Source organism: Corvus cornix, chromosome 4A (assembly GCF_000738735.6).
Source record: "Corvus cornix cornix isolate S_Up_H32 chromosome 4A, ASM73873v5, whole genome shotgun sequence".
In the NCBI taxonomy this organism is placed as follows: Eukaryota; Metazoa; Chordata; class Aves; order Passeriformes; family Corvidae; genus Corvus; species Corvus cornix.
This window is the reverse complement of record NC_047058.1, coordinates 19760409-19826423: the sequence shown is the minus strand read 5'-3', so window position 1 is coordinate 19826423 and position 66015 is coordinate 19760409. Positions and strand designations below refer to the sequence as shown.

Genomic DNA, 66015 nt, shown 5'->3' with positions numbered 1-66015 from the left:
GCTTACCTGTAGAGGGAGTGTTTTGGTAAGAAAAAGTGTCTGAAACCTGTGTCTCTGGAGCTGCCAGGAGAAGTGAGCACGGAGGTAGCCTCCTGTGTGTCCTTCTTGGGCTGCCGGCTGTTCCCTGGGCTCTGCTGTGGCTGGAAGGTGCCGTGTTTGCTGCCGTGGTTTTGAGTTTTAAAGCTGTAAATGAGAAGCAGCTCGGGGCGGGACTGGGGGGAGCAGGAGGTGCCCTTGCTCCGGTTTCTGCTCCTCCAGCAGGGACTCCGGCTGCCCGGGCTGCAGGACCCGATGCTTTCTGTGCAAAGCAGAGAGGTTTGGATGGAATTCTGGGGAGAAATTGTTCCCTGGGAGGGAGGGCAGGCCCTGGCACAGGGTGCCCAGAGCAGCTGGGGCTGCCCCTGGATCCCTGGCAGTGCCCAAGGCCAGGCTGGACATTGGGGCTTGGAGCAGCCTGGGACAGTGGGAGGTGTCCCTGCCCGTGGCAGGGGTGGGATGGGATGGGCTTTAAGATCCCTCCCAACCCAAACCACTCTTCGATTCTACAAGTGCAGAGATATTTTAACCCCATATCCCACATATTTACACACGCAGAGTCTTATTGGAAAATCCCTGTAAAACCATGTTATGCTGCAAACGAGCCCCGAGACACGCGAGCACAGTTCCCTTAATTCTCTGCCAGGCTCGATGGGCCATCCCTGCCTCCTGGGCTGGGAGCTGGATCCACTGAGCTCCCTGGAAGCAGTTCACTGGAGGAGCACCACAGCACTTCAATGCCATTTAATTACTTTCATTGTTAGCTGGCAAATGCTAACTTTGAATTCCTGGGTTTCTCCAGGCCACGCTGTCTGTGTGCTCCCAGGGTGTGCAGCTGCTCATGTGCCTTCCCAAGCACACAGCTCCCCTCAGCTTCATCTTTTCCAGGATCTTCTGCAACAGTTTAATGAGAAAACACCGCTTACAAGTGAAGGAACATGGTGTTCCACAGTGTAAGGCTCAGCAAAGAGCGCCCTGTGCAGTGCCAAAGCTTTTTCTGTGTGCTGTGGTGGCTTTTTCTGTGTAATAAGGAAGAGTTTTCTGCAGAGTGTGTAATTCAGCCTATTGGGAAGTGCTGGCTGGCGTTTTCCTTTCCTGGAGTAGGGCTGAGCTGGGTAGTTGGTTTCTCTCTTAATTCTCTGGAAAAAAGTGCACATGGCCAGCAGGGAGTCCAGGTGGGCAACCTGGCCTGGATCAAGAGCAGTGTGACCAGTAGGACCAGGGCAGTGCTTGTCCCTCTATGCTGGCAGCTCGTTATCCAAAATCCAGTTTGAGCCCTTTTCCAGTGGATTGATGAGTAGAGGATGGATGTAGGATCCCTGTTAGGGAAGGACTCTCCTCTTGGGTGGGCAGTGGTTGCTGAACTTGTTCTTTGAGCCCCATTTCTGCCATGTTTGTGGCTCCCCAGGTGGGTTCAGAAGCTGTACTGGGACCTGCTCTTTGTTTCTGGCATGTGACACTACGAAATCTAGTGCAAGAGATTTGTAAAGCTGTTCCAAAACCTTGGAATTCCAGCCTGAGCTTCAGGTGACAGCACTGCACTCACCCTTCCCATGGGAAGAGCAGTGCAGCCTCTGGGTCTCCAGGGTCAGGTGTCAGTCCAGTTGGGTTAGAAAATGAGTTTTCCTGCTTGTGCTCTAAAAAGCTTCTCTTTGCCCCGAGGTTTGGAAGAACTGGCCATGGATCAGAAGGGCTATCGTCGGGGCAGCTTCCAGAGCGCCACCAGCGATGAGGATATGCTGGAAATCGCTGGAGCATCCATGGATTTCTCCATGGCAGACGACGACCCGCCGCTCGACAGGGAGATGGGAGGTAACACCCACAAGCTCTCCCCCCTTGCTGTTTTTCCTGATGGCTGTGGTTAGGGTTTCATGGTAATATTTGCTGTGTGGATCCTGCTGGCCTCTGCCCGGGCTGGGTCTGGTGTTCCCTGGCACCAGGGTGAAGAGTTTGCAGGATTCTGTGCTGGATTGCATCCCCGTCTGTGTGGCTCCTGGGCTGTGACATGGAGCACATCCTCTGGCTTCAGGAGAGTCCTTCCTGGGGTTTTCCAAAGTAGCTGCTTCCAAAGAGAAGAGCTGGCAGTGGCAGGAGGGAGGGCTGTGAGTGCCGTGGAAGGGCAGCACTGAGCCGTTCCTGGGGGGCTGTGATATGTCCCCTCCTTCCCCTCCCTTCTTCCTTATCTGTAATTTTGGAGGTTTTCTGTCATGGAGACAATCTCACAGTGTGGCAGCATGGAGGGATTTGGTGCTTCCCCTGCCACCCCTTGTCTGGCCAGAGGGTCTGCTCCTCCTCCTTGAGTCTGAGCTGTGGAATTCATGGAGAAGGGATGAATCCACATGGATCTGCTGAGCTCTGGGGAGTGGTTGCCCTGGGTGAGGCTCTCTCTGTTGACAGGGTGCTCCAGTCCTCAGGGAGGTGACACTAAAGTAAAAGAGGAAATTTTAAAGGGGGAAGAGCTCCTTGCCCAAGCATCAGTTTCAGTTCTCCCTGGGAACTTCCCCTGCTGACTTCAGATGTTTGCTGGCAGATGTTTGGGTGCCAGGTGTGAAACCTGAAGCTGTGGGATTTAGCAGTGATGGATTTATTCTGCATCTTAAATTAAAAACGAAATTAAAAATTGAAGTGGGAGCCTTGAGCTGGCTCATCTCCCCTGCTTTCTTCACCCGCCTTCCTCCTTGACCTCAGACAGAACCCGGAGCTTTTATCAGTGAGACCAAAGTCCAAGTGGGGAGGGTGCAGAGGTTCAGCCTCCCAGACAATTTGTGAGTGACAAGTTATCACCAGCAAATTGGAGCCCGAGGAGCTTAATCACCAGCCCCTTTGAGCTCTGTGTGCGTTGAATAAGGGCCAGATAAAGGCTGCTCGTGGGGCTGGCGCTGGGAGAGCCTTTGAAGTCTGGCTGTGCCCGGAGGACGAAAGGAAAATCCAGTGCCTGCCTGCTGGAAAGACAGTGAGCATGGGAGTTACTCAGCAAGGAAAATGTCAGCGGGTGGGAAAAGAAAGGGGTTTGTCTGTCAGTGCAGCAGTGACTGACCCACCGCTGTCAGGAGGCTGTTGTTAAATGTGTTCTCCTGTGCTGCATCGTGACTTGGGACAGAGCTTTGGGAATGGGCTGCAGAGCAGGGAGTGTGCCAGGCTGGGGTGCCAGGAGCAGGTTGGACAGGGCTTGGAGCCACCTGGGATAGTGGAAGGTGTCCCTGCCCATGGCAGGGGGTGGAATGGGATGGTCATTAAGGTCCCTTCCACCCCAGGCCCCTCTGTGACTCCATGAGCTGAGGTCGGAGTGCCTGGGCTACCCCAAAGCCTGATCTCGGGTGTTTGTGAGCACAAACAGGATTTAGCAGCAGGTGTTTTCCCAGCTCTCTGCAGCTCCCAGTCTGCAGCACAGCAAACTGGTGTTAGTCCTGGGGAATCCCTTCTTGCAGAGAAAATGTCCCGGGTGCTGCTGAAGTGGCTCCACTCACTGCTCTGGGATTCCCCATCCCTATGTCCTTCCTGCGAGCCTGACCCTCTCCTCGCTCCGGTCCTGCCCCCCGGGGGGTGCAGGGGCTGGCTCTGGTGGCACTGTCCCCCCAGGTGTGTGCAGGGGCTGGCTCTGGTGGCACTGTCCCCCCAGGTGTGTGCAGGGGCTGGCTCTGGTGGCACTGTGCCCTCGGTGTTGTGCAGGGGCTGGCTCTGGTGGCACTGTCCCCTCGGTGTGTGCAGGGGCTGGCTCTGGTGGCACTGTCCCCCCAGGTGTGTGCAGGGGCTGGCTCTGGTGGCACTGTCCCCCCGGGTGTGTGCAGGGGCTGGCTCTGGTGGCACTGTCCCCCCCTGATGTGTGCAGGGGCTGGCTCTGGTGGCACTGTCCCCCCTGATGTGTGCAGGGGCTGGCTCTGGTGGCACTGTCCCCCCTGATGTGTGCAGGGGCTGGCTCTGGTGGCACTGTCCCCTCGGTGTGTGCAGGGGCTGGCTCTGGTGGCACTGTCCCCCCGGGTGTGTGCAGGGCTGGCTCTGGTGGCACTGTCCCCTCGGTGTGTGCAGGGGCTGGCTCTGGTGGCACTGTCCCCCCCTGATGTGTGCAGGGGCTGGCTCTGGTGGCACTGTCCCCCCAGGTGTGTGCAGGGGCTGGCTCTGGTGGCACTGTGCCCTCGGTGTGTGCAGGGCTGGCTCTGGTGGCACTGTCCCCCCTGATGTGTGCAGGGGCTGGCTCTGGTGGCACTGTGCCCTCGGTGGTGTGCAGGGGCTGGCTCTGGTGGCACTGTGCCCTCGGTGTGTGCAGGGGCTGGCTCTGGTGGCACTGTCCCCTCGGTGTGTGCAGGGGCTGGCTCTGGTGGCACTGTCCCCCCGGGTGTGTGCAGGGGCTGGCTCTGGTGGCACTGTCCCCTCGGTGTGTGCAGGGCTGGCTCTGGTGGCACTGTCCCCCCGGGTGTGTGCAGGGCTGGCTCTGGTGGCACTGTCCCCCCCTGATGTGTGCAGGGGCTGGCTCTGGTGGCACTGTCCCCCCCTGATGTGTGCAGGGGCTGGCTCTGGTGGCACTGTCCCCTCGGTGTGTGCAGGGGCTGGCTCTGGTGGCACTGTGCCCTCGGTGTGTGCAGGGGCTGGCTCTGTGGCACTGTCCCCCCGGGTGTGTGCAGGGGCTGGCTCTGGTGGCACTGTCCCCCCTGATGTGTGCAGGGGCTGGCTCTGGTGGCACTGTCCCCCCTGATGTGTGCAGGGGCTGGCTCTGGTGACGGTGCCGGTGACGCCAGGAGTGGGGAGGGCTCAGTGGAGCCCGGAGGAGGAGGAGGATGCCCGGAGTGCCGCTGTGAGCCCCGGGAATGGCCCCTGAGCCCGGCCATGGCACCGACCCGCCCCCGGAGCTGCTCCTGCGGGACGGGGAGCGGCTGAGCCTGGGAGCGGCTGAGCCAGGGCGAGGAGACCCTTCCGGGGAGGAGAAGGAGATGTGAGCCGAGGGGAGTGTGTGCCTGTGTCCATGTGCCCGGCACGCTGTGGGGCTGCTGGCAGCGGCTCCGGGGCCGGGATGAGGGTGCTGGGTCAGGCTGGGTGGCTGCAGGGGTTCTGGTGTGTAATGGGTGTTTGTTTGCTGTCTCTCCCCTGCGAGCCCCCTGCTTTGCTGGGATTTGCTGGAGCAGGGAAGCAGCGGCGGAGCTCTCCAGGTGCAGGACAGTCAGCAAACGCTGTGGCTTTGCAGGGTGGCACATGGCACAGCACCAAGTGCAGCCTGGTTTTCCTGAGCCCGGCAGGGCCTGAAGTGGGGCATTAATTGACCCCTTCTGGGGGTGATCAAAACACTGAGAAATCTCTGTTTGAAATGAGCTGTAACAGGGGTGCTTTCCACTCGCTGTGTCGGGCATGGAATTTGGCTTGGAGATCTGGACGTTACAATCAGGGAGATCTGTGCAATCATCTTGGATGTGTTTTGGCAGGGCATCACTGAGCTCATTTTCCTCCTTTATTCCTATCTGGGAATCCTAGGATCTTTGATTTGCAGCAAGCTGAGGCAGGAAATATGATCTTTATAAATATTTATGGCTGTCAGCCATTTTATAGTTCTGGATTACCCCTGGAAAAAATATAAAGATGTTTTCTCATCATCTGTCAAATGAACAATCGTGTGTGGCTGGAGGCCTTGGGATTCTCCTTTGGGAATAGAAATGCTGGTGCTGTAGGATGGCAGGCTGGGCTGAGCAGGGATCCTGGAGAGCAGGATCAGGCTCCAAACTGCACCTGCCTGGTCTGGAGACCACAGGGGCTGTGCCTGGGGGACTGCGGGTGCCGTCAGGGTCTTGCTGGGGGCACCAGGACTTGGAGCCCCTCTGTCATTGCAGCTCTGTGCTTGCTCTGTGCCTCAGGGTCTGGTTCCTGGTGCTCCATGACAAGCTTTGAGCTGGGAGAGGGTTCCCAGGACAGCTCAAAGTCGCTGGTCTGGGCAGTTATTCCAGGAGAGTGAGCATGGAATATGCCTGATCTCATCTTCTTGCAGCAAATGCTTCTCAGGGTGTTCTATTAGCTTGGTCGAGCTCTCCTTCATTAATACTTTTCTTTAGAACAGCTGTATCTTTTATCTTTAGGAAAGATTATGGTAGATAGGCCAAAAAAAAAGACAAGGAATAACCAGTGAGATGCTGCTGCCTGCAGCACGGAGACAGGCATGGTTGGGGTGCTTCTGGGAGAGGTGGTCATTCCTGGGGGAACAAACCCAGCTCCTGCTCTGGGCTGCAGGTGGGACTTGCTCAGGTGACTGGGATGAGGCCTCTGTTTGTTCCTGGGGTAGCTCTTGTGTCCTTGGAGCAGCACCAGCCCGGTGGCAGGAGGAGTTCCAGGCACTTCAGTGTTCGCCGTGCTCCACCTGCTCCTGTTGTGGTCAGGATGGTTTATTCAAGGAGATTCTGATCCATCAGATTGAGGGAACAGCATCTAGGATTTCCAGTGGGGATATTTTAGTGGGGAAGTCTCTGGAAGCCCTGATACTAATTCTGTATTTCCAAGCTTCTGGTCTCAGAAATGCTGTTAAAACCAGAGATCCCTCATGGAAAACGTGCCCCGTTTTCCTCCCAGTGCAGCTGGGGCTCACGGCCTGTGTACTCAGCATTTGGAAGAGCTTTGGAGAACTCCACCTTTTTTTGTCCCAAGTGAAGCGAGGAGCTGTTTTAAGTGGGTTATTTTGTGGTGGTTGTCAGTTCTGTACATGACTCATCTTGTTTTCCTGCAGCTGTGGCAGTCTGGGAGATGGGCTTGGGAAGACTTCACAGCTCTTTTCCCTTCCTGCCTCAGATGATGGGGCAGAGGGCAGCTCTTTGAATTCCTTATTTTTCCCATCTGGAGACACCTTTGCCCCCGTGATATCTGCAAGCTAAATATGCTCAGGTATCAACCATTATCCTTCTGCCAGGGACTTTTAACCCTCCTCTTCCCCTCACCTTTCAGTTTTGACTGGATTTTGGGTTTTGCTCATCTGTTTTTCCCTCTGGATGGCTGCAAACACGTATTGTCTTCCAGAGCCAGAATTTTGGGAATGTACACCCAAGCTGAGCATCGTTTTCCATAGGCTGGAGCAGGTTAAACAGGAGGCCCAGTGGTTTGGCTAAATTCTCACCTGAGGAGGCTGCAAGTCCCAGTTTGGTGTTTTCCCCAGCCCCCACTTGATACCACTTTTTGCTTTCCAGGCCCCACTGGATGCTTTGCTTTCCCTGTTTCCCTCCTCCCATCCATGCCTTCCTGCCCATCCTGCTCTCATCCTTGCCACATCCACCTGGTTCACCCTTCAGCTCTGTTGGAAGTCCTAAATATTCCTTCTCTCCTCTCCCTCTCCCATCTGCTTGCCTCAAACAGCAAAATATCCTTGTGGCACGTCCTGGATTTAGGGAGAAGTCACCATTTATATGCTGGTGGTGATTTACTTTGGTTTGAACCCCCAGTCTCCAGGTGAGCTGCTGAAGCTGGGAAGGGCACAGATCACCTGGGAACATGTGCCTGTGCTGTTCAGCTCAGGGGACACCTCAGTAGCTCTTTATTTCCACTGAAATCTCCAGTTTTCCTCCTAAATGAGTTTTGGTTTTTTATAAGAAGAGGGGAAACTGAGAAATGCTCAATTTCCCCCTTTCCTTCCCCACCAGGCTTTTCCTCATATAATGGAGGAGGGATGAACGGCACGAGCACCATGATGGATTTCCTGGAGGAGCCTCTTCCTGGCGTGGGCACCTACGAAGATTTTAACACGATAGACTGGGTGCGAGAGAAGTCCAGGGATCGGGACAGGCACAGGGAGGTAAAAACTCCTGCTCCTCCTCGCTGGCTCTGAGTGCAGGATAAGGAATGTGTGACTCTTGCTGGGGTAGGGAGGCACTTCCTAGAGACCCCTGGGATGGAGGGACAGCCCTTAGGATGGGAGCTGAGAGTTCTGTTTGAGGAAAAGGAGCTCTGGATCCAACGTGTTGCAGTTCATTGGTTGCTGCTTCTCTTCGGAGGGCTTTGATTTGTTTGCAGTGGGGCCTTTGGAGCACAAAACCAGCCTGGTTTCCCGCTCTCACAGTTGCACTGGTGAATGGTGCTCTTTCTGTGGGGATTTTGTGCTTGAGAAGACTGAATGCAATTCTTCCAGAACTCCTTCCCAGTACTTCACCGCTCTGCAATTAAAGGAATCTGCTCAGAATGCAAGGGGGGCTTTAGCTGAAATACCCATGTCCCCAGCCTGCTCCTGCCTTGCTGGCAGCACTCTTGCAGGGTGGTGACTGAACTCAACTTGTCTATTTGTTTGCCAACATATTCTTTATTTTTTTCCCTGAGTGTCACAAAACAACTTGTGTCTTACTGACAGAGCCCAGGCAGAACACAGACCCTGCACAAATACAGGAAATAAATAGAATGCCCCAGTCTGGGTGAGTGCAGATCCAGCCAAGGGGACAGAATTCCAGAGAAAAACCCAACCAAAGCTCATCCAGGCAGAAAGGATTCTTCTTGCATGTATTCCTCATTTTGGGGTGTTAGTTGTGTCCATCAATGTGCCTTTTTATCTGGGAATAATAGTGGTGAGCTGGAATGTTTCCCTTTGGAGAGCCAGCCAGGCACACAACGGCTGTTCTGTCACCCTTTGTCTGCCTGTCAGGAGCAGTGAGACTGACAGCCCTCAGCCATCCTGGGGCATCTGGGACAGGGCTGAGTCCCACTCCCCACTGCCACCAGTGCCTGCTTCCCAGCTGGACCGTTCCTCTCTGCTGGCATTAAATCTGCGACCCCCTCATGTCCGTTTCCTTGGGACTCTGGCACAGGGTGCCCAGAGCAGCTGTGCCTGCCCCATCCCTGCAAGTGTTCCAGTCCAGGTGGGACGGGGCTTGAAGCAGCCTGGGATAGTGGAAGGTGTCCCTGCCCATGGCAGGGGGTGGGACTGGGTGATCTTTAAGGTCCCTTCCCACCCAACCCCTTCTGGGATTCCGTGATCCTTGATCCATTCTCCTGCGCCTCCCACCCAGCACTGCACCAGCTGTAGGAGCAGCCACTGTCAGATGATTTACTCTCCCCCCTCAAAGCAGAGTGACAGTGTCCCCAAGTAGTTTGGGAGCATTCACACCACAGTGGATCAGAGTCCTCATGGATTTCTGTTTCTTTCTGCAAACCCTTTCCCAGATCACCAACAGAAGCAAAGAGTCCACCTGGGCACTGCTGCACAGCGTGAGCGACGCCTTCTCTGGCTGGCTCTTGATGCTCCTCATTGGTTTGTTGGCAGGTGAGAGCAAACCTCCAGGTAAAGCCAATTCCTGCACTGCAGCATCAGGATCCATTCATCCCCAAGGCCTGGCAGATCCCTGGAGCAGCGGGATTTGGGAGTGAGGACACCAAGGGCTCTGCTGCTGCCTTTTAATTCACGGGGAATTATTTTAAAGTGCTTTGAGGCTGTGTTTGTGCAAAACCAAAATACAAAACTGATGCTCACAAGTGTCCTGGACACTGCTCTGGCTCTGTTGCTGGTACAGAACTCTGAAATAAATAAAAAACATTCATTAAAGCAGAGCTGATCAAAATGCTGGGAATGTCTGTGCTGAATGCTCCTCGTGGGTACTGAAGGGATTAATGCCAGGGGTTGCCAGCAGGAGTTTCTTGCTTTTAGGGGGTTTTTCCTTCTATACTTAGATATAAGAAGTGAGAGGTGTTGCTTGGAAGTCAGGTGTCTTTCAGAATTCAGCTGGCTGAGACCTTTTAAATTACTTAGGAACAAACTTTGGCCCCAGGGCAGCAGGAATAAATCACTTGGATACAAATCTTCCCGATAGGAAGCAGCAAGCATCTGTCATGAGGGATGGAGTGAAATCCTCTGTTAATGTTTACCCAGGAAGGCCAGTTGGACATTAACTGGGGGATTTGCTGAATGTTTATTGCAGCCTCTGGAGCTTGTACTGCCACTTACTCCTGTGGATCAGAGGTCCCTGGCCTCTGCCTCCTTGTTGTGGGGGTTTTGGTCACAAAAGTGACTTGAAGATTCCTCCTAAAACCTGCCTTCCCTTCTGTGCTGGCTCTGCTTGCCTTGTTTTGTTTGGCACAGTTGTAACTTTCCCCTCCTTTATTTTTCTTTTTTTAAATTAGGGTTGGAAATGTTTTCTCCAAATTCAGAGTTATTCCTGTCACAGTGTCGGTGGTGTTGGTGCAGCTCCTGCATCCTGGTGACACACTTTGTCTGAGTCCCCCAGGAATGTGGGACATCCCTCTCTTCCCTCACTGCTGCTGTGCTGTATTTAACAAACAGTTATTGAGAAGAATTAATTGCTGGTGATGCGGGGGGGGTTGAACACAGCCTCTGAATATCATCAGCCACGCTCTGTTTCCTGACCTGCTCTTTTCAATATATTGAAATTATTCCAAAATTAGGCAAATCCTCTGGTTTAGCTCTCCATAGTTGTAGACAGAGCACCACACTGCTCTGTGTGTTGGGAGGTGAGTCAGAAATTGGTGGGGCAGACTGTGACCGTCAGGTGTTTGAGTCTGTTCATTAAATTATTTGGGGTTTTTTCCCTTTACAACTAGGTTCCTTGGCGGGTCTGATCGACATCTCTGCCCACTGGATGACGGATCTGAAGGAAGGAGTTTGTTTGGCAGGGTTCTGGTTCAACCATGAGCACTGCTGCTGGAAGTCCAACACCACTTTCACCGACAGGGACAAGTGTCCCGAGTGGAAGAGCTGGTCCCAGCTCATCCTTGGTCATGGAGAGGTGATGTGTGCCCAGAACTGGTTTTGCTGCTGAATTCCCTGTTTGCCCAGCCTGTATCATCCCTGGGGTGATGGGATGTAGATGCCAGGAGTCCAAGCTCTGGGTGGTTCAGTGGTTCATCGCTGGGGTCCTCAAGGGGTGTCAATAAACAAATGTTTTGGGTGTTGTCCTTGGGGGGGATGGGGTGAGGCAAAACACTGCTCCCCTTAGAGGTGCAGCGTGTCCCTGCTGTGTCCAGGGTGTGCTGTTGGAGGGTGTTTTGCCCATGAGCGTTTTGGGGGAATGCCATGATTGGTAACCCAGCGAATGGAGCCTGTCCTTGAAACCTCAGACTTAGGGCAGGTCTCTCCATTTCTAGCTGATGACTCTGGGATGACCTGCTCATTCCTGGTGCTCACTTCAGTGCCCAGGTTTGCTGTGGTTTCAGTTGAAACCATCTGATTTGGGCAATTTTCTCTGCGTTTCAGGGGGCCTTTGCGTATATCCTCAACTATTTCATGTACGTTATCTGGGCCTTGATGTTCTCCCTCCTTGCTGTGCTCCTTGTGAAGGGCTTTGCTCCCTATGCCTGTGGCTCAGGGATCCCAGAGGTGAGTGAGAACGAGAGGGGGTTGTTTTTCACGTGGGGTAGGGATCCACCATCCAAAATTTCCATGTACATGCTATGGAATAATTTCTCCCACTTTAGATGATGGCTTAATACGTCGGTGTTCTTCCAGGCTGTTGCTGAAACACGTCTAGTACTAAAGTCTCCATGCAGTCCCTTGAAAAAATCAGATGTTTTGGCGTTGCTGCAGGAGGCACTGCTTAGGTGTTCCTCCAGCAGGGGTAGTGGCCTGAGGGAAGGACTCGATGGCTGCTTCTGCCTTTGCATGGAGAGAGATCTTTATGGACTCTCTCACTTTTGATAGCTCAGGGGGACTCTGAAAGCTCTAGGGAAGGGCAGGATTGGGAACGCCCAGTAAACCAGGAGCTCTGACCAGGGCTTGAATGAAAGCCTGTAGAGCTTTGTGTGCTTGACTTCCAGATCAAAACTATCTTAAGTGGTTTCATCATTAGAGGCTACCTGGGCAAGTGGACGCTGGTCATCAAAACCATCACCCTCGTGCTGGCCGTGTCCTCGGGGCTGAGCTTGGGCAAGGAGGGGCCCCTGGTCCACGTCGCCTGCTGCTGTGGGAACATCCTGTGCCACCTCTTCACCAAGTACCGCAAGAACGAGGCCAAGCGCAGGGAGGTGCGTGGGGACACCGGCCTGGGGAGGGCGAGCGGGGCTGGGGCTCTGGGGCTGAGGCTGCAGGGTTCTGTTCTGGGGTAAATGGTTCTGTTTTGGCGTGTTCTGGTGTGCCAGTGTTGGCCAGTTTACCTTCTGCTGAACCAAACCGGGCAGAATCCTCTGGGTGAGCTGGCAGGGTTTGGGGGGCCCCACAGCACCTCCAGTTACACTGTGGACACTGCTGGGACACAGGGGCAGTGTGAGATGGGAAAAGTCGGGGTGTTGTGGGAGGTGAAGTTGCTGCCATTGTGTTGTGCTGATGCTTTACCTAAGGTGGATCACCTGGAACAGCAGAGGAAGTTGCCAGCTTTGCCACTTTGCTGGTTTGGTGCTGGGACTGTTGAAATGCTAACACTGATTTTTTTTGGAGCTCCTTCTTAGGGAATTGGCTCACTCCACCTTTTCCCTGCTGTCTTAAAGCAGGTCAAACCTGGCTGACTGTGCTGTAGATAAATGTTGTACAAATTTAAGTGAAGACAAACCAAAAACAGGGGATGTTTGGGAGGGCTGAGCAGTCTGAGTGCCTCTGTGTGTCCCTCAGGTGCTGTCAGCAGCGGCTGCCGCCGGCGTGTCCGTGGCTTTTGGAGCTCCCATCGGAGGAGTGCTCTTCAGCCTGGAGGAGGTAACCTTGGAATGCTGCTTTAGAGCAGACCTTACCCTGTGCGTTAAAAACAGCCCATGGAGAAATTCCTCCTGATGTCCAGCCTGAAGCTCCCCTGGCACAGCTTGAGGCCATTTTCCCTTGTCCACTCCTGACAGCTGTGTCCCAGGGTACCTGGAAACAAACTTCTCTGGTTTATCAATCCTCTTTTCTTCCCAAGGACCACCTAATCCTTAATCTGCTGATCTAGATTTGAAAGGATCATTGCTGTTTAGCTCAGGGGAGTACCAGGATGGATTTCAGAGGAGGGCAGGGATGGATTTGCTCAGCTGAGCAGTAGTTGGTGGCGGTGATGGCAAGTGCTGCTGTTTGGTACTTTGGACCTTGCAGAGCCACAGAATTCTCTGCATTCAGCTCATGGCTGATGTGTAACAGCTTTTATTACCTGAGTGAGTCGCTCCAGGGGTCACGGAGGGCACGTGCTGCAGTGGAAGTGTGCAGGCCAGGGCCCATCCCAGGCGCTGCAATCCCCATTGAACCGCAGCTCCACACCAAGCCTGGGGTGCTTGGCTGGAGAGCAGGGAATGAGCACATGGATCTCTGTCCTGGCTTTACTCCCTGCACTGGGGTCGTGCTAAGTGGTCCAGTGACCAAAGGTGCTTTGTTCTTCCCTTCAGGTGAGTTACTACTTCCCCCTGAAGACCCTCTGGCGCTCCTTCTTCGCTGCGCTGGTCGCTGCCTTCACCCTGCGCTCCATCAACCCCTTCGGCAACAGCCGCCTCGTGCTCTTCTACGTGGAGTTCCACATGCCATGGCATCTGCTGGAGCTGGTGCCCTTCATCCTGCTGGGAATATTTGGTGGGCTCTGGGGAGCTTTCTTCATCCGCAGCAACATCGCCTGGTGCAGGCGGCGCAAGACGACGCGGCTGGGCAAGTACCCGGTGCTGGAGGTGTTTGTGGTGACAGCCATCACGGCCATCCTGGCCTTCCCCAACGAGTACACCAGGATGAGCACCAGTGAGCTGATTTCGGAGCTCTTCAACGACTGTGGGATTTTGGACTCGTCCCAGCTCTGCGAGTACGTGAATGATTTCAACAGCACCAAGGGGGACGATCTGCCCGACCGCGCCGCCGGCCCCGGCGTGTACACGGCCATGTGGCAGCTGGCACTGGCCCTCATCATGAAGGTCTTCATCACCATCTTCACCTTTGGCATGAAGGTGAGGGTTGCCTGTAAAGCAGCTCATGTTCTTCCCATGCTCTGCAGGGCCCGCAGAGTTTTGTTTCCTCCCTAAGCAGACCTGTGTCCCCCCAGGCTCTGTCAGAAGGAGACAGACTGCAGTTGTTTGTCCTGCTGCTCGTACCTGAGGGCAGTAAAAACCCTCCAGCCTGAGTGTGGGCACCAAATGCAGTCACAAAACTGGTGCCTCAGGGCTCCACATCCTGTTTTCTAGACACAGAATGCTCCTAAATTGTCCTGCCTCAAGCTTTTTTGATATATATGTGATTTAGATGCAACAGCTAATTGCAAAGCAATCAGTGTCTTAATTTGTAAATGCTTAATTGGAGCTGTTCCTTGCTCAGATGGTCTGGAAGTTGTTTGGTGCAGCATCTGGAGCTGCAGGCGTAGTTCCCAGGTGTGAGCTTTCCTGCAGTGGATGGAGCTGATGGACAGTTCTTATGGCCCAGCTCACTGCAGGGCCATTGGACTAGATGACTTCTCAAATGTCCCTTCCAGCTCAGTCCCAGCAAAGCCTCTGCCTCCCTCTGGTTGGAGGTTCCATCACTGCTCTGCGCCGTGCCGGGGCTCTGGTGCTCACTGACCCTGTTCCCACAGGTGCCCTCGGGGCTCTTCATCCCCAGCATGGCCGTGGGGGCCATCGCGGGCCGGCTGCTGGGGGTGGCCGTGGAGCAGTTGGCCTTCTACCACCACGACTGGGCCATCTTCAGCGGCTGGTGCAGCCAGGGCGCCGACTGCATCACCCCCGGCCTCTACGCCATGGTGGGCGCCGCCGCCTGTCTGGGTAAGCTGGGGCTGGGCTGGGGCTGGGCTGGCCACGTGAAGAGGGGTGTGGTGGGTGAATGGTTGGACCCCCTGATCTCAGAGGTCTTTCCCAGCCTTAATCGTTGAAGCAAGGAATGGTTTGGGCTGGAAGGGACCTTAAAGATGATCTCGTTCCACGCCGTAGCGACTCTGTGGCTGAAGAGCTGTGGTTGTGGCCGGCCATCAGAGCTGGTGTCACCTCAAGAACCCCAGGAAAGGCTGTAATAGAAGGTGCCATGTGCTCCTTGTCCTGGTGGTGTTCTTTTGCCATCCCCAGCCTGGTGCTGGGCACGGCAGGCTGCAGTGGGGAGCTCCTGAGTGTGAGCCAGAACAGTTGAGGCTGCCCAGGAACTTCAATTTTCCTGTGGGGTTTTAATTAATTTTACTTCCTGTTCTGGCCTTAAATCTTGTGATGCAATTCTGCTTCTAAGTGCTCTGTTTTCTCGTAACACTTCTTCCTCTTGGCTGAGTTGGAGAGACTGGGTGCATGTGACTGAACTTCACTTTCACAATTTCCAGTCTCCTCATCCATGGAATAATATGTTTAACTCCTAAGGGACTACTTTACCAGGAGAAACTCTCCTCTAAAAACATGCCACCAAACCCCATCTTTGGCCTTTTTAGAGGGGATACACCTTGTTTGAGCAACCCAATCCAGTGGAAGGTGTCCTTGCCTGTGGCAGGGGTTGGAATGAGATAGGCTTGAAGGTTCCTTCAAACCCAGACCCTTCTGGGATTGTTTGTATGGAAGATAAATGCACTTTGACTTCATTAATGGTTCTGTTTGCTGCTGGGCAGCACTGAAGGGCCAGTGCCCCTTTAGGGAATGGGTATGGGAGCAAAACTCCTGTAAAATACTCCTGTAGCTCTGGGACTTGAATCTCGAGAACATAATTAAAACATGCCAAGACAAAACCACGCAGAGACCTGGGGCTCCATCCCAGGGCTGGTGCTGTGGCAGGGACCGAGGTTTCAGTGCTGCTCTGATTGTGCTGGACGGGGCAGTCCAGCTGTGCTGGCAGCAGCCCCTCTCCAGAGGTGGGCACTGCTGTGACACGGTCCCAGAGTGACCTGAGGCGCGCTGTGTTGGCAGGGGGCGTGACCCGCATGACCGTGTCGCTGGTGGTCATCATGTTCGAGCTCACCGGGGGGCTGGAGTACATCGTGCCCCTGATGGCCGCAGCCATGACCAGCAAGTGGGTGGCCGATGCCATCGGCCGGGAGGGCATCTACGACGCCCACATCCGCCTGAACGGATACCCCTTCCTGGAGGCCAAGGAGGAGTTCTCCCACAAGACGCGGGCCATGGACGTGATGCGGCCGCGCAAGAACGACCCTCCCCTGACGGTCATCACGCAGGACAGCATGACCGTGGAGGACGTGGAGACCATTGTCACCAAAACCACCTACAGCGGCTACCCCGTGGTGGTGTCCCGGGCGTCCCAGCGCCTGGTCGGGTTTGTCCTCCGGAGAGACCTCATCATTTCCATCGGTAAGAGGGCACGCTGCCCACGTGGCTGTGCTGGCATTGGTAGTGCCAGCTGTCCCCGACTGAGGAGGCCACACGCCCTGCTGCTGGTGGCTGGGCCAGCATCCCTGAGCAGTGTGGGCTCTGCGAGCAGCGGAGGTGAAGGACAGGGTGGCTTGTCACAGGATCGTGGCATCACTGAGGTTGGAAAAGCCCTCCAGGATCATCGAGTCCAACCTGATCCTCACCTTGTCACCAGCCCAGAGCACTGAGTGCCACATCCAGGTGTTCCTAGGACACCTCCAGGGATGGGGACTCCAAACCTCCCTGGGCAGCCCCTGCCGATGTTAGTGAGCTTTCCTGTGAAGAAATTCCTCCTGGTGTCCAACCTGAGCCTCCCCTGGCACAGCCTGAGGCTGTGTCCTCTTGTCCTGTCACTGGTTGCCTGGGGCAATACGGAATAAAATACAGGAACGAGTGCATTAGGATATCGTGTGCATTGCCTGCCTCCTGTGGTACCACCATGTGTTCCTGCACTTGTGTTCCTTGGAATCTCCAGGGATTCATCCAGAGTGGTCCTGTCCCCAAGCTGTGCACACTGAGGCACAGGATGGGATTTGGGTTTTCATGATCAAATATCCCAAATATTCTGAAGTGTTCTGAATATCCAGCCTGGTGTTTGGGCTGCCAGACCTGCCCCTTCCCAGGAGGTCTTGGAATGCTGGTTATCAGATTGCAGCGTGGCAGGTACCCACAGTGCCTGTGTGTGCACTGCTCTGCAGCTCTGAGGGATGGCCAGTACTTGACTTGTTTTCCATTCCTGACCCTGATGACGTCCACGGAGCCTGTGCCAGTCGTTAAGTGCTTTGAAATAGTCCTTTAACTGCTCTGCATGGGACCCAAATCAGTGACTCATAAAAGTACAGAGCATTTTATTTACCTCCTCTAAAAACTGTGAAGTTAAAAGTTCTCCAGACCTTGTATTTACCTGGCCAGAGCACAATGAGGTGCAACAGCCTCAGCTTTGGGCAAAGCATGTGCTGATCCCGCCCCTGCAGTGGAACTTTGGAGATCCTGGAGGTTGTGCCAGGTAAAGGAGTGACAGGACAAGACCTGAAGTTGTGCCAGGTGAGGTTTAGGTTGGATATTGGGGAAAATTTTTTCATGGAAAGGGTTGTCCAGCCCTGGCCCTCCACAGGTGGTGGAGTCCCCATCCCTGGAAGTGTTCAGGAAACGTGGATGTGGCACTGGAGGACATGGCTTAGTGGTGACCATGGTGGTGGTGCTGGTGGGCAGTTGGACTTGATGGTCTTAAAGGTCTTTTCCAACCTTAATGATTCCATGATTCTCTTGGAAGAAAGGCTGGAAACTCATCACACCCTCCTGGGGTGGGAACAGCTCTGGTGAAGGGAAGGAAAGGACTCCTAAGGCCATTAAATGTGGGCAGAGGAAAGGGAATGCTTTTCTGTTTGGAAAGGGAAAGGAGTGCTGATATTCAATCAAATACTTTCCAGAAAACGCCCGGAAGAAGCAGGATGGGATCGTGAGCACCTCAGTTATTTGTTTCACTGACTACTGTCCCCCCCTGCCTCCGAGCTCCCCGTCTGTGCTGAAACTCAGGAGCATCCTGGACCTCAGTCCCTTCACGGTGACGGACGAGACGCCCATGGAAATCGTGGTGGACATATTCCGCAAGCTGGGGCTGCGCCAGTGCCTGGTCACTCACAACGGGTGAGAGCCCTGGGAGCCCGGGGCAGAGCCTCCTCTGTGCCCGGCAAAGGGGGCGGCACTGGGATCCCTCTGGGGCGGGATGCGGGGCCGCTTCTGCCCTGGCCGGGGTGGTTGTGGCAGCCCAGCTCCAAGCCCCAGTGTCCAACCTGGCCTGGGACTCTTCCAGGGATCCAGGGGCAGCCAGAGCTTCTCTGGGAGCCTGTGCCAGGGCCTGCCCACCCTCAAAGGGTGTCATACTTTCTGTGGGGTGTCACTTTGAATCCCAAAAGACTCTTCAGCGCCTGCAAGGGGCTCGAGTGGCCCTGCCGGGGTCCCTCCTGAGGGTGCACTAAAATCGTGTTTTGTTTTCCAGGAAGCTGCTGGGGATCATTACCAAAAAGGATGTACTAAAGCACATTGCACAGATGGCCAACCAGGACCCCAACTCCATCCTCTTCAACTAGAGGCAGACTGTAGGGATTGTGTGTCACACACACCTGGAACTTTCTAGCCCATCCTGGGTAGACTTTCCTATTTTTACTGAGACCACAGAACTGTTTCCAGCGTTTTCCTCCATGGAGTGAAGATATTTTTTTTTTTTTCTACCAGATAACCAATTGCACTACGGAATCTGTGGAACATGATCTTCTTTTTAGAAGAAAAAAAAAGAGACTTTATTTACGTTGCTTTTGTGAAGTTGCATTGGAAAGATTCCATGAAGGAGTAAAAGCAGAATGTTAGAGAATTGTATTTCCTCCTCGTCTTTTGTTGGAAGTGCTGTTAGGAACGTGGGGAGGAAACGCCAAGGTGTTTGTGCACTTGCAGAGGTGTGGAAGGAGCAGGATGGTTTTCCCACAGTGTTCAGGTGGTGGCAGAGGGACAGGGCTGGGCTCAGGGCGGTGTATTCCCAGTTGGCCACTTGGGAAAAATCACAGCCTTGCAAAGCCAAAATGGGGGAGAGAAAAATAAAATTTGGCTGGCTGAGGCTGCTTGGCTGAAAGAAGGAAAAAAAAAATCCCAAACCAAGCCCCCCCAGATCAGATCTCCTTGAAATTGGGCCCAGTCTCTGACGGGGAAGATGCTGGTTTTGATTAATTAGTGAATGTATTAATTACTCTGCCACTGCCTGTCAGGAGAACCCCGAGGAGGAGGCGGGAAGGAGTCCTCAGGTGTCTTCCCATCCTGCTCCCTTTCTCAGATCCATGCCCAAGGATTCCTTCTCCTTGATTTCCCCTGAGCACGTCACTAGAACCCCAGAGGCCGAGTCTGAAACTCGTGCCCTTCCCCAAACCCGGCAGGGCTGGACATTGCCCAGCGGCTCCTGCTCACCCTGTCCCACTGCAGAGCCCCGTGCCTGGGGCCAGATGCTGTTCCCTGTTCCCTGCTCCCTCCCCTCCCTGGCTCCCAGCTGGAGGATTCCCAGCGTGGCACTGCTCCAGGTCTCCTCTGGCCAACATCTGTGCAAGAAACCCTTCCCAGCCCCCTCGGCCCTCGGCGCTCCTCAGGCCCTGTCCCAGCGCTGACCAAGTGATTTTCCTGTTAATAAAACTCTGCCCATTTACTGGGATTCGGGAGGCTTCTGGATGCCTTGGGAGGCTGATGCTGCTCATCCTGGCCTCAGCTGTTGGTGGTCCTTGATAAACCTGTTCGTGGGGACTGGGGACTCCTGGCTGGACTTGGCTGGGCCCCTCTCAAAATCTCTGATACAAACAAATTCCTTGTCTTTCCAAGGAGCAAAAGCCAGATTCTTGATCTTCCAAAGCCATCCAGCAGCCAGTCCCTGCTCTGCTGCTTCCACCTGACGTCTCAATCCTTGTACAGCTCAAAGCTGCCTCAGCCTGAGGATATCACCGATGGATCCAGTTCCATCTCCTTGGAAAATAAATGCCTGGGCTGGTCTGTGGTGGTTCTGGGCAGCAGGAGATGGTTGGAATTCTTCGAGTGCTGCCTCAGCCTGTGCCAGGGGCAGCTTTGCCTTTAAATGCCTTTTTTTGTTCTGTTTGGGGGGCAGATGGATGCTCCTGCGATCTGGGGCTGAGTCCAGGGAAGAAGCTGCCATGTCCCCTTTCTGGGGATGCCTGTCCTGTACTGGCTTCTTTTCCCTGTGGCACACCTGGGCTACCAGAAACACAAAGCTTTTCTATTTGTCTCCTCACCTTACCATCCTCAGGAGGGTCCCAGCTTGAGAAATGTGGTCCTGCTTCAATTAGATCCGTGATCCATGAGTGGATTGCTCTCCGTGGGGGAAGGCAGCAGCAGCCCAGTGCGAAGGTAAGGTGCCAAAAGGGAAACCCGTGTGCAGGGTCATCCCAGATGGAACGGCCCAGCTGGCGGGTGGCTCATCCCAGCTGCTCCTGGGGAAGCGGGAGGGCAGGGAGCAGCTGTCAGAGGGAATTGCAGCTGCTCTGCTGTCTGGGGATGGGAGCCCGGGGCAGGAAACACCTGCCAGCAGCTCCTCGCTCTCCTCAGCTGGTGCTGTGTCTGTCCCATGGGTCGTTTTGTCAGTGGGAGAGGTGTCCTGGAGAAAGTCCTGTCTGGGAGGGTGAGAGTGGGAACGGCAGGAAAAGCCCGGTAGGGCTGGGCTGTAGGGAGGCTCGCTTTAGGTGTGGGCGGGATCCTCACGGTGCCAAACTTCCCGCTCCTGAGAAGGGTTTTGCCCTGTCCGGTTCTTGCTCCGCCGTTGCTTCACTCCAGGAGGAGCCCCGTGATTCCCTCCAGCGACAGACGGGGAGGCAGGACAGGGCTGGAGAGGTCCCTGCGCTGGATGGGTGGCCCGAAGGACCGGGGCGCTGCAATATCCTGGGGATGCTGGGGAGCTCTCTGGGGCGAGGGCTGGATGCACTTGGAGGGGCGGGATGGGAGTGGGGGGAGCCGCCTTTGAGCCTCCCAGCGAGCTGATCTTTAAGGTCCCACCCCAAACCAGTCTGATGCCGGTTCTGTGGGGCCGTGCAGGGGTTTGAACAGGACACAAAATGAGGAGTTTTCTTAAAAAGTGGAATTATTTTTTCCTGCTTCTCTCATGGGGGAATAAGCGGGGAAAGCCGCGTGTGAGCCGTGCGGGGGCCCGTGAGCCGGGCTGGGGCTGGCTCAGCCCCGGGCAGAGCCCGAGAGGGAACCGGGGAACGGCCCCGCTGCTGCCTCCGGCCCCGCCGCGCCCGGGCTGCTCCAGAGGCTGCTCCGGGAAGGACAACCGGTCCTGGAAAGGGAGAGAAATCCCCTTCTTTCCTTTGGGGTGTCCGTGGGACCGCGGGAAAGGGGCTGGGAGCAGATCTGGGGTGGGATTGCGCTAAATGGCCTTTGAGGTCCTCCTGACCCAAAGCAGCTGTGATTCCCCAGGGATGAGCTGAGCCCCGCCTGCAGCAGCCCCGCGTCCCCTCTGCTCGCTCACAGCGCCCCAGCTTTAATGTTTGCCCGAGGGTTTAGGGAGCGTCCCGCAGCTCCACGAACCCTTCGTGCTGTAGGAAAGAGGTTTCTGTTTTGTTCCCCTTTTTCGGGCGGAATTCCCGCCTGGGGGGAGCGGTGGCTGGGGAGGTGCCCTGGGGCAGAGCGGGGGGCGCTGCCGGGGTCACACCCCGCTGCCTCTCTTTGTGTGCTTTATTTACAAAGTCCCAAGGAATGATTTCCTGCCGCCTTGACGTGGATTCGGCGTGGATTTCCTCTCCCTGCTGGGAACTCGGGCCAGGCTGGGGACTTGAAAGTAAAACGAGATCGTGTCTGGGCAGGGATGGAGACTTGGAGGCAGCGATGAGCTGGTTCATAACAACAAAGAGGGGAAAAAAAGAGCTTTTAGCCCCAGGATTTATTTAGAGACGAAGGCTCAGGGCCGTGCACGCCCTGGGTTGGGCATCTCTGTGCTGGGCTAAAGCAGCTCCTCGGCAGTGGAGATAAGAGGGTCCTTTGGCAGTGGCTGCAGGAAGCACTTTGTGTCTGGATTGAGTCCACATGGCGAGGCCATGGGAAATCAGGTCACTGTGGAGATGTTATTAGTGTGCAGTCCCCACCCACCTTCCAGTCCGGGTTAGAGCAGGAGGGAATCACAGAATTCTGGAATGGTTTGGGTTGGAAGGACCATAGAGTTTGCCCGGTTCCACCCCTGCCATGGCAGGGACACCCTCCCACTGTCCCAGGCTGCTCCCAGCCCCAATGTCCAGCCTGGCCTTGGGCACTGCCAGGGATCCAGGGGCAGCCCCAGCTGCTCTGGGCACCCTGTGCCAGGGCCTGCCCACCCTCCCAGGGAATTTCTCCCCAGTATCCCCTCTGACCCTGTCTCCTTCAGCCTCAGGCCGTTGAGGCAGGGCCGGGAGGTTCTGGAGTTGTCACTGTAGGGACACTGTCACTGTGCTGCCTGGGGGCTGGAGCTCTCGGTTTTGGGGGATTCTGTTGCTTTTTCCTGTGGCTCTCCCCAGCCTGAGGGAGGTGCTGGCAGAGGAGGCTGTGTGTGGGGATGCAGAGTTGGTTTAGGCACCACGGACTTCGCTTTCTAGTAGGAGCTACAGTGAACTTGTCAGCAATGCTCACGGTAAAATAGGGAGTTGTAATTTTTAATAAACAGTTTTAACAATAACAGAAAAGTTGTATGAGAAATCTCCAGTGCTTTGCTCCATTTGCGCACCAGGTTTTGTTTCCTCAGCCAGAGAAAAGTGTTGTGTCCTCATCCAGGTCTTTCCACACTTTGTTCCTCTTTCCTGGAGCCCATCCTGGGACAGGCAGTGTTGGCACAGGTGCCTCAGGCAGTTTCTGTGGAGGCCGGGTTCTCCTGCTGCTGGAATCTGCTGCTGGTGGCCGATCCACTTGTTCAGGTGGGAGCATGGCCCTGGCCAGGCTGGGGATGTCCAGCCTTTCTCCTGGAAGCACCAGGACCGGGAGCATGATGGGAGAGGCAGAGGGGCCTCAGGGGCTGAGGCTGCTCGGGGTAACCTGTGCCAGGTCCTCGAAGTGAGGAATTCCAGGCCTGGGACTCTCCCCAGACAGGGCGAGGCTGCTCTTTGCCCTGATGCTGCTGCAGTTCTCCCTCTCCCATCCACCCACCCCCGAGCCCTCTCCTTTCCAGGAAAGTGGGGTGGGCCAGTGCCCGCTGGCGCCGAGCCCGGCTCTCCCCGCTCACGCACACGGAGCTGCTTTCCCTGCTTCCTCCCCGGCAGACACAACCTCTGCCGGCTCCATCGGCCGTGTCCCTTTAAACTCCCTTTCCAAGGAAACGCCGGAACCACCTGCTGCGTTTCCTGCAGCCCCAGATCCCCGGGGTCAGCCCTGTGCTCCCCTGGCTGCTGCCAGAGGTGGGATGAGCTCGGTGCTCCCTGGGGGTGTTTGAGACCTGAGGATGTCACGGGCCCTGTTGTGGGTCACCAGGGTGGTTGGGACAGCAGGAGGTGGGATGAGAGGTGGAGGAAAAGGGATGGTTTTGGAATGGAGGGGTTTGGAGTGCTTTGTTTGCTTTGGGCAGGGGCCCAGCGTGCTCCAGGGCCAAGGGCTGCCAAGCCAGGGCTCGGCTCAGCTCCCTCCGTCTCTCCACGGGGACTGGGAAAACAGAGCCCCTGCCATGGGGGGATCAGCCCTGTCACCCCTCTGGAGGCTGCAGGAGGGTGCTCTCGGTGCTCTCAGTGCTCTTGGGCTTTGGATGAGTTTCTGGAGGTTCTGGATGAGCTGGGGAATCTTCCCTTGCATCTGGGGCTGGTCCAGGTGTTGGTGTGCAGGTGCCAGGGTGGCACCGTGCCCTGTGGGGGTTGTACCAAGCCCCCTGGATGGGGAGCCTGCAGGAGATGGGGGCCGGGGAGTGGGAATGCCCAGCACCTGGGGGTGTGGGGGGATGTGCGAGCTGCTCCCCCTGGCTCCGTGTCCACCCTGCCCGGGGCTGTGTCCTGGGTGCAAAGGGGCCAGGCCGGTGCTGGAGTACAAGGCTTTATTCTGTCCTTCCTGGGAGCCCCGCGCTTGTGGCAGCCCACGTTGCCACTGTCCATGAATCCCCACAGTCTTAGTCGGATACAGAGAGTACAGGGGTGGTTAGAAAAGGGGGCTGTGCCCCCCCAGTGTCCACGGGCTGAGCCAGCTGGGCCCTGCTCTGCCCTGCCCAAACCCACCTTTGGCCTCTGGGGTGGCTCCATCACCCTGGGGCTGGTTTGGTCCCTCCAAGGTCCTGCTGTGACCACCGGGCTCACCCAGAGCTGGAATCCTGCAGGGATTGCCAGGGCAGGAGATGTGAGAAGTGGGGGCTGTGCTTGTCCATGAGGGCTGGGGGGGAGCAAATCCCCACGGGGAGAGGTGCTTAGTCAGCAGCTGTGCCGAGGTCCTGGTCCTGCACAGCCTGGCTCGGTCACCACGTGCCCCAGTGCCACGTGCCGGGTGTGGTGCCAGGACTGCTCCGGTGTCAAGGTCCTGCCCTTTGCCCTCCCTGGAGCCATTGCTGGTGTTCTCCAGGCTTTGATCTCCCAGACTGAAACTCCTTCGTTCCTTTCCAGAGACCAACACTGGACCTGCCCCGTCCCCAAGATGTGCCCCAGGGGTGCCAGTCCTGTGCCCTGGGGGTGCCTCCAGCCCCGGGCCCTGGCACCCCCAGCCCTGCCCAAGGCGGGGTCAGACCCGTGGGTGTCACCCTGCCATGGGGACACTTTGTCTGGCAGATGTGGCCCTGGTGCCTTTCCTGCTGCAGGGAGCCATTGGGAGGTGCTGGGTCACCAGGGCTGCGATGTCCCCCATCGTGCACGTCCCCTGTAGGTCCTCGGACACCCTTCCTGGGTCACCGGCTTCCTCCCACCTGGAGGTGGCACCGAGCACAGCAGGTCCCCGTGGGCAGCCACCCTGGTGCCCTTCTTGGCTCATCCCTCACCACGAGAGACAACACCCAGCAAGAAGGACCCTGTGCCACCCCCGGGCCACTGGCCGTATCCAGGGGCCACGTGGGACAGGTGGGAGCGGAGGGGGTCACAGGTCGAGCCGGAAGGCCCCGAAGTAGCTGGCTGCTGCATCGTTGTAGTCGATGGCCAAGGAGGAGACAGAGACGAAGAGCTCATCACCGGCCTGGAGCTCGAAGAGTCCCCCCTGGTAGAGCGCGTGGAGCCCGTAGTCGGCCTCGGGCGCCCAGCACTTGGTGCCCACGCCCTTGAGCAGCAGCACGGGCGGGCTGTGGGCTGGCTGCCACTGGATGCACTGCACGAGCTGCGGGCCCGAGGCGCCGGCGCCGCGGTAGCGGAAATAGATCTGGGAGTACACGTAGTACTTGCCCGGCTGCTCCACCCGCAGCCGCCCCGCCCGGTACGTCATGTTCTGCACGTGGGACTGCAGGCTGCTGGGCCCCCAGTGCGTGATGGCGTGGCGGCACGACTGCGACAGGTTCCCGAAGCGCTGGGAGCGTCCTGCGGGAAAGGAGAGCCACTGAGGGGAGCGACCTGGCAGGGTCGGACGGAGGGGACAGGGTGGCTCCCACTCTTTCCCAGTCATCCAGCTTGGAGCGATGGAGCTCGGTGGTCTTGGAGTGAACAGGAGACATCTCTCCCCATGGGCCACCCAACTCCTCCTCCATCCTGGTCCCCTGCCCTTTGATCTCTCCCATTCCCATCTTGGAGACCCAGCAGTGCCCAGAGGGGTTTCCCAACTCACCATCCTGAGCCAGGCTCTGTGGGCGGAGGGTGAGATGTGCCGAGGGTTTCCCGGCTATTTTGGGAGGAGGCTGCCCCTCTGAGGTGTTGAAATAGCTCCGCCAGGCCTCTGCAGGGAAGGGACAGACGCTGTAAGGACAGTGTGGGGACACCCGGCCCCATGCCAGCAGGGGCAGGGAATGCCCCACAGACCTACCAGCGCAAAAGGTTCCTGAGGGACGGAAATGTCTGGTCAATCATCAACCAACACATCTGTGCTGTGCCATGGCCCTGCTTCCCCAGCCTCCGGACAAATGGACGTGGCTGTCCCCCAGCCCATTCCCAGCACGTGTGCCTGTCACGGCCAGTGACAATCCTGGCTCTCCCCTCTCCTGCCCCAGCTCACAGCACCGCCGTGTGTCCCAGGAGTGACCGGCCCCCACCCCCTGCTGGCCTCCCTGGACCACGGCTCCCATGGGCCACAGCTCCTGTGGATCAGGCTCTGGCTGCAGCCCCAGAGCTGGCCCCGGAGGGACTCACCCTTCACCGCGCTCCTGCGGATGATGCTCTCCGTCACCTGCGCCACGGAGAAGAGAAAGTGCCCCGGTTACAGGTGACATGGGGGTCCCCATGCCTGAGCTCCTCCTCCAAGCCTCCCTCACCTTCCCTGTCCCGCTGCCTCTGGGCCCCACCAGGGTGGGGTCTGAGTCCTACTCCCACCTTAAACCACTCTGGCCATTCCCCCTCCCACGGCTCTGGGGAGGTGGATGGGGAAACTGAGGCACGGGGACAACCAGGAGCTCTCCCATCCTCCCCCGGTCCCGGGCTCACCGTGGCCACGTAGGCTTTGATGGTGCTGGCCAGCCTGAGGCAGCCCTGGCTGCTGCTCAGCTCCTCCAGGCTGGAGCCCTCGGGCTGCTGATTGAGCGCCTGCAGACAGCGCAGCTCCTCCGCGCTGCCCGGAGCCTGGGATTTCAGCTGGGATGGAAACAAAGCGGGATTCAAACTGGGACAGACGGAGGGAGCAGCCGGGGTCCCACTGGGGTGTGGGTGTGGGGCAGCTGCTCAGCTCCTCCGGCATCCTGGGTGCTCAGAGAATGACCCCGATCCCAGAGCGGGTGCTGGGCCAGGCAGCACCACCGGGATGCAAACCCAGCTGTGTCTCCTGTGTGGGATGGAGGGGGCAGGAGGAGGCTTGGGTGGATCCAAGTTCAGCCAAAAATCTGTTTTTTGTGAATTGAACAGGTTAAATCTCATCCTGTCCTCCTGCGATCCCTGGGAGACCATCCCAGCGCTTTGGGAAGCATGCCAGCCCCTTTCACAGAATTCCAGCACCAAGTGGGAGGAAGAAGAGGAGCAGGACCCAAGGACACTGACAAGCCACAGAGCACCAAGTAAAGAACCCCAAATTCCCATTATCCATCTCCTTCACCTCTTCCTCCCTATCCCAGGGGGAATGAGGCTCCTCCAGCTGCAGGATGTGCTCACCGCTCAGGGCCAGGAGCTGCCTTGGCTCAGAGCTGCTGCTGGAGGCTGGACCTGCCCAGGCAGCCAGGGCCACGCTCCTGCTGCTCCCCGAGCTGAGCTGGGATTGCCAAACAGGCTCTGGCACAGCTCAGCCCTTCCAGCTGCTGAGCCCAGACCCCGAGCAGTGCCGGGGCAGCCCAGGCAGGGCTTGGGCACTTCCCTGTGCTGGGAAGTCTCCCCTCCTTGGGCCTGTCCCAGGGCTGTCCCAGCTCCACTCTGGCCGTGGCGTGGCCGTGGTGACTGTCACCCCTGATCATAGGGTCACACCACACCCTGCTGCTGTCCAGGGAAACTGAGGCACAGATGGGATGGCTGCCCTGCAATCACTGTGCCAGGAGCTGGCAATGAACACACGGCACCTTGGCCACCCTCCCTCTATCACCTGGGCGCTTCCCAGGTCCCAGGACAGACCCAGGAGTCCTTGGGTGGCCCCGTGGTCACCTGGGGCTTGGCCCCCTCCAGTGCCCCACGTGTCCCCCACATCCTGGTTTGTTCCGAGACCCCCAGACCCCTGCCCACCACAGCTGGGTACGTGCTGCCTCCGACCAGGATGTGCTCAGGTCTGGGATCTATATCCCATCTATGTGTGGATGTGCCTCTATATCAACAGAATACCGGGATTCATGCAGCCTCTGCATCCACAGGATACTGGGATCAACACAGCCTCTGCATCCACAGGACAGCTGTGTGAGGTCAGATTGAAAGGGTTTGGGTTCATGTCTCCCCGCTAACCCTGCCCCGGCCGCTCCCCGCGGACGGGCTGCGGGAGGGCTGCCGGCTGTTCCTGCACACGCCTGCCCGCCCAGGTGCGTGTGCCGGGTGCTCCAAGGCCGTGAATCCCCCCGGGATGGGGCTGTTCCCTTGGAATGCCCGCGGCGGGTGCGTGTCCGGGCTGGCTGCGGCGTGTGCCCGTCCCGGGACCGGGGCCAGCCCGGCACGGAGCTGCTGGAGCGGCTCCAGAGAAAGCCACGGAGCTGCTCCAGGGCTGGAGCCGCTCTGGAGCCAGGCTGGGAGGGCTGGGGGTGCTCACTTGGAGAAGGGAAGGCTCCAGGGAGAGCTCAAAGCCCCTTCCAGGGCCTAAAGGGTCTCCAGGAGCCTGACTCTGTATTCCAAGCACAGATCCGGTGACCGGCCGCTGAAATTAGCCCAAATTGTTCCACTACAGCGGTTTTCTCCTCCCTCCACCTCTTCCCTGGGGCTGTGTCTCCCCGTTCCCCTCCTCTCCCCGCCTTTCATGTAAATCCCTCTCAGCGGGACCTCGTGTGACCCAGGGATGGAGACAAAGCCCGCAGGAGGGCCGGAGCCCACTCCAAAGGATGCTCTGCTGGATCCAGACAGGCTGTTTATTCCCTCTGCGTCCGTGGGCAGGGCTTTTCCTTTTTCCCCGTCTCTGGTGTGATTTGTGGAATGTCTGGCACTGCAGGACCCTTTTTTTTGCCACAGCCTCAGTGATGAGGGTGGCTTCCATGGAGCTGCTGCCAGCCCCGAATTTCCCTCTGCCCATGGATCTCCTGCCTGGCTGCTTGGGGGTTGTTGTGGGTCGGAATCAGCGGCTGAGGGGAGGGGCTGGTGAGGCTGTTGAAAGGATCAGAGCCGTCGCGGCCAAGTTTGGGAGTGGTTTTGGCCGAGTGACCCCGTAGGAGGTGGGAATGGCGGGATCCCAGCACAGTTGGTGGAACTGCACTGGAGCAAGAAAAGAGCGGCTGGAATGGGGGGTGCTGGAATGGGGGGTCCCAACATCTCACAAAGGGGGTGAGGAGGATTTGGAGGTCCTGGAGTGTGGGGAAGATGGGAATGAGGGGAGGGAGAGGTGAAGCAGGGGTCAGTGGGGCCTGGAGCCCAGCGAAGTCCCCTCACATCCCCATCTGGGGCAGGAGGCTCCGATGGGATCCCAGGGCAGAGCCCCCTCTCCCAGTGCAACCCCTCAGCTCCAGGCGGAGCCGAGGACAAAGGCACGGTCTCTGCACATCTGGAGGTGGGACAATGCCCACCCCTCCGCCCCCGCCGGCACAGCTGGATCTGCAGCTCCGGGCAGGGCTTGGGCAGTGTCCACCCCCAATCCACATCTGGACCCGCGGCTCCCTGGGGAGCTGGGGCAGTGTCCACCCCCCAATCCACATCTGGACCCGTGGCTCCCTGGGGAGCTGGGGCAGTGTCCACCCCCAATCCACATCTGGACCCGCGGCTCCCTGGGGAGCTGGGGCAGTGTCCACCCCGCACTCCGCATCTGGACCCGCTGGTCGCTGCCGTGCCCGCGGGGCGGGGAGCGGGCAGAGCCCTCCCGCAGCCGCCGGTCCGGGACAAAGCTCACCTTGGAGATGGCCATGCTGAAGTAGACGAAGAGGACGGTGGTGGAGGCGATCTGCAGGGCCAAGATGGCCATGAAGGCCACGCTGCCCCACAGCGGCCCGCACCGCCGCCGCCGCTGCCCCCGCGCCGCACCGGGGCCGCCGTCCGGACCGGCACCGGCACCGGGACAGTCACCGGGAGCGGGAGCGGGAGCCTCGGCCAGCATAGGCGTGTCGGAGCCGCCGCTGTCGGAGCGCAGGTAGTGCCCGGCGCTGGGCGGGTGCGGGCCATGGCCCGGCCCGGTCCCGGTCCCGCTGCCCCGGGCCCGAGCGCGGCGGGACGGACGGGCGGGGGCGGGCCGGGGGGTGGGGAGGTGGGGGTGGCCTGGGGCCGAAGGGGCGGGGCCACTCGCGGCCACCGAGGGGACCGAGGGGGCGATGGTGGCCCCGGGACTGCGGCTCGGGAGGCAGCGGGGCCGCGGGGAGCCCCAGAGTGACCCTTCACGGGTACATAGCGACAAAGGGGAATGGCTTCGCTCTGACAGGGAGCAGGGTCAGATGGGATACTGGGAACAGATTCCGATCCGGGAGGTTGCCCTGGGAAGCTGTGGCTGCCCCTGGATCCCTGGCAGTGCCCAAGGCCAGGTTGGACGGGGCTTGGAGCAGCCTGGGACAGTGGAAGGTGTCCCTGCCCATGGCAGGGGGTGGCACTGGGTGAGATTTAAGGTCCCTTCCCACCCAGCCCATTCCATGATTCCTGAATGCGCCTCAATGCCACCATCACAGGACAGTGTGGGTGCTGCTGGGGTGACCGCAGGTGAGGATACCCCAGCGTGCCTGGGCTAAGAACAGAAGGTCTCAGGACTGGAGGGACATGACCTGAGACGGGTTTAGGTGATGGGCCACATGTCAGCTCTGGCCAGCACCAAAGGCTCAGGGAGGGGCAGGTTTGCAGGAGGGGGGGTCAAGAGCTGCTGAACGTCTCCTGGAGGCCTTGCTGGGGGGGCCGTGCCCACCCTACCCTCCTGCCTTGGGCACAGGGCTGCCCATCCCTGCTGAGCCCCAGGCTGCTGGGTCACATTCCCATTGCTCCACAACAGAAATGCGGAGCAGTTTGGAAAGCAGAGAGGCTCCTCTGAGCCGCCGGGGCTCAGAGCAGGGGATCTTCCACCCCGAAGCATCTGCCAGGCCCATGACTGATTTCCCTGCCTCTCCGCCAGCGCAGTGTGTACCCAGTGCCAGAGCCCCATCCCTGCCCTGGCACGGAGCGAGATGCCCTCCTTGGAGTTTGGGAAGGGCACTGAGCTGGGAGGGAGGTAACTATGTCTAAAAAAATCCCGCGGCAACTCAGCCCTCCCGGTTGTTCTCAGGAAAGGGCTCAGGACCTGCAGAGCCGGGTGAGGAGGGAAGAACTGCAAATGGCACATCTGGGGAACAAATAGGTGCCAGCCTGGTCTAGTGGAAGATGTCCCTGTCCATGGCAGGGGGGTGGAATGGGATGAGCTTTCAGATCTCTTCCAGCCCAAACCATTCCACGATTCTATGATTTGCTGTTTGGGGCATGGATGTTTGTGCTGGCACCACTGCTCTGAGTGCTGATCTGTGGGATGTGGCAGGGGCACAGCTGAGCTCTGCTGAGGAGCAGAGGGAAACCAGGAGCAAGCAGAACCCAGGAGCCTGGGGCTGCTCTTTTGGAGAGAGAAGGTTTGTCTGTGAGTCAGGGCAGGACCAGAACTGGAACTGTGCAGAGAAAATTGGGTGGGAGCCAGGGGGAAAAGAATCAATCCTGGCTGAGGAGTTGTTTTTCACTTCTAATGTTTCCTGGTCTGTGCACTGGGAGAGCTGGGTCAGGCACAGCCTGGAAATCTGTTTCCTCAGTGCCCCGTGGTGCAGAGCAAGTGCCGGGGAGCAGGAGAGAGAGGGGCTGGTTGGGGTCCGCCGGTGCTGGCAGTGAGGCGCTGGGATGGGGGCAACTCGGCAGGAGGTGCTGACGTGGACATGGGGCTGTGTCTGGGATTTCCCAGCCCGTCCCTTGGATTCGCCTCGGTTCGCTTCAGGCAGGATGGAGGAACGCGCGATTTTTGTTGTTTTCCATGTTTTATGGGATGGCCAAGGCAGACGCCCTGAGCTGGGTCAGCGCAGGATGCTCCTCCCCGGGGAGGTCCCAGGGCCGGCTCTCAGCTCCCCGCGCTGCTCCCTCAAGCCAAGCCCAGCCCGGCGCTGGCTCCGGCCGCTGCTGACTCCGAACATGTGCTGGTCACACGGCGCTCCCTCCCTCAGGAAACAGCAGCCCCTGGGACGTGAAGTCATCGCGTGCGGCTCAGGAGCTGCTGTAACCTCCCTGGAATGTGCCCTCAGATGTTTGTCTTTCGATGGAACTCATCAGTTCCTGTGCTGAGGTGTTTTTTGGGGAAAAACCTCTCCCCCATCACACCGTACTTCCAAGGGGAAGGTCAGGCATCCAGCCTCTTCCCTCCAAACCCTGGGAGCACCCCAACCCTTCCCTGGGTCTATCCCGCCCGGGGGCTGGGGCCGGGGTTTGTTTGTCCCTGTTAGAGCAGAGCAGGCGGAGACATTCCCTGCCTGGTGGCATCGGAGCTGCTCCAGAGCTGCTCCAGCCTCACACGTGCCGGGATGGAGGGATGGAGGGATGGGGTGGTCACCCAAGTGGGACAGGACGTTGGCTTGGATGGGCACAAGCTGGTCCTCACAGCCCTCCCTGGCCTCTGGCTGGTGGTGGCAGCTGGAGGTTGGGAGCCGAGGGAAAGGAGGAGCAGGGAGGCCCCGTGGGTAGCCAGGGCTGCTCCCCGCGCTGCCGGCAGGCGTTTGGCACAGGAGGGATGGATGGAGGAGCCCCGTAAAACCCTGGACCCGCGGGCTTCCCCAGGAGGGATGAGGAGCAGCACCTCTGGAACATCTCAAGGCGGGACAGCAGCTCCCGAGACATCCCCGCCCCGGCCAGGAGCGTCCCCGGGCTCCGGGGATGGCATGACAGGAAAGTTCTGCTGCAGCTCCTTCCTGGGCTGGGCTCCCTGATCCCAGCGCCTCCGCCGGCTCCTCGCACAGCCGATGTCCTCTCAGCCGATGTCTTCTCACAGCCAATGTCCTCCCAAAGCCAATGTCCTCGCACAGCCGATCTCCTCGCACAGCCGATCTCCTCGCTCCCTCTAGTGGGGTTGGGAGAGCTGCGTGGGCTCCTGCCTGGGCACACCTGTGTCCCTGTTCCTCCTCCTGATGTCCTCCTGGAGATCCTCCTCTGGCCATGCTGGGTGGGTTGTTTTTTTTTTTTTTTTTGCTGCCACAAAGGCCCCAGCACTTCCCAAGCTGCCCAGGTGATGGAAACAACCTCCTGGGGAAGGAGAAGAACATTGTCCCGATCCCGCCTGGAACATTCCGAGACGAATCTCCTGCAGGAGCAGCGTCCCAGCCATGTCCTGTCCTCCCCACAGCCCTGCCTGGAGCTGGAAGGGCTGCTCCAGGAAATGATTAAACTCCCAGTTTTTGTGGCTGAGCTGGGATCCTGGGGACAGGGGACGGGGTGAGGCCATTCCCCCGGTGCCCCTGAGCTGGGATTTGGGGGTTTTACACCGCGGCAGGTGGAGGAGGGACAGGAGGGACGGGAGAAGGCAGCGCCTTGGGGGGGGGTCCGTGTGTTGGGTTTGGATGTCCTGGAAAGGAGAGAGGGAGGAGGAAGAGAGGAAGAGGAGAAGAAAACGGAGAGGAGGAAGAGGATGAGGAGAAGGGAGGTGAGAAGCGGGAGAGGGAAAGGAAAGGAGTGGAGGAAAAGGGAGAGGAGGGAAGGGAAGAAGAGGGAAGAGGCGTAGAAGAGAGAAGAGGAAGAGAGGAGGTGAGGAGGGGAAGAAGGGGAGGGAGGGAAAGGCGAGAAAGGAGGGAAGGGGAGGAGAGGGGAAGAGAAGAGGAGGAGAAGGAGACGGAGGGGAGAGCCCGCCCCGTCCCGCCCCGAGGAGCCCCCGGAGCCCCGCGGCGGAGCTGTGGCCGTGCCGACCCCGCAGATGTTCCCCGTCCCCCTCCTCCTCCTCCTCCTCCTCCTCCTCCTCGCCCCCGGCAGCGCCGCGGCCGCCCCGGGGGTCACAGGCGAGTGTCAGCCCCGGGCCGGGCGTGTCCGGGCCGGGCCGGTCCCGTTCCAGGGGTGCCCGAGGGTCTCTCCCGGAGCCTTTTGGGGAGGTTTGGCCGAGTTGGGCCGCGGGGGGAAGGCGGGCGGGACCCCCCCCCGCCGCACGGAGCCGCTCCCGGCTTTGGGAAGCTTTTCCTGGCGCCTGATTTAAGACGCGAGGGCGACTCCGGGCTCGGGCACGCCTTGATCCCGGAGAAAAGCTTTTAGGGGAAGGTCGGGAAGGGACTTGCGGCTTTTCTCGGCTCTCGGCCCGTGTTCCTGGCAGGGGCTGTGCCCGGGGGCCCTCAGCTCCGCTTGTGCCCCCTCAGAGCAGGAGGGAGCCTTTCCATGTCCGTGCCGAACGATTCGGGGCTGTTGGTGGATGAGAAGCTCAGCACGGCCCGGCCAGCACGGGTTGAGCCCCAGAGCGTGGGGAGGGGGGATTCTGCCCCTGTGCCCCCTCAGACCCCACCTGCAGAGCTGCCCCAGCCCTGGGCCCGGCACAGGAAGGACCCGGAGCTGCTCCGAGGCCTGGAGCTCACCTGGAGAAGGGAAGGCTCCAGAGCCCCTGGCAGGGCCTAAAGGGGCTCCAGGAGAGCTGGAGAGGGACTGGGGACAAGGGCCTGGAACGACAGGACAAGGGGGATGGCTTCCCAGTGCCAGAGGGCAGGGAGAGACGGGGTATTGGAAGAAATTCCTCCCTGTGAGGGTGGTGAGGCCCAAGCACTGATGTTTCCCAGAGAAGCTGTGGCTGCTGCTGGAAGTTGGACGGGGCTTGGAACATGGGTCCCTGCCCATGAAACTGGGCGATCTTTAAGGCCCCTTCCAAGCCAAACCCTTCCACGATTCTATAAATAATCCCTCTGCAGCTGAGCCAGGAAGGGCTCCAGCAGCAGCTCCCAGGTGGATGCGGGGGGATCCCCGTGGCGGTGGGATCCCCGTGGCTGTGGGATCCCCGTGGCTGTGGGATCCCCGTGGCGGTGGGATCCCCGTGGCTGTGGGATCCCCGTGGCGGTGGGATCCCCGTGGCGGTGGGATCCCCGTGGCGGTGGGATCCCCGTGGCTGTGGGATCCCCGTGGCGGTGGGATCCCCGTGGCGGTGGGATCCCCGTGGCTGTGGGGTGACTCCTGGTTTCTCTTCCAGCCCGCACGCTCGCTCCCTGCTACTCCGCCGACCTGCGCCCGGCCTCGGGGAGCCTGGTGTCGGCCGTGGGCTGCACCGTGCTGCTGACAGCCCCCGCACTGCGGGGCAGCAGGGCGGTGTCCTGGGAGTACAGAGCGGGCACGGAGGAGGGGGTCATCCTCAGCTATGCCCACAACCGCCCCTCCATCATGTCCCGGCTCTACGAGAACCGCACGACGTTCAACGAGTCGAACCTGTCGCTGCAGGTGGTGCTGCAGAGCGGGGACAGCCGCCTCTACCGCCTCCGGTCCCAGGAGGAGGCCACGGCCTGGTTCCATCTGCACGTCGTGGGTGAGTGGTGCCGTGGCCAGCCCTCCTGCTTGGCTGGGAGCCGGGACTGCCGCGGGTTTGAGCGCTGACGCTGCCTCTGCCTCTCCCAGCACCGCTGTCCAAGCCAGAGATCGTGGGCAACTCCTCGGTGAAGGCAGGAGGCAACACCAAACTGGTCTGCAATGTGCTGCAAGGGAAGGCAGACTCCTACTGGTGGAAGAAAAACGGGCAGCTGCTCCTGGGAAGTGAGCGCATCCAGTTTGTGGAGAACACCACGCTCTGCATCCTGCGGGCGTCCATCAGCGACAGCGGCTACTACACGTGCGTGGTGAGCAACGCCGTGAGCCAGAACGAGACCTCCTTCCTGCTGCATGTCCACCGTGAGTGCCCCGGGGAGCAGCCGGGAGACAGCCCCAGTGAAGGGGTCCTCCCTCCCTGCCCGTGCTGAGCAGGGTGTGGGAGGGTTAAGCTCAGGTTAAATTCACTCTGGTGCAGAGGCTCTGGGTTCTCCCCCTTGCAGACTCTGCCAACGTGGTGCTGCCCGTGGTCCTGGCCTGTGTCATCATCGGCTCGCTCGCAGGTGGGTGCTGGGCTGGGCAGGTGGGTGCTGGGGTGACTCTTTGCCCTGTTTCTGGCTGGTGGGTGCCATGGCAGGTGCTGTGGCCACAAGAGATGGGTGAGAGGGTCCAGTGTTGCACATCCCTGCCAGGACCTGGCTTTCCCACCCTGGCATCCTGTGGGCAGGGGCTGGGCTGTGTCACAGCTGCTGTTTCCAGCAGGGTGTCCCCAGTCCAAGGAGGTCATGCTGGCCTCCGTTGTCCTCTTTGGCCTTCCCTTGTCTCCCTCCTCCCAGACATGAGCGGGAAAGTCATGAGAACCCCTCCTGCATGTCCAGGACAGGCAGGAGATGATATTTGACTGTTCTGGTCTGAGTCAGCCCCCACAAAATCCAGGGGATGTCAGACATCCCTTCTATGATGACAGCACCGAGCTCCCACCATGCTCTGAGGGTTTTCTGCCCTCAGCAGGGAAAGGTGCCTCCAGTCTTGCTTTTCCTCCTTTTTTGGAGCTGGAGAGTGTGTTTTCCATCCCATCCCATCCCATCCCAAATCCCTGGCAAAGTGAGGATTTGAATTCTCAGATTGCCAACTGCAAAAAAATCCAAGACCCAGCCAAGCCTGGAGGTGGATGTGGATGGAGCGGGAGGTTCTCCCTGGGGGTTGTGGGTGTGTTTTTGTATTGCACAAAGATTTCAGGTTTTTCCTGGGAAAGCCTCCGGGCGCTGGGGAGGTGCTGGAAAAGCTCCTGGCCGTGCTCCTGCTGTTGTCATTCTGTCACACTCCCCTTGCCCTGGGGACACAGGTCACACGTGGCCAGAGCTGGTGGCTGGTCCCCTCCCCAGCTGTTGGGGTGGGAGCTGTGGGGCAGTGTGGGGTGAGAAGGGGGGTCTACCCCGGACCCCAAATCCCAATCCTGTCTTGGGGAGGGCTGATGGGCTCCTGGACTGAGGTTTCCCAGCTGGAAAAGGCATCTCTGGGGCCTTTAATGGAGAGGAGGATGATGATGATGATGATGGGGCTCTGAGCAGCCTGGTCTAGTGGAAGGTGTTCGTGCCCATGGCAGGGAGTTGGAACAGGATGGGCTTTAAAGGTCCCTCCAACCCAAACAGTTGTGGGATTCTGGGATTCTCTGATGCTGCTGCTTTGTCTCCAGGTATCTTCGTCTGGTGTCAGAGAAGGGAGGACGAGTGTGACAACTGTTGGTAAGATGCCTCCAGCCCCCTCTTGGGGGGGCCCCCTTGCTCCAGCCAAAATTTACTCCCTGCAAGCCCAAATTTATCCTTGGCTGGATCCGAGTGAGCTGGAGCAGTGGGAGAGCTCGGGGTGCTGTCCCAGCCTCTTTGGGAAGAGGCTGCTCTCCCACCCTGGAGGCTCAAAGGATTTGCTGTCCCCTCTATTTAACCCCCCCTGGGATTTCCTCTGGAAATATTCTCGATTCCTCCCCCAGAGCCTGACATGTGTGGTTATCTTGGCTCTGAATAACGGGTGGGCTTTTGAATACTCCGGAGATTTCTGGGAAGTGAGTGATTCCTGAGATTTTCTCAGAAATTGCTCCCTCCTTGTGACCACAAACACACTCAGGCTGTTCACTGGAGCTCCCTGGAGGCTGAGGACAAGGATGTGAGTCCCTCAGGATGGAAAACCCATCCCATGTGGTGGCAGGTTGCAAGCAGGAGAGCTCTCAGGTGTCTTGTGCAGCCAAATCCCAGGGAACTCCACCCAGGGATAAACTGGCCAAGGTAGCTCCTGGAATTTGGAGTAGGGCAGAGGTCCAGACCTGCCGGTGCTGCCACTGCCAGCGTGGGACACTCGGAGCTGGCCGAGGCCGTGGAGGGGTCCGAATGCCCAGGACATGGCTCATGCGGGGCCTCTCTTCTCCTTGCAGGTAGAGCTGGCTCAGCCCTGCTGTTGCCCTTCCCTGATGATGGATACAGCTGGGAGTGCCAGGTATCCCAGCTCAGCCTCTCCTGGACTCCCCTCTGAAGTGTTCAAGCTGCCAGAACCTGCAGATATTGTTTTGGAAAACACTGGTTTGGACTATTTCTATGTTGTCCTGCTCTTCCTGTTGTGCATCCCTGGAGAGGGATGTACCTGCTCCTCCCTCCATCCTCCCGGCTCCCTCCAGAGCCCTGCACAGGCTCATGGCTCTGGAAAGAGCCACTGTCCCTGCTGGGCAAATCCACAGTCCCGGGAGCCAGCCCTGCCTCCCGGTGTCCTGCCGTGCCAGGCGGTTGCCAGGGGGCTCGGGGGCTGAGGCTCTGGGCATCCTGCTCCGTGTGGCCCTGGGAGGGAGGAGAAAGGGCAGGACTGCGCTGTGTGTGCGTCCAGGCGGGAGCGGGGCAGCGGGAGCTGGCAGGGAATGGGGAGCAGCAAAGGAGCTCAGGGTTTGAAGGCAGATCCCAAGGAAATCCCTGCAGCCGGCTGAGGTAGGGATGCTCCCGAGCCCATCTCCTCCGGCCCTGGGCTCTGCAGCATCTGGGGATATCCCTGGGGACATCCCCTCCTCTTCCCAGCACAAGGAGTGCTGGTGCCAGCTCGTCCTTCCCGTTTGCTGCTCCTGCGGGTGACATCAGCCTTGGCCTGGTTGGATACCGGGAGCCCTGCTCCTGTCCCCTGCTGTCCCCTGCTGTCCCCTCCCTCCCCGTGCTGCTTCTGCAGGGCTCTCCTGGGCGGTGCTGTGAGGGGAGGCAGAGCAGGCATCTCCCACCTGCAGAGAACTGGATGCTCCCCCGGGGTGCTGGACCTCACTGTTGGTCACCCCGGGACATTTGCACCCCCTTTTTAGTCTGAGGGGGAAATCCCAGCTCCAGGGCCCACCCTGAGCCGGTCCCCAGCGCCTCTGGAGCAGGCTGGGGAACCTCTCCAAGGCCAACTGGAAAATTGTGGGAGAGGATATTCAGGGGCTGTTAGCAAGGGGCCATCTCAGCCTGGGGTTTCATGGAGCCATTGGAGGAAGCAGAGGAGTTTGGGTGGAGTAGATGAGATTCCGACCCCACTGGAAGCTGCAGGACACGTTGTCGTGTTCTCTGTTGCACGTGAGGGTGTAAAACGTAGCCACACGTTTTACAAGGAAACCTTTCCTAAGTTGGGGAGTTGTCTGTGAGTTGTTGTGGAGACTTTGTGGTTTGTTGATGGCTGTTGCTGCTAATAAAGTGTGTGTTATCCCAGAGGGTGTTGCTGTGGTGTGCAGGGGTGGGAAATGCCCCTCGGGGTGGCAGTGGGATGGGAATCAGCCCCTGCTGGGTTGTGGCTGGTGGCAGCCCCGGGAATGCTGGATTTATCCCCGTGTCCGGCTCTGGGACAGGAGCCATTGCTCTTGAGGACAGCATTTGTTCCCTTTGTGGGGTTCCTGCCTCCCATCCCCTCCCTCCCCTGCTCCAGTGGTGGTGACAGCCTGAGGGCCTCAGCTGGGGTTAAAAACAGCCCAGCAGCTCTGCTCCAAATGCGGCTGAGGGTATTTTTAACCTGCCCCCATTCCCTGAGTCACAGGAGCCTGGCAGCCGCCCTGGCAGTGCCCAGGGAGGAGCTGCCTCCCAAGGAGCTGGGTCGGGGCTCACCCAGGGCTCACCCAGGGGGGATTTTTGGGGAGGTTTGGGGTTCACCTGGGGGCCTTTGGGTGTAGGGTTGTCCTCAGCAGCTGTTTGGGGTTGGAAAAGCTCCCCTGGGCTGCAGGAAGTGCATTGGTGTGTTGTGTCAGCCAGGAACAACAGCCCCTGGCACAAGCTGGGCACGAGTTTAATCCTGCCCTGACTGAATAAATCCCAGAGTGTGCCGGATGCCCTGGGCTGGGCCCGAGGAAGAGCTTGACAGCATCCACCTCCTCCCATCCCAGTTTTTGTCCTTCCTCCACCTTTACTAGTGGTAAAGCCAGGATGTATTTCAAGTTACTACAGGGTTACACCCAGAAAAGTATTTCATGCTATCCCAGGTGTATCTTACACAAACAGCTCAGCCACCCGCTCCAGGAGCAGCGCAAATCCGTGCTGGAAAAAGCCTCCCTCTGTGGATGATCCATGTTGGGATCCAGGGTCAGGGCACTCCTGGTGGGTCTCCCTCTCAACTCCTGACACACACTGCATTCTCATCCGGGTTTTTGGAGAGCAGTCCAAACTGTGGAAAACAGGATTTCTCCCCATTTTCTTGATCCAAGAAGCCCAGGAGCTGTGATGTTCCTACACAAGGATGGGAGGATGTGGGGGGATGAGATATGAATGTGATGCTGCCGGTTCAGGCAGGAAAATCCAAGGACGAAGACAAGAAAAAATATAAATAAGGTGGATAAGGATTAAATAATAATATGGATAAGGAATAGTGGATAAAAGGGATAAGGATCCACATTCCTGCTGGCCACGAGGAGCAAGACTTCCCCAGCCCCAGTGCACAGGCAGGACCTTGTGGGGAGCACCCAAATCCTGGCCCCATACTAAAGGGGACAGGCAGCAGATGGATTTAGGGGAAGAGCACCCCAAAACATGCCTTGAAATATCTGCCCGGGGAGCCGTGGAAGGAGGGGGAGGGTGCCTTGGGTTATCCACAAACATTAAATAAAGATAAACCAGTGAAACTCCTGCAGCTGCTGCTAAAGGGGCTTCAGGCCTTGGTTTTCCAGAGAAAGAAAGGGGAAATGTGCATTTGGCCTCCCCTGGGTCTGTTTTAATTAAAAAAAAAAGGCAGAATCAGGTTAATTTCATGGACATTTATTACAAGGATCATAGAGGAACCAAAACTGAGAGCCCTGAGCCCACTCAACCTGGGGAAAGGCTTGGGCTGGCTCAGCCAAGGGAGAACCAGCCCGATGGATCAGCTGGGAACGGGGTCCTTGGTGCCTGGCTGGGACATTTCGAAGGAGCTGGAAGGAAGAGGAGGGGGGACAGGCTGAGCATCAAAATCCTTCCCTGTGAGGGTGGGCAGGCCCTGGCACAGGGTGCCCAGAGCAGCTGTGGCTGCCCCTGGATCCCTGGCAGTGCCCAAGGTCAGGCTGGACATTGGGGCTGGGAGCAGCCTGGGACAGTGGGAGGTGTCCCTGCCATGGCAGGGGGTGGAACTGGATAATCTTAGAGTTCCCTTTCCACCCAAACCATTCTGTTAATCCATGAATCCAGGAGGAATTAAGGCTTGAAAGCTTCGGGCTGAGGTTGTAAGGGGGAGCTTTGAGTGGGGTCTCAAGGGCTTTGCTGGATGGGGACCCCACCAGAGTGTCCCCCTGAACCCAGCATGAACCCAGGGGCTGCCAGGCAGTGCTGGGCTGAATCTTCCTTGGGGTCTGGGTCTTACACCAAAACACAGGGTGGTTTCTGTGTCCTGCCTCTTTCACTTCAAGATGTACAAATTCATGTGGAAAATAGGGATTTATGTGGAAAATAGGAACAAAGGATCTACCTGACTTTGTCCGTCCAACAGACGTCACGGTCCTTCCGCCAGCCCTGCGTGGTGTGATCTGTGAAGGACAAATCTGTTCCAGATCAGGAGAAGGTGTGAGACGCACCAAGGACGGGGTGCTGTGCTTGGGGTACCGGGGGAGGGAAACGGTCAGTGAGGCCCATTGGCCATGAGGGCTTCCAAAAGCCAAATAAAACACTTCAAAATGATTCCTGCTGGACGGTGTGGGGACCCGGAGGCATTGGGAAGAGGATGAAGGAGCAGACTTACAGCAGAGGCCGATGGCGAGGAGCGGGAGGGCCGACACGGCCGCTGTGCTGACCACCAGGATGGTCACGTTCATGAGCTCGGCGCATCCTTCTTCTGCCACCGGAGAAAACAGGAGCCAGCACAGAGCAGAGGGAGGGGAAGGAGGAAGGTGAGTTACCACCATGAAAACACACACACACAAAATAGAAAATAAAATAGATGGAGGATGTTGAAACTGAATTTCGCTCCTGCCAAGATTTCACTTCCCCGAAAATCCCGGTTTGTTGGGTTGGTTTTTTGACGTTCATCTCCAACAGCCGAATTGAAGGGACGTGGGGATGACACGAGCTGTGGCCTCGGGGCAGCCCCTGGGGGATCTCTGCTCACCATGGCGGTGGTAGATGTTCTTGATGAGGAAGGTGGTGGTCAGCACCACGGTCACCACGGCCCCCGGCGCGGCGTAGCCCATGGTGCGCTGTGCTGCAGAGGGAGACGGGAAAAGGGATGTGGAGGAGCGTCCCAGGGTGCGGGTGGGGGGCTGGCCTCACCCAGGCTCTGCTGTGGGATCCACCAGCCTGAGTCAGCACAGGAGTTCTCATTTTAAAAAGTCAGGGATGATGTTTGGGGCAGAATAACCCCCCTTGGACCAGTTTGGGCCATCCTTGGTGGAGCCGCTCACCCTTTTTGCTCTTCAGATGGTTGAAATCCGTGGGCTGGAAAATGACGGTGGTGGCCACCAGGAAGGTGACCACGGTGAGATAGCTCAGGGCGATCTCGGGCAGGATGACAGCAACAGAAGGGCCTGAAAGACAACGGGGCGAGGCAGAGACCCCGATGTTACACTGCCACCCCCGTCATCACCTGGTAACCCCGCACTACATCCCTCCCCACCCTCCTCTGACTCCCAGCCTTTCCTTGCAAGCGGCCTCTCCATTCTCTGATCATTTTACTGTCCTTGGGACTCATCCTGGGAACAGGCTCGGGGAAAAGGGGAATAACTGCATCAATTGTCCAGGGGGTGTGTAATGCACTTGGTGGCGCAGGCTCCCCCCGACCTGGAGATCACACCTGGATCACGAATTGCTCTGCAGGGGTCAATCACCCCACACTCCACGGCCTGACTCCCCTGTCCCCCCTGCCTCCCTCTCTGGGCCCCACCGGACTCTGCATCTCCCACGGGGTCTGTCCCCCCTCCCTCCAGACCGCCCCGCAGCCCCTCTGACCTTCCTGCCACATCCAGAGGATGCCGGCGGTGCCATCCAGGATGCAGGCGATGCACACCAGCCCGCAGGTGTAGGAGCTGAGCCACCTCCAGAGCTCCCCCCCTAAAACCCAGGGCAGAGCGGGGTGAGCGCTGTGACCTCCGGGAACCCCGTGCCAGCCACCAGCCCCTCCTCAGGGTGGGGCGCAGCCCGTGCCCACCCCGGTGCTGTGGGGTATCCCAGGACCTGGGGGTTCCCTCAGCAACGCTCTTTGCTCTCCCCCACCAGACAAGGGAAAGGGGGTCCCGCTGCCCCCAACTCACTTATCCTGAGCTTTTCGGACTGGCAAACGGGAATAATTAATCCCCAGGCCGAGACAACAGCGAAGACCACAGCGACCACCGCAATCCTCAGGGTGTCCTTCAGGAGACGGGAGAGACCTGGGAAAGAGCGACCCCGAGGGACAGGACACGGGACATCAGCAGGACCAGCACCACCGGCTCTGGTGGCCGCAGGCATCCTCCATCACCTCAGGGATGCTCCGTTTATCTCCCAGCTGGTGGCCAAATACCCTTCATGAAACGTCCAGCCTGGGGTGGGTGCTCCCCACAGGCTTCCCGGCCGCCCTCCCACCCGTGTCCTGCTCACATCACCTTGGCCAAGGGCCATCATTTTGGAGCTGCTCCCAGAGGGAACGGCCGATCTCCTGCCAAGGACTGTGCCTGGGTGGGATCAGGGACTGGGAATGGCTGCGGATCATCCCACGATGGGCAGCTCCTGTCCACAGCGTGTGGGCACCACCCCCCGGGGAAGGAGGCTGAGGGAGGGGATGGAACCCCTGAGGCATCCCCAGGGAAGGGTGGGGGGCAGGAGGAGCAGTGGGAGGTGAGACCTTCAATGGTGACGTTCAGGGAGCTCTCCTGCCAGCTTATCCCGTTGCTGGCGTTGCAGGAGTAGGAGCCGCAGTCCGACCTCTGGGCTGGCCTCAGGTACAGAACGCTGCGGCTGCTGGAGAGCCGGGAAACTCTGGCTGGGGGAAGTGGCTGCCCATCCTTCTTCCAGGTGATGTTGTCCACTCTGCCCTCTGCCACCTCACAGACAATCTTGCCAGTGGCCCGAGCCAGGAGACCACTGGTCCAGAGCTGAGGGCGGGACACGGACCCTGGAAAGGGAACAGAGGCCCCAGCACTTCTCTCAGACACAGAACCACAAAATGGTTTGGGGTGTGAGGGACCTTAAAGCTCATCCCATACCACTCCTGCCCTGAGAAGGGACACCTTCCCCTATCCCAGGCTGCTCCAAGCCCCAGTGTCCAGCCTGGCCTTGGGCACTGCCAGGGATCCAGGGGCAGCCACAGCTTCTCTGGGCACCCTGTGCCAGTGAACGTGACCTGGAGCACCCCTGATGGGCCCGTGGGCTGCAACTGCCACCACAGCATTTCCCTGGGGAAGTCCATCCTGCTGCTGCACTTTGCAGGACTGGTTTTTTTCCAGTTGAATCACTGCTTTTAATGGATGTGGGTAAATACGGAGCGTTTCAAAATGCGTCAGGAAATGAGAAAATAGCAGGGAAGGCAGCAGATCCCACTTGGATTGCGTGTGGTTGGAGGGAGAGGTGGGTGGTGAAGGGCTGCGGTGGCATTATGGCCATGGAGCGATCAGTGAGAGGCTGGATAAGCCGGAGCAAATGAAGGGAATTGCTGGGAGCAGTGCTGAGGAGGGACTTCTGAGCCCTTTCAAGTGCCTCTTATCTCTGTGGTGGCAGCTGGCGCCTGCAGAGGGCAAGGGGGACAGCCTGGGCTGAGGGGTGGTGGCTTCTCCAGAAACCTCAGCTCCGCTGGCTCTGCCAGGTGTCCCCTGGCAAAGGGCTCGGGGGAGGAACCCTGCAGGTGGCAGAGTCACAGCAGCCCACCAGTCCCTCCCTTATCCCGCTGGTCCCTCCGTGCTCCCACCAGTTCTTCCATCCTGTTACTAGTCCCTCCATTGTCCCTTTATCCTCCCATCAGTCCCTCCAGCCCTGCACTGAAGTGTGGAAAATGGGAGGGGATTGCCTTTCCAGGATGGAACTTGTCCCTCTGTCCCAGCCAGGCCCTTGGAAAGTCTCACTGGGCAGCACATCCAGATCTGCTCCCCTAGGACGGGTTGGGAACCTCTTTCCAGGGTCTCCACACAGGACAGGTGCAAACACGCTCAGGACTGGCCCATCAGCCCTGGCTCAAATCCCTTCTCCAACCCCCCTGGTCTGGCTCCTGGTCCCTGTGCAAATTCTGCTTGGATCCATCGCCCCACTCCTCCCTCCCAGCGCCAGCACTCACGGAGGACTTCCAGCTGGATTTCCCGGCTCTTCCTGTCTCCTGTGCTGACAGTCACTCTGTAGGTGCCACTGTCGCTTTCCTGGACATCCTCCAGCGTGAGTGATCCATTGGATGGATGGAAAGCGGCTCGTCCTGCGTAGGGGGCGAGGATGGCGGGGGGGTGAGCCCCGCCACGGTGCTGCAGGATGGTGTGGGAGCTGCTGCCACTGCGGAATTCCCACTGCATGGAATCGCTGTGGGTGACGTTGTCCAGCCCAGGGAGCAGCACGGAGGATCCCACCGCAGCTGTGGCTCTCTGCTGGGGAGGTTCCGCTGCCTCCAGAGCCGGAGGGAACGGCACCAGCAGCCCTGGAGGGAGGAGAGGGGTGGGGATGGGGCTGGGAGAAACTGCTCCGAGGAAAGGTGTCCCTTTGGTGGAATGAGCTTCTCCTACCTGGGTTTTTGTCATACTGACCTGATATCCAGGGCTCATTCCCAATGCATAGAGCCCTGGAATGGTTTGGGTTGGAAGGGAACTCAAAGCCCGTCTCATTCCAACTCTGCCACCCACAGTGACACCTTCCCCTAGACCAGGCTGCTCCAAGCCCTGTTCAGCCTGCCTTTGAACACTGCCAGGGGTGGGACAGCCACAAAACTCCTGGTCTTGTTTGGGGCTGAATGTGTCCACATGCTCCCAGCAGTGCAGGATGCAGCCATCTTCCCGAAATTTCTGGGCTTGTCACGACTGGGGCTCTAAGAGCTGCTCAAGGACTTTAGGGGGAGCTGCTGTGGGGAGGTCACAGCTCCCAGAGCCCCATCCCCAGTAAAGAGGATTCCAGGAAAGAGGAGAGGGGCAGGAAGGGGCAGAGGGAGGGGGAGAGCTCCCAGCTCCTGTGGCTCTGGAGCCGGGCAGGGTGGCCCAGGGATCCTCACAGGCTGTGTTTGCTCTCGGCCCTGTCTCTCAGCTCCTGCCCTGATAAGCACCTGTTCCCCTGCATTCCCACTGCACCTGCCAGGCAAACGGCCCTGGAAACTCCTGCTGCTCCCACAGGGAATGGTGCAGCACAGGTGGGAAGGAAAAGAAGTGGGACAATCCAGGTGAATCAAGTTCATCGGGAGATTTTAATTTCTCTCACTTATAACCTCAAAAGGCAGGTGTTTTCATGCCTGCCTGCCCCCAAAGTGTAGATGTGGAGGAAGAAAATACAATTTAATTACTAAAAAGTCTTTTTCTCTGAAAAATTTCCTTTTTTTCTGCTGAGAAAACACTATTTCTAGAGAACAGAACCATGAGCTGAAGGAAAGAGGAAAACACTCAATCTTTTACAGCTGCAATGGCCAAAACTCATCCTACAGACACTGAGAGCTCCCTGACACCATCCCAAAATCAAGCTGTGGGGTACTGGGCTTCCTTTCTATTTTAGATGCTCATCCTGAAAACCTCTGTCCATTTGGATCCAGCACAGGCTGCCCAGAGCAGCTGTGGCTGCTCCATCCCTGGAAATGTCCAAGGCGAGGTTGGGCAGGGCTTGGTACAACCTGGGGGTGGAATGGGATGAGCTGCAAGGTCCTTTTCCACCCAAACCCTCCTGTCATTCCACGGTTTGTGTTTCAAGGCAGCCAGTGCCTATTGAAGGAGCACAGTGAAAATGCTCACACGAGTTTGACTGCAGTAAAGTTTGTGGCTTTAAAAACATCACGTATCTTTACATACATATTTTTGACACAAACACACGTGCTAACACATATCCCTCTGTTTCTGTGTCAGCACACCCATCAGCCCCACCACAAATCTGGCTGCAGCAGACTTTTATCCCCGGAGCTGTGCCTGGCTCTTCCTCCTCCTCTCCCCCTGGACAAACGCACCTTTGCCTTCCACCTTAAGCCTTTTACCCACCTAAAGAGTCTGGCCCAGAGCTCCCCACGCTCGGCTCCGAAGGGGTTTGGAAGAGGCGAGGACCCGGCGTGGAGCCCCGGGGCCGGCCCCGGCTCCCAGCCCAGCCCAGCCCAGCCCAGCCCGGGGCCACCTTACCTGCGAGGAGCACCCAGGCGGTGCCCAGCAGCTCGGCGGGACGGCACAGCAGCATCTGCCAAGGGAACACGGCCCCAAATCGCCCCGATCTCAAATATCCCCTTGAAAACCCACGCCGTGCTGAGAGCCGCAGGTGCGGCTGTACCGTGGGGGCTGAGCCCTGGGATGGATTCCCGGTGCCGCGGGTATTCCCAGCCTGTTCTCCTGCCGATGGCTCCCCTCCCTCGGCGCCGATTCCCCTCCCAGAGCCCTTCCCGGCAGCAGCGGCAGCTCCCGCTGTCCCCGCGCCGGCCGCTCCCCGGCTGGGAAGGAGCTGCCGCTGGCTCCGGCACCGCGCCGGGATCGATCGGCGGCTCCGGCGGCACCGCTCACCTTTGGCCCGGGGGTCCGGCGACACCTTTTGGTGGAAAATACCCTTTCTGTGGGCAAACCATTCTCTTTTTTGTACAAGCTTTTATTAATATCGTTGTGATTATGGCGATTCCTTCAGTAAATTGTGACTCCAACTCAGAATCTCTCCTAGTGTTTTTCCTCCACTACGGAAAGGGGGTGGCTGGAGGGGGCTTAATTTTCCTGCTGAGTTTTAAAATCGGCACAGCTGGCTCTGCTCCGAGGAGAATCCAGGCTCCTGCCGGGATCCAGGGCCGCCAGTGGGAGCAGCATCTCCCAGGGCAGCTCACCAGGCACCACCTGCCCAGCCTCGGCTCAGAAATCCCACTGAGCCCTGCCTACTCCCCGAGGCTCACTGGGGATGGGAAGCACTGGGAACACTGAGACTGGGAGCATCAGGGAGCTCACCCCACAGCCAGAGCAGATTCCAGGAGTGTCCTGGCGCCGGGATCTCTACATTCAGTGTTTGGATTGAACAAAGGCAGCAGGTTTAGCACTGTGCACCTGCCCTGAGGACACGGAGCACCTCACACAGCACAGCCAGGGGGAGCGGGCCCAGCCCTGCCTTAGCGTCTGGTCAGAGCAGAGGGAACACCCCAAAATATAGGGCAGAATGAAAAATTCTGTAACAGCACGATTTGCTTTTGCTCCTTACCCCGTGGCCCTTCAGTGTGTCACATCTCAGTTTACTTCCCCAGCTCCCAGGAGCTGAAAGGCACCTCTGAGTTACACTCAGAGTAGGAGAATTTTGGGGAAAAAATACACCCAAAGAGTGAGGTTTGTGCAGCAGAGAGTGTGATGGTGACCTAAGGCCGATTCCTTAAGAAAGGATGGAAGAGGAGGCACGGAGGGAAGTTTGTCAGAAGCCCTGTGGCTGCTGAGCGTTGCCCTCAACACAAGTGCAGTGCAACAGGCAGAGGGAACTGCAGCACAGCAGGACTGGAAGCCAAGGAAAAGTGGGAATTCCATCCCTCACCTAACATGGTCACCTCTGCTTCCCAACATGCAGATCTTGCTGCTTTCCCTTTCCCTTTTCTCTAACCTAAACCTTCTCAGAAATGCCCAAAGTACACCAGGATCTCTCCAGGCAGCTTGGCTTGGATCAGTGATAAGAGACAAGACCCCAGAGATTTCCATTCTGCTCTCCTAAAAGTCCCCAAAAACTGGCAGCTGAAAAAAAGGCCAAACAGGGAATAATGCAAAGCTTCCAGATCCTGAAGGCACGTGCTTGGAGGAGCACTTCCCGAGGAGGGATTAACCCAGCTGAGCCACCCTGGCTGCGAGCACGGAGAGCAAGAGCTGCCTGTGCTCAAAGGCAGAGCGTGGTCCCAAAAAATGGTCCCACAACCTTTGGTTTCCCCCTCTCCTGAGCAAGCCCTGGGAGCTGCTTGGGGAGGGTGGAAGTGTCTGAGGTATTGCAGTGTCTTTGTGGTGCTGAGGCACCGGCACAGAGGGCCTGGAGTGTCTGGGGGGCACCAGCTCAGCCGGCCTGGCACGGAGCGGGGGCTGGGGGCTCCTGCCTCTCCCAGGGGTGGGACTGGGGGGCTCCTGCCTCTCCCAGGGGTGGGACTGGGGGGCTCCTGCCTCTCCCAGGGGTGGGACTGGGGGCTGCCCGGCTCCCTGGAGGGCTGAGCTAGGCCTGCAGCCCCAGCAGGCGGGCGGTGTTCAGCACGTCGTCCCTCGTCAGGTAACAGCCGCAGAGCTGCCGGTACCCCGTGAACGCTTCCCGGCCGTGCAGGACACGCCAGTTATCCACAAACAGGGCCTGCAGGGAAGGGAAAAGGGCATCAGGAGGAGAGAAACCACAGCAGGCAGGGCCAGGAGCCTCTGGCAGGCAGGTCCTGGGGATCCCTGAAGACTGGAAAAGCAGGTAAGGGTGTGCCACAGTGGGCATGAGCCTCCTGTTCCACACTGGCACTGGTGAGGCTACAGCCAGCTGCTCATGGCATCCAGCACAGCTCTTTCTGGAGCCAGCCCAGAAACACATTTTGGGGTTTCTTTGCTTTTCTACTGGAGAGGAGATAGTTCACCAGCAATAGACAGTGGCCATCTTGTCACTGAATCCCAGAATGCTTGGGTAGGAAGGAACCTTAAAGCCCATCTTGTTCTACCCCCTGCCATGGGCAGGGACACCTTTCACTGCTGCTTCAAGCCCCATCCAACCTGGGTTTGAACACTTCCAGGCATGGGGCAGCCCTGACCTCCTGCCTCTGCAGTGTCACCTACCCATGCAAGGGCTCAAATAAAACCTCAGAACTGTAATTTCTTCTGGAAGAAGTGAAAGCCTGAACATTTAGTGTTCCAGCCTCTCTGCTCCTGAGGATTCTCATTTCAGAGGCTGGAAACTGGGACTAACTTTCCTCGGAGGCAGAGCTTGAACTAAACATCTCTGCCCCACCTGGAAGCTCATGCTGCTTCAGGAAAGAAGGGAAACACACACACAGAGGCACTACTGTAACTTCAGAGCACCCAGAAAGAGGAAAACTGCTGGATCTGGCAGTGCCCAGACACTGGCACACCCACAGAGCACCCTGCCTTTCTCCCTGCGCCAAACCCACAGGATTCAGCTCCCAAGTCCCACCCTGGACCAATCCCGGAGGATGCAGCTCCAGGTCCCACCTTGCCTGGCTTCAGCTTGACCCAGAGCTCGTTGTCGGGCCGGCGCAGCTCGGCGGTGAGGGCGCGGTGCGCGTGGTACCAGCGGCGCACCACGTCATGGGGCACCGTGTTGATCACGGCACGGTCGTAGTTGTTGTACCTGCAGGGAGAGCAGAGACAAGAGACTGCCCAACGTGGCTCCAGCTGCTTCCAAGAGAACCTCAGGAGCCCGTGGGATTAGCTGGTATTTAAGGGACGCTGTGGAGGTGACCAGAGAGGTTGTGCTGCCAGCACAGGACTTTTGGGAACACGGCACTGAGGGCAAGAGGAGTTTACTATCAAGTGTAAACCTGTTCTTCCTGGTTTTCCATGGAAGGACATGGCAAGACTGAGAGCCGTTTAGAATGGAAGTGCAGAGCAGTGCTGGACAACCTCCAGAACTGAGCCAAACTGTAGTTTCAAAAATCAGCCCAAGATCCCTTTGGAAGGGCTCACTGTGCTCTCCCTGCTCCCTGTGTGGCAGGAGAGTTTCTAGGGGCTTCTCCAGAGAAGGGCTGAATTCTTCTGCATCTCGAATGGAATGGGATGAGGGCTTGGAGCTGAAGGGAGAATGCCAGGAGTGAAAAATCAAAGCTCAGCACCGACACCCATCTCTGTATCAGCGGTGCTGACGCTTCCTCTAAAGCGGGAGGAACACAGGGTGCTCTGTGGTTTCACCCCTGCTCCTCAAAGACACACTCGCTTTTAGTCCATGGAATGTCCTGGAATACCACCCCCACAAGGTGCTCTCCTCCCCAGAGGCCTCCTGGGCGTTACCTGATGAGGTAAAGCTCGTTGTTCCAGGGGTACACGTTGAGCACCGGCCCCACTCCGATCATGTGGTTGTGGCAGCCGCCCACGCTCTCCACGTACTCGTGCTTGAGGGGCACCTTGGCGAGCAGCTCGAAGTGCTCCGGGGCCCGGCGCAGCACCTGCTCGGCCGCGTGGAACCCGTCCACCAGCAGCGTCCGCCCGCCCGTGCCCTCGTGCTTCAGGCAGTGGAACACCTGGATGCTGCATGGAGACACAATCCAAGAGGAACGACCATGGCTGCCTGTCCCTGGGCAGAAGGTGCTCCCCAAGGACACGGCCAGGTGTGGGTGGATGCACCACCTGCACCTGCTGCTTCTCCGGACCCAATCCCACGCGTTTTGCTGGGTGAGGAGGCAGCAAACTGCCTGTGCTACTTCCCGAACCCAGTGACACGAGTCTGGGAGACCTCAGGAGCTGCAGGATGAAGCCCATGTCAGCCAAAATCCAAACCCAGAGAGGCTGTGGCTGCCCCATCCTTGGAAGTGTCCAAGGACAGGCTGGATGGGGCTTTGAGCAACCTGGGATAGTGGAAGGTGTCCCCTGCACGGGGTGGGACTGGATGGGCTTTAACACAAACCAATCTGGGATTCTGTGATCAGACAGGCCCCAGAATTGCGGCAGTACATCCCATCAGGAGCCCTGGAGACAAGGACATTGTGCTGGCATTGCTGGGGCTCCCTCCTGCTCCTGCCCCCCGTGTCTGGGCAGCAGCAGCAGCAGCAGCAGCAGCAGCAGCAGCAGCAGCAGCTCGTACCCGCAGGGCTCCTGGAAGTAGGTGGTGTCCGTGTGCCGATCCAGGGCCAGCTTGGTGTAGGCTGTGTCTCCCCGGGAGAAGTCAGAGGTGAAGTACCACATCCTGCCATAGATGGTCTCCCTGGAAAACAGACGGGCACTTATCACGGATCAGTGTCCGGGTAAGGCACAGCCTCCCCTGAACTTGAGTTATTCCCCTCTGTCCCATGCACAGAGTCATTAAAGCAACTTCACAAAATTCACATTGTCAGGGATGGTGCTTCTAATCCCTCTTCTGGTGTTCGACTCCTCTTTTTCCTCCCCAAAAGGCTGCTGGTGACGAGTCTTCCCCTCCACAAATGCTGATGTTTCCACACCAACCATCATCCCCAATCATGGAAGTGACACGAGGAGCTGCCTGAGTGCAGCCAGCCCTTACCTGTATCCACACAGGGCTGCCCAATAATTCCATTCCTTCTTCCCAGAACTCTGCTTTCACTACCTCCCCCTGCCAGCAAGAACAGCAGGGAAGGGACAGCAGGCAAGGCCAAACAGCACTCGGGGGCTACAGGGGGAGGGTGCCTGGAGACAAAAGCTGGCTGGATATTCCCTGGAGCCCTTTGTTTCTATGTCATTAACAGGAATCCCTTCTTTTCCAATGGGCCCAGGCAAATCAAACTTTCTACAGCTTGGATAAGGCCCCAAACTCAGCCCCTGGCCTGCCATGCTGGTCACAGCCAGCACAAACTCCTCTCATTGCTTTTATTTAGCAAGAGCTCCAACTTGTTTTTGATCTCCCTGGCTCCCAGGGCCAGGCTGCCCTCGCGACCCCTCAAGTCATAACAGGAAATGTCTCTCCTTGCAAAGCTCTGCTCTTCCCAGACAGCCACTTCCTTCAGCCCCTCCCCTCTGCACAGTCCCACTATCACAAAAGTCATTGGATGCTCTGGGGCAGCTCCATAACTGAGTGACTCCCAGCTCTCCCATAAAGCAGATCCCACAGTGGGATCCTCTATCCCAGGTGAAGTGGAGCAGCCAGAGGCTGTAGAAGACCCAGAGCATTTGTCTGCAAACCAGGCTGTGGCACAGAAAACACAGGGTAAGGAGGCAGCAGCTTTCCAAACAAAAAGAGAACAAGCCTACCCTTCCCAGGATAGCCCAGATACCTGATGATGCTGATCCTCTCTGCCAAGATTTCCGTGTCCTCCTTGGTGGGAGTGACATTCTCCACAAAAGCAATCCCATACAACAAGAAATTCTGCAGGAATTCCTTCAGCCCCTCGTCTGTCTCCAGGAAGCTCCGGCAGTCGACGGAGGGGACCTGGGCTTGCCGGTAGATCTCAGCATTCCAGAGGATCCGGGGGTGCATGACCTGCTGCTTCTGCCCCTCGTAGCTGTTCCTCACCAGCCACTCCAGCCCGTACCGTGTCACGTGTCCGTCCGGCCCTGGCACAGGGGCAAGGGCAGAGTCACCAAATGCCACTGACCAGCCTGAAATCGTGGCACCCGTCAGCCCAGGACAGGCCTCACCCTTGTCACCTGTCTGGGGATGGGCTCTTTGCACCCTGCTGTCACCCAAAATAGCATCTGTAAGGGCACGAGTCCTAAAGGTGTTGCCACTGCTGCCACAACTCCAAATTCAGGGCGGCTGCAACTCCCTCCCAGTTTGGGGTGGCTGCAACAGCTCCATCCAAATTCAGGGCAGCTGCTGCAACCCCCTCCAAATTCCCAGCCAACCATCCGCAGTGGTTTTGGCTTTTGCTGACAGGACTCCAAGGACAATCAAAGCTCTGAAGTCAAGCCCTCAAGTAAAGGCAAGCTCCACCAAAAGGAAGAAAGCAGCTGGGAAAGTGAGGAGAAAGGATGGAAAATGGGCATCGTGAGCAGGGCTGACAGCTGCTCACACAGGCCAAGGAAGGAAAGAGAACCAACCGTGCCATGCCCCATCTGTTCACCACCTGCACTGCTGGGGGAGCTTGACCAAACCAGACACTGCACACACACAGAAAGGGCTGGGGGAGGAAAACCACATCAATTTGATGCTGAGCTGTGCTCACAGCCAGAGCAGCGTTTAAAGCCTGCTCACAGCTCAGTCTCTTCCCAGACAGGCAGATTCCGGATAAAGCTGCCCTCTCCCAGCACAGAGGGATCCAGCTCCCTCCACAACAGGAGGTGCTCAGGACTCACAGGTGAGGAAGAGCGTGGTCTCGTCCACCCGCACGGCCTGGGGCCGGATGGCCAGGTCCACGCTGGCCGTGTCCAGGCTGCGCTGGTTGGTCTTGGCGTTGTAGCAGGAGGCGGAGCGGCAGTGGTCCCGCAGCCACACGAAATCCAGGCGCATCAGGGTGCTCCCGTACCTCAGCTCTGCCAGGGATGGGAGCAGAGGATGCTTTGGGGCAACAGGAAGGACAAACAAAGCCAAGAACTGAAGCCCAGTTCCACACCTTATCATCCCAATTACAGGGGATGCAGTGGTACCCCTTGACATAACTTGTCACGTGAGGAAGACCTGGCAGAGGATCTTGTCAAAGGCCTGGCTCCTTTGCTTGGAGCCACTGTGTGAAATGCTGAGCAATTCCCTTTGCTTGCAGGTGACTTGGAGTACTGAGGTCCTGCTGGCCTCAGCTGCCATCACCCTGCACAAGGTGGGGCAGGAGAGGTGGGCACACACCAGAGCTGAGGGGGTCTCTGCCATGGAGAGCCTGAGCATGGCACAGAAAATGGTGCCTGACAGGGCAAAGCTCAGACTTTGTAATCCCTGGATTTGATTACTGATTTAGCACTGCCTCACTTGTCATAGAAGACAAGGCTGCTCCATCCTGCCTTTGGGAATTCCCGAAGGAAACATGAAACAGCCCCAGTGTGCTTCCCTCTAACGCAGGCTATTCCAGAAGGAAAACACAAATCATTCCAGGCAACGAGGGCTGGAAACTTTCCCTGCTGTCCCTGGTCAGAGCAGGAACACCCACACCCAGCACACCTACCGAGATGGTCCTGGTGCAGCTGCCAGGCACACCGGGGGGCCGCCGGGGCCGTGGGGCAGCAGCGCACCGGGGCAGCCGGGACGGGCCCGAGGTCCTGGGACAGCCACGGCCAGCGACGTCCGGTGCTCCCACGCTGCCCCCGGAGCAGCCACGCCAGCCTCTGGCACCACATCCTGGCAGTCAGGAGAGAGGGGACAAGGTGACTTGGATGTGATACTCTGTCCTAAACCCCAGCAGGACACAGCCCTGAGCAGACACAAAGGAGATGCCAGCAAACTGTGAGGGTGGGCAGGCCCTGGCACAGGGTGCTCAGAGCAGCTGTGGCTGCCCCTGGATCCCTGGCAGTGTCCAAGGCCAGACTGGATGAGGCTTGGAGCACCTGGGATCGTGGAAGGTGTCCCTGCCCATGGCAGGGGGTGGAATGGGATGAGCTTTAAGGTCCCTTCCAACCCAAACCATTCCACAATTCTGTGATTTACCAGGCAAAGCCATTCCAGGAGCTGTGTTCAACACTCTTGTGCAAAACAGTGGCAAAGCCTCATCTCTGAGGGTCTTGTCCCCCCTCCAGCATTCCCAGTTTGAATTCACCATTCCTGGATGGAACTGCAGCAATTGGGGAAGCAAAGTGACCTTGGTTAGGGAAGCAGTAACAGAGGAATCCAGTAATTAGGTCAGTTCTAGAAAAAGCAGGCAAAACAATGAGGAGGAGGAAGATCTCTGCTGCTGGTGAAGGACACAGCTGGCATGGAGGAGAAACCACCGTGATTAATTTTAGGATAGAGATTAGAAGACAATTTCTCAGAGGGAAATTTATAACAACTCTTCAGTGCAAAGAGCAAGGACAAAAACCTGACAAGTTTTAGGAGATGAAGCCTCAGTCTAAATGCCTGTCATGTTTATGAATTTCTGGGGGCCAGGTCTAAACCCAGCAGGATTTTAACAGCACTTTGAAGTGCACTGAAATGTGGTCTCTCTGGATAAGACACAGGCTCAGAAAGCATTTCTTATCCTAGACTTCTGATTTTCCCTCATTTTCTTATCTGGAGAGTCCAGGCACTGGAGCTCTGGCTGTCCACGCTGCTTCTGCTCTGCAGAGATCTCAAAAGCTGCTGATAACAACCAAATCCACAGAGGTGCCGCACTCCCAGCCAACAGCTTGTTAGGCAGGCATGAAAGAATGCAGACATCTCCAGGGAGAAGAAGTGGGAATGTTTCAGAAGAGAAGGTCTGAGATGGAGGCACACTGACACACTTCAGCCATGGAGCCCTTTCCATGAGGAATTTTCCCAACATCCAACCAAAACCTCCCCTGGCACAGCTTGAGGGTATTTCCTCTTGTCCTGTCCCTCGCTACCTGGGAGAAGAGACCAACCCCCACCTGGCTCCAGCCTCCTTTTCCAAGACATCCATTTCCTGTTCCCGCTCCCCAGCTTTGACAATCTGGGGTAGGAAAAGGAACGAGCCCCATTTGATGCACAAACCTCAGAACCAAGTGAATAAAACCTACAGCTACAAACTCCAGGAGCTGCCCCTGATGCTGATCAGCTTTAAAAGCTTAAAGAAATTATTTAAATGCCTGAACCAACGACTCACAAAGCTTAAGATTATCTGAGAGAGGGAAGCTCTGTCCAGTTCGCCTTTTGGAAAACAGAAGGAATCTTGTTTGCACACACAAACAGGACCCAAAATGCCAGGAAAGGCTCACCCACAAACCCATTTAGCACATGGCCTGTGCCTGGGGGAGCTCCAGCCTTAGTTTGATCTTTCCACACACATTTCTTTTATCTCCTCCTCTCCCAGTATCAAAACTGAGCAGGGAATTAACACAGGTAATGGGAAGTGACCCAGATAGTTAAACCTAATCAGGGACATCTCGTGCTGCTCTTACTGGAAGAAAACACCACAGGCAGCTCACTGAGAGCCTTAAATTCAATCTTTCCAAGAGATACTAAAACTAAGAGGCATTAAACCCCCCCAAATCTGTATGATTAGGGAGGATTTACATTTTTTTGTTGTTTCATCAGAGCTAACAGCTGGATGAGCTACGTGAACAGCAAACTCTCTTCCTGCACCTCCTGCTACCTCACCTTTATGCTTTACGCTGTCCAGACACCTGGGCAGCAGTGAAATGAGAGAATTCCAGAGAACATTTCCCTCAGAATTCGAAGAGAAAGGGCAGGAGGGAGAAGACATCAAGTTCTCAGTGCATAAACACACAAGCTGGGTGACACAGGAGCAGGCACAGAACACACAGGATGAAGGAGAGAAGAGTGCTGGAGGGAAAAGCAGAAACCTCAACGCTGTCGTGGTTTGAGGAATTCCCATCAGTCTCTGGAGAAAAAGGACAGGAGATGCTGTGGAAGGAGCAGAAAGGAAGGCTGGGTTTCACAGGCCCTGCAGTTTGTCTCACAAGAAACATTTTAAGGAAACAAAACTGGGTTTAACCTCTCTGAGGAAAAGCCACAGTCCCCATTCTGGGCAAAGGAAATGGTGCAAAAAATGAGTGACCAAATAGTTTCAGCAACGGGAACATCTAAGAAAGGAGAAACCCCACAAATCTGGAGGCTTTCACCAGCTTTTAGCCAAACCCTCCTGGGCACGGGATGACCCCACTGCCCTCCCTGCCCTGCTCCAGCACTCCCAGCCTGTTTGTGCAGCTCCTTGGAAAAAAAACTGGGAGTTTTCCATTAAAAACATCTCGAACATTCAGCTGCTCACACTCACATGGCCATTTTTACTTCTGGAAGCACCTGGCTAGAGCCAAGGTTTCTGATTCATACAGGAAGATGTCAGTAGCACAACAGCTCAAAGTGAGAGAAGAGAATTTGGGTTTTGATGCTCTGGGATCCTTTAACCTGACAGCTCTCCCTGCAGTGAAGGAACACCAAGAAAAAGAGGAATTCTGCAAAGGCTGAGCTGCCCTGAGGGCTCTGCCAGAGCCAGAGGAGCCGAGAGCACAACCCCAGGTGACAAACCAGATCCCCCAGGATGGCAGCACCTCTTGGACAGGACACAGGCAGAGTTTAACAGCCTGAGCTGACTCAGTTAATTACAATTAATTACCACAGAGACAAAAAGCAGACTGGCTGTTCCCTGCTGAGCTCCTGCCCTCACCCTGCAGACAACTCCATCAGATCTCAGCTGTCAGGAACCAGATTCCCCTTCCAGCCCTTCCCCACATGGGATTTCAATGAAATTAAGGAGCTAATAAAGACATCCCAGGCACTGCCAGCTTCACAGCTACTTCATTTTCCTGGAAGCAAAGGGAATTATCTGCTCACCCCATGTTTCACACTGACCACCTGACTCCAGGCCCCATTCCCAGAACCTTATTCCAGCCTCCTGTTTGCATCTCTCCCAAGCAAAGCCTTTCCAGGCCACACAGCTCAACAGAAACAAGTCCCAATTCCTGTTTTTTTCCAGCAAAGCAGCCAGCCCTGGTGGTAGAACCCCCACAGAGGAGTCACTGGAATAAACTCCTATTGCTAAATCACTTGATGCTCTGGGTCCTGCCCGGGCAAAGAGGAGCCAGGCAGCTCTCCCGGGCAGGGAGGGGTTGTGTTTTTCCAGGGAATGAGGGAAAACAGCCCTGCCCACGAGCTGCAGCCTTCCATTCCTTTTCCATGGGATCGTAATCCCTGGGTGAGCCCCGGGCCCGTCGTTACCTGGGACCCTGGAGCTGGGGGATGATGGAGCGAGGCTCCGGCCGGGCCGGGGATGCGGGATGGATCACGGAGCGGCTCTGCCCGAGGGAATTCCGCAGCGTCTGCGCGGCTGCTTCCCGGCTCTTCCCTGCTCCTTCCTCCTCCTCCTCCCTGCGCCCACCAGGCCGAAAGCGGCCGCTCGGAGCTTCTCCACATCAGCCGCCCGAGGGAACCGGCGTCTCGTTGACCCTTTAAAGAGGAAAAAAAAAAACAAGGAAAAAAACGACGTTGCAAACGGGTCCCTCGCCGAGGGGGCCCAAGCGCAGCCCCCGAGCCCCGGGGCTGCGGGGCACCGCGACCGCCGTGCCCCGCCTCGGCCCCCGACCCACCTCGGCGGCTCCCCGGCCCCCCGGCGCGGCCCCGGCGCCTCGGAGCGGCGTTGCCGGGCCCCAAAGCCCGCGGGCGGCGGCGGGGCCGGGCGGGAGCGGGGCCGGGCCGGGAGCGGGGCCGGGCCGGGAGCGCCTCAGGCCGCCCCGGGGCGGGGCCGCCGCGCCGAGCGCCGCCGCCATAGAGACGCGCGGGGCAGAGCGTCCGCAACCATAGAGGCGGGGAGGGAGGGGGCCGGCGGGAAGCCGAGACCAGACCGAAACAAGAGTGTGGACGGGGCCGGGTCGGAGCGGGGCCGCCCCGGGAGGAGCAGGACGGAGCGCCGGAGGCGGCACAGAGATCGGGGAAAGGGCGGATAAAGCGCCGCGCAGCACCAGGGAGACGCGCGGGTGCCGGAGCGTGCGGACGGCGCCAGCGGTGACGGGCTCGGGGCATAGAGCGGTGCCTGCCAGAGCTGCTGCCCCTGGCGGGCAGGCGGGGAGATGGGCAGCGGGAGGGGAGCGGCGCTGCCCCGTCCCTGTCCCTGTCCCCGTCCCCATCCCTGTCCCTGTCCCGGTCCCCATCCCTTTCCCCGTCCCCATCCCTTTCCCCGTCCCTGTCCCTGTCCCTGTCACCACCTTGCCCCATCCCCGTCCCTGTCCCCGTCCCCATCCCTTTCCCCGTCCCTGTCCCCCTCCCCATCCCTGTCCCGGTCCCCATCCCTTTCCCCGTCCCCATCCCTTTCCCCGTCCCTGTCCCTGTCCCCATCCCTTTCCCCGTCCCTGTCCCTGTCCCTGTCACCACCTTGCCCCATCCCCGTTCCTGTTCCCGTCCCTGTCTCTGCCTTTGTCCCTGTCCCTGCCTTGCCCCCGCCCCGTCCCCCTCCCTGTCCCTGTCCCTTTCCCTGCTCCCATCCCTGTCCTGTCCCTGTCCCTGCCTACCCCTTCCCCGTCACTGTTCTCCCTTCTCCTGTCCCTGTCCCCGTCCTGCCCCGCTGCAGGTGCTGCGGTGCCGGGGGTACACACACACACACACACCAGCTTTTGGGTTACAAACCGCTGATTTTCATCCAAACGCACCGGAACATCGGCGTGTGCGCCGGGCTGGCAGCGGCTCCCCGCTGGAGGGCTGCCTCGGCCCGGCGGTGGCGACCGCTGCCCCTCCGCCCCCTCCACCACCCCGGCCCTGCGCTCCACCGCCTCCCTGGAGAGCGTGCCCAGCCCCGGAGATGCCCCGGAGATGCCCCGGAGCATCCCGGGGAGCATCCGCCGGGACCCTCGGGGCGGTGGCTCCGGTCCCTGGTGCTCCAGGTTGTTCTGCAGCACGAAGCACCCGCAGGGATTGATTTGGTGGATCAGAAAGAGCTCCAGAGCCGAAAGTGGGAGCGGCAGGTGGCACTGGGGACACGGCGCTGGCGGCGGGGGGGAGAATAGATGACAAGTGGTGACACTGGAGCCCTTGGGGGGTTACCTGGGGATCAGGATCAACCTGTCAGGCACAGAGAATTCCAGAATGGTTTGGGTTGGAGGAGACCCTAAAGCTCATCCCGTTCCAACTCCCTACCATGGGCAGGGACACCTTCTACTACCCCAGGTTGCTCCAAGCCTCATCCAACCTGGCACGGAACATTTCTAGGGACACCTTCCTCTGTGCTTAAACGTGATGGTGCCTCCCTGGGGTGGGAATGGGGCAGGATGAGATCCCAGCGGTGCCTTCCTGGGGTGGGAATGGGGCAGGATGAGATCCCAGCGGTGCCTTCCTGGGGTGGGAATGGGGCAGGATGAGATCCCAGCGGTGCCTCCCCGGTACCTGTGCAGACAAACTGCCCCAGGGAAGCACTGGGAGCTACTCCCCAGTGCTGCGCCGGAATTTCCATGCCTGGTTTTCCAAAATCCAGGTGTTCTGAGTCTTTCCAGCTTCCCTGCCGTGGCACTCCCGGGTGTGTGGGCAGAGGAGCCGCTCGCTGTCATTGTCCTCGCAGCGAGGGGACGCGCTGGTGCCACCGCGGGATTCCTGATTTCCGAGTGTTTTTCAGGAAAGGGGTGGGGGCGGCGCCTGGAGCAGGCAGAGGAGCTGTCGGGGATCTGCTGCTTCCCAAAACCTCGGTGCAGCTCCCGCGGGAGATAAACAAGTTAGTCACTGGGTGAGCTCACGGCAGAGGCATCCCGGCCTCCATGAGAACTTGTCGCGGGCCCTTCCCGGGGTGCGATCGCGCCCCGGTACCGGCTCCCGGGAGGAGGCAGCGGATGCGATGAGCAGCCTGGTGCTCGGCCCTTCCTGGCAGGAAGCCCGGGTCCCTGTCCCTCCGTGCCCGGGCACAGCCCCTCAGACCAGCGGGGACTCACCGGGTGCCCGCGGGATCCAGACGTGTTCCCGACGGGAGCGACGGATGCGAGCAGACGGGATCAAACAGTGCCTCAGCTGAAGTGCTGGGGGCCCTGGGGGGCTCTGGGGAGGGGAGATCCCTCTCCCGTGGTGTCCCACTGGCTGCATTTGGGATGGGCAGTGCAGCAGCATTGGGGTGTCCCGTGGGTTGTGCTCATGGGGTTGTTTCTCTTCGGGGTGTGGAGCACGGTGGTCTCTGGAGCTCATTGGGATTTGTGGTCCCTCCTGTGCCCCACAGGGCCCCGTGGGACAGGGACAGGCAGCGCCGGGACCCTCCTGGAGGAGGCTGACGTGCCCCCCAGGAACGTGGTGCTCTGGGGATGCACCTGCTGCTTGGCCTCAGCACGTAGGAACGCATGTGCTGGGAAAGAGAGTGCCTGGGAACTTTCTGGGGATTTCCCAGGGAGAGCTGGGATCTGGGAATTTTCTGCCCTCCCCTTTCTCCCCTCCTTCCTCACTCACACGCTGCTCCCGGGGTCACAAACGGCTTTAAAAAAAGCAACAGCCCACACAATGCTCTTCCCTTCTCCAGCGGGCGCTGGTGACGAGATCCCGCATCCGGTGCAGGGGATACGGAATTAGCCCTGTGCCTGGGAAAGGCCCTGCAGGCCCTGCCGTGGGTCCCGCACCGTGGGGGCTCCGTGGCCACGCGCGGAGGAAAGGGACTCCGGATCCCGCAGGTGCATCCTCCACTGGGCCTGCTCAGCTGAGTCGTGCAAGAAATCCATCCCCCTTCCCTGCCCCAGGGCTTCCTGAGGCGGCCTTGGTGGTGCTGATGTCAAACAGAGCTTTGGGTGACGTGCAGGGCACACGGAGGTTTCTCTCTGCGCATGGGGGACGTTTCTGGACATGGTTAGGATGGGGAATTCACATTTTCCAGGAAATCTTGTGGCAATTTCAACAAGAGCAGCAGTAACCCAGGGTGGCTGAACCAAGGGGATATTCCTGGAAATGGCTCATGGGACAAAAGTTCTGAAAAATCTTGCTGTGGGTGTTGGAACTGTTTAATGAATGAGCCACCTCAACCCTGCTCGACGTGAATGATCCAACAAAACCCATCCCAACCATTCCAGCCGAATCCAACACGAATGAGCCAACCCAACATGAATGACCCAACCCAACATGAATGACCCACCTCAACCCAATGCAGATGACCCAGCATGACCCAACACGACATGAATGATCCAATGTAATCCAACATGAAAAACCCACCTCAATCCAACCCGACAGGAGTGACCCAACCCAACTGACCCAACACAACCCATCATGAATGATCCACCCAACACAATCCAATGCAAATGATCCATGTAACCCAGCACGAATGACCCGCCTTGACCTAACCCAACCCAACCCAGTGGTGCACGGACTGGAGCTCCAGCTGGCTGCTCCTGACCTACCCTTGCTGTTGGAATGACATAGAAAGAGGAAAACAACCTCTCCCACCAGGACTTCTCCTGCAAACAGGCTGTGCGTTCCTGGTGAGCCATGGCTGTGTGTCAGGGACCTGGGAATACAGGGAGAATTTCTGGTGGTCCAAGGGCTATCGGAGCCAAGGGACTTGTGCTGGTCCCTTGGACGCAGGGGTGGGCTGCATGTGGGGCCACTTGTGGCATCACTGCCTTTGGTGCTCCAGCATTGCTTCTCCCCCAGGCCAAGCTCCCACTCCCAGGAATGCATCATGTCCCCGTGGAAACACAAATGATTATTTATTTAACTTGTTTTGGTCTTTATAGATTTAATTGAATTCCCCATCTCTCACTCTCTCTTTTTTTTTTTTTTTTTGGTTATTCGAAGGAAGGAAGGAAGCCCAAACTCGGATGTTTGTTTGTTCTGTCCTGGCTGATGTTCCCTTGGTCGCACTCCAGTGGCTGATAAACTGGCAGAGAAGTGGAGCGTGGAGCACGGCAGAGCCTGGGAAAGGCCAGGACCCCACTTCCCCCAGCCTTGCGTCATGGTTTCTCTCCGATTATCTTGGCCTGGGGGCCGCCGCTGCCAGCTGCCTCTGCTCCCTCTGCTCCCGCCTTTGTCACCAGCTCACGGGACTGTGCTTGGTGGGACATCCACAAGGACAATGCCTCCTTGCCACCCAGATTCCCTCTCCCTGCCCTGGTGTCACCTCCAAACTCCTGGCCCAGGGTTCACCCCGCCTATGGGACCATGGAGAGGGAGAACCCACACGGATCCGAGCTCAGGTGTGGGCTGTGCTCCTCTCATGGAACCTCACCTTCTCCATCCAGGCAGGTTCTGCCTGTGATGGTCCCACCCAGTGATGTCTGAGGCTGTCACAGACCTCAGGCAGGGGAGGAGGGGGTGCTCACTGCTCTGAGCAATGTAGGGAGCTTAGCCCATGGCTCCTGCCACGAGCCATTAGCTTGGAAAGTCTCTCCGTCCTCCAAGCTGGAATATGTCCCAGGAGAGAGAAGTATTTATGGGGTGTGGAGTATGTGCCATGGGTGGGGGAGCTGGGAGCTTTGTGATCCCACTCCCTGTCAGGGGACTGGGATGTGGTTCAAGGCAAGGGTTGGTGGGGGCAGGATCAGCTCGGGAAGCTTCTGAAGCTCCTCTGGGAAGAGCATCTCCCTTGGGATATTGGGGTGACTCCAGAGAGGTGACACCCCCTGATTCCCTAGCATCCCTGGGCTGGGAGAAACATTTGAGTGGGCTCAGGAGAAGAGTCCCTGAGAGATCTGCAGGGTAAATGAGGATGCAGGAGGTAGCAGAGGGGAGGCATGGTGGGAAATGCTGCAGCAGGGAGGCAATGGGGCCGTCTGCCCATTGCAATGGAGCCTTTCACTCTCCGTGGTCTTCGCAGCAGTGAGGGGCCCTGGGGACCCGCTTCGGACAGGAGGGGAGGGGAGGACAGGAGGAATGTGGGTGTCCCCCTCACCCCTCAGGTGAAGGGCCTTGTGCAGGAGACTCCAACTTCTCCCAGCCAAGACAAACGTAAACGGCTCCCAAACCTCCTCCCTGGGGTCACCCAGCAACGCTTCTATCTGCCGCTCCTCTGCTCCTCTGCTCCAGGCCAGTTTGTTCCAGGGATCCCAGCAAATTCCCTCATCACTTCCAGCATCTCAGTGCTTTGGGAAAGGGAACTGCCTCAATGATGCAGAGCACAACCATGGGCGTCTGGGTCTGGTGAGGAGAGCGCAGGTGGCCGAGGAGGAAGGTGTCTCTATGGCCATCCTTGGCACGAGGTCACTGTCCCTTTCCATGGTCCCAGAAACCGCTTGGGAGGCTCCCAGCTCTGGCTTTCTTCTCCCACCCCTATGTGCTTGACAGCCCTGTGGAGGAGGGTGATGGGCACTGGTGGGCACTGGTGGGCACTGGTGGGCACTGGTGGCTTTCCTGGGGGTGAGCAGGGATGCTCTGGGGGGTCCCAGAGCTCAGTGCTGGGCCAGGTGCTCCCCAGCCCCTGCCCTGGCTCGCTGCCCACTGGCCCGGGACCCATTCCAGAGGATAAAATATGGCCCTGGTGCTGCTAATTGGAGCTCTTTCCCTACACTTCCTCCTCTCCCTCTCCCGCCCCCGGCTCCGCAGGGTCAATAAGTGATCCGCATTAAGGCAGAGTCTCCGCGGGTTCCGTGCGGCTCCGGCAGCAGCCGGGGCTCTCCGGGGCAGGAGGAGGAGGAGGGGGCTGCATCCTCAGGGGGAATCCTCCAGACCCCCCAAGGTGGGGGACAAATCCTTCAAAGTCTCCTCCATCCGAACCTTCTCCCACCACGTGGTTCTGCTGCCTTTCCCCACGTCCCTGGGGTCCCCCTGCACCTTCTCCATCTCCCGCCCCGCCCCAGCCCCTCTCTCTCGGGCTGGCCACCGGCAGACAGACGCTATCGATTTTCCTGGGTCAGCAAAACCCGGCCGTGGGGGGAGCCGGGCAGTGGTGACACGGGGATGGCACTCCAAGGGTCCTGAGGGAGCTGTCAGGAGAGCTGTCCCCATCCCCCAGGTCCCCACCAGCACTGCGTCCTGTTCCCTGCGGGACATGGGTGGCTCTTCCTCCCCTGTGCCCCGAGCAGGCCCGGTTCGTGGGAGCCGGCGGTGGGGAAGCGCAGCTCCTGCACAGGATCGCTCTGGGAGCTGGGGAGGAGGAAACCTTCAGCCTTGCTCCGAGCATGAAGAGTGCTTTGCTCCCAGGAGGGTCGGGACGTGGTTTCCCCAAGGAGTGTGTGATTTTCTCAAGCCTTTTCCCAGCTGAAATCCCACCGTCCCCCCAAATTTCCTGGGACACCAGCAGTGGGGGAGGAGCTACATCCAACACTGAGGCTGGATCCTCACCCTCTTTCCAGCCTCCTGGAATGATCCCTGGTGAAGCTGCTTTGGCCTGTGGTGTCCTGGAAAGCAGTGGCCAATCAGCTTCTCTGGCCATGCCCTGGAGATCTTGCACATTTCTCACAGCATTTCCCAAATTACCACGGAATGAGGGTGAGCCATGGCACCTGTCAGTGGGAAACGGAGTCAGGAACCATGAACCAACTTCATTTCCTGATTTCCATGGATGTGTGCTTGGTGATGTCCCTCAGAAAGGGAGGAGGTGAGCAGGACAGGCAAAGCTGAACCCCTTCCTTTGGGCCTCATTTCCTGGGTATTTGTTGTGGAGCAGCCCGGCCTCTCCCAGGCTCTCACTCCCTCCCCGTGTGGACAATCACAAACTGCCCAGTGGACACGTGGTCCCTCCTTGTGAGGTGTCCAGCTCTGGGTCTGTGGTCCCTGAGCCAGGCACACCCCGCTGCCCCCCACCCTGGGGCAGGGGACACAGACGTGTCCCCCTTTGTGGCAGTTGCTGTGTTTCGGAGCAAGGATGGCTCTGCCTGCAGCAAGAGCAGTGTGACAGGAGGGCTCCATCCCTCCTGGAGCATCCCTGGGCTCACCCCCACCCCAGGGACCCCCTTCACCCCGGGGTCACAGCTCTGGCTGCCCCTTTCCCCATCCACCCCACGTTTCCCACTGCCTGAGCCGAGCCGGGCCCTGCCCCAGCCTTTCCACAGCCCCCAGATCCCGATGCCTGCTCTGGAAGACACTTTTCCTGGGAAGCATGAGCTGGGTGTGTGAGACCCTGGCGCATGGGATCACCATGGTTTGACCCTCCCCTCTCTTCAGATCCATCTGGGAATCCTCTGCCACTCTGGAGAGAGGAGCAGATCCCCCCCTCTGCCCTGGCCAGAGACCCTCAGCCTCCAGGGCATTGCCAGCACCGCAGGGAGCTTCTTCCATGCTTTGGGCATCTTCACGCCATGTGCAATGGGTGGAAGTTCCTGGGGGATTTGGGGGCTCCCAGGCACGCTCAGGGAGCTGGGAGATGTTGGGGAACAGTGAGGGATGGGGTGCCAGGGGGTCCTGGCTGTGGGGCAGAACCTCTGTGTCAGCAGAGGACGGTGAGGAGGTGAGAGAAGGCCAGAAAAGTTTCTGCCTGGCCCGAAAGCCTGAGGCAGGAGGGTCCGAGATAACCACGGTTATTTAATTTATTTTTTCTAAATAAAAAAAAGGAAGGAAGTTAATAAATAATGTAAAGTGGAGAATGCATTAATGAAAGGGAGAGCGAGGCAGAGAGAGGGAGAGAGAGGAAGGGACAGGGCAGAGTG

At 58.3% G+C, this 66015-nt stretch overlaps 5 protein-coding genes across 11 annotated transcripts in view; 2 read left to right on the top strand and 3 right to left on the bottom strand.

Annotated features, from left to right (window-relative positions):
- LOC104691593 (H(+)/Cl(-) exchange transporter 5) overlaps positions 1-18562 on the top strand; it is a 26356-nt gene extending 7794 nt beyond the window's left edge. For 2 of the 5 annotated variants that reach the window (XM_010403150.4, XM_020584810.2), the window contains exons 2-13: positions 1699-1848; positions 7638-7789; positions 9145-9244; positions 10537-10721; positions 11189-11311; positions 11749-11955; positions 12536-12616; positions 13273-13815; positions 14433-14619; positions 15733-16131; positions 17622-17838; positions 18191-18562. In XM_010403150.4, the coding sequence (XP_010401452.2) occupies positions 1716-1848; positions 7638-7789; positions 9145-9244; positions 10537-10721; positions 11189-11311; positions 11749-11955; positions 12536-12616; positions 13273-13815; positions 14433-14619; positions 15733-16131; positions 17622-17838; positions 18191-18281 (2418 nt within the window). In that variant the 5' untranslated portion in view covers positions 1699-1715 and the 3' untranslated portion in view covers positions 18282-18562. Of the gene's footprint in view, positions 1-1698; positions 1849-2920; positions 2990-4787; positions 4964-4987; positions 6889-7637; positions 7790-9144; positions 9245-10536; positions 10722-11188; positions 11312-11748; positions 11956-12535; positions 12617-13272; positions 13816-14432; positions 14620-15732; positions 16132-17621; positions 17839-18190 lie in introns of those variants that run through there. The other 3 variants (XM_010403152.4, XM_039572076.1, XM_010403151.4) reach the window with 3 other exon arrangements.
- Positions 18563-23699: 5137 nt separating this feature from the next.
- On the bottom strand, positions 23700-29550 carry LOC104691699 (tumor necrosis factor ligand superfamily member 10-like). The gene is made up of 5 exons (XM_039572271.1): positions 29227-29550; positions 26220-26366; positions 25929-25965; positions 25411-25518; positions 23700-25166 (listed from the first exon to the last, which is right to left on the bottom strand). The coding sequence occupies exons 1-5, from the start codon at positions 29428-29430 to the stop codon at positions 24736-24738; spliced, it is 927 nt and encodes a 308-aa protein (XP_039428205.1). The 5' UTR covers positions 29431-29550; the 3' UTR covers positions 23700-24735.
- Positions 29551-33158: 3608 nt separating this feature from the next.
- Positions 33159-38499, top strand: LOC120412046 (contactin-4-like). Its single transcript, XM_039572295.1, has 6 exons — positions 33159-33298; positions 34462-34791; positions 34881-35150; positions 35291-35350; positions 36484-36532; positions 37216-38499. Exons 1-6 carry the CDS (start codon positions 33217-33219, stop codon positions 37217-37219), a joined length of 795 nt encoding a protein of 264 aa, XP_039428229.1. The 5' UTR covers positions 33159-33216; the 3' UTR covers positions 37220-38499.
- Positions 38500-40006: 1507 nt separating this feature from the next.
- LOC104691700 (hepatocyte cell adhesion molecule-like) lies at positions 40007-46836 on the bottom strand. The gene is made up of 10 exons (XM_039572194.1): positions 46486-46836; positions 44475-44822; positions 43053-43322; positions 42484-42600; positions 42182-42283; positions 41638-41760; positions 41346-41438; positions 40980-41072; positions 40710-40767; positions 40007-40179 (listed from the first exon to the last, which is right to left on the bottom strand). Exons 1-10 carry the CDS (start codon positions 46538-46540, stop codon positions 40131-40133), a joined length of 1308 nt encoding a protein of 435 aa, XP_039428128.1. The 5' UTR covers positions 46541-46836; the 3' UTR covers positions 40007-40130.
- Positions 46837-46921: 85 nt separating this feature from the next.
- Positions 46922-58151, bottom strand: TMLHE (trimethyllysine hydroxylase, epsilon). 3 transcript variants are annotated; one of them, XM_039572196.1, is made up of 10 exons: positions 58075-58151; positions 57707-57934; positions 54521-54644; positions 54042-54214; positions 53245-53421; positions 52224-52503; positions 51080-51199; positions 50290-50526; positions 49495-49633; positions 46922-48640 (listed from the first exon to the last, which is right to left on the bottom strand). In XM_039572196.1, the coding sequence occupies exons 4-10, from the start codon at positions 54211-54213 to the stop codon at positions 48509-48511; spliced, it is 1257 nt and encodes a 418-aa protein (XP_039428130.1). In that variant the 5' UTR covers position 54214; positions 54521-54644; positions 57707-57934; positions 58075-58151; the 3' UTR covers positions 46922-48508. The 3 variants fall into 3 exon arrangements, with proteins under 3 accessions (XP_039428130.1, XP_039428129.1, XP_039428131.1); XM_039572195.1 differs by lacking the exon at positions 54521-54644; XM_039572197.1 differs by lacking the exons at positions 54042-54214; positions 54521-54644.
- Positions 58152-66015: the final 7864 nt, after the last annotated feature.

Excerpts from the sequence above, each read along its gene's own strand:
- LOC120412046 (XM_039572295.1), top strand. The coding sequence starts at position 33,217 with ATGTTCCCCGTCCCCCTCCTCCTCCTCCTCCTCCTCCTCCTCCTCGCC. Across the intron at positions 33,299-34,461 it reads GGCCGCCCCGGGGGTCACAG|CCCGCACGCTCGCTCCCTGC; the intron begins GCGAGTGTCAGC and ends TTTCTCTTCCAG. Across the intron at positions 35,151-35,290 it reads CTTCCTGCTGCATGTCCACC|ACTCTGCCAACGTGGTGCTG; the intron begins GTGAGTGCCCCG and ends TCCCCCTTGCAG.
- LOC104691699 (XM_039572271.1), bottom strand. The coding sequence starts at position 29,430 with ATGCTGGCCGAGGCTCCCGCTCCCGCTCCCGGTGACTGTCCCGGTGCC. Across the intron at positions 26,367-29,226 it reads TCAGCATGGCCATCTCCAAG|CTGAAATCCCAGGCTCCGGG; the intron begins GTGAGCTTTGTC and ends TTTCCATCCCAG. Across the intron at positions 25,167-25,410 it reads ACAGAGCCTGGCTCAGGATG|GACGCTCCCAGCGCTTCGGG; the intron begins GTGAGTTGGGAA and ends CCTTTCCCGCAG.
- LOC104691700 (XM_039572194.1), bottom strand. The coding sequence starts at position 46,540 with ATGCTGCTGTGCCGTCCCGCCGAGCTGCTGGGCACCGCCTGGGTGCTC. Across the intron at positions 42,601-43,052 it reads CCTGAACGTCACCATTGAAG|GTCTCTCCCGTCTCCTGAAG; the intron begins GTCTCACCTCCC and ends GCTCTTTCCCAG. Across the intron at positions 41,439-41,637 it reads CCATCTGAAGAGCAAAAAGG|CACAGCGCACCATGGGCTAC; the intron begins GTGAGCGGCTCC and ends CTCCCTCTGCAG.
- TMLHE (XM_039572196.1), bottom strand. The coding sequence starts at position 54,213 with ATGTGGTGCCAGAGGCTGGCGTGGCTGCTCCGGGGGCAGCGTGGGAGC. Across the intron at positions 53,422-54,041 it reads GCTGCACCAGGACCATCTCG|AGCTGAGGTACGGGAGCACC; the intron begins GTAGGTGTGCTG and ends CATCCCTGGCAG. Across the intron at positions 51,200-52,223 it reads GAGAGGATCAGCATCATCAG|GGAGACCATCTATGGCAGGA; the intron begins GTATCTGGGCTA and ends TCTGTTTTCCAG.